Here is a 67,445-nt window from a genome sequence, read left to right as displayed (position 1 = left end):
ACGGTGGAAGGTGTCCCTGCCCATGGATGGGGTGGGAATGGGATGATCCTTAAAGTCCCTTCCCACCCAAACCATTCCAGGATTCTGGAGCCCCTCAGCTCTGGGAGAGCTGGGAATGTTCCCCTGGAGAAGGGCAAAATGCAGGGAATGCTGAGAGTCCCTGCAGGGGCTCCAGGAGAGCTGGAGAGGGACTGGGGCCAAGGGCTGCAGGGACAGGAGCCAGGGAATGGCTTCCCAAGGGAAAGGGGAGATTGGGCTGGGATCTTGGCAAGGAATTCCTGCCTGGGATTCTGCAATTCCCAGATTTGCTGTGGATCCCTGGATCCCTGGCAATGCCCAAGGCCGGGTTGGATCCACCTGGGACAGCGGGAGCTGTCCCTGCCCATGGCAGGACTTTAAGATCCCTTCCATTCCAAACCATTCCATGATTCCATGGCAAGGTTGTCCCGGACTGGAATGCCTGGATCACTGAATGGTGGGATAACCTGCTTCCTTCACAGTTTTCCATGTGGGGAAGGGCCAGCTGGGATTTTAGGGGGCTGAGATCCCCCTTCCCTGGGGCTGTTCCTTCCCAGGCTGTCCCAAGTGCTCCCAGCAGGAAGGAGCCGGCTCAATCCCGGCCATCCCATGGGATGGAGCGTTGGGATGTGCACAGCAGCCCCCCAGATCCTTGGGACGTTCCTGCCCCACCAAATGGAATTTCCTCACGTCCCAGCCCGAGCTCTCCCTCCCAGGGAGAGCAGCAGCAGCTCCAGCGCTGAAATCGGTTAAAGCTGCTGTGAAATTCCAGAAAAAAGGAACATTTGAAGGCACTGAGATCCCCCTACACCCTCACACTTTGGGAGGTCAGAAGAAAAACGGCTTTGAAGTGTTTAAAAACAAATCTGGGCCCTCGTTCATCTTCATTAATGAGATATTTAACCAGGCCCTTTTAATAACTTTTTGATGCCTGTGCCAAGTGAAAAAATTAAAAAAAAAACCTTTTTCTGCTTAAAAGAGCTCGAGTTTGGGCTCTTTGCTGATTAAAAACCATTCTGCTCCATGCCTTTTCCCACCTTAATCCCTAAATCCTGGCTTTTTTTTCCAGGTGCCATCATCACGTTCCCTCGGAGCAGCTTCTCCACGGGCACTGCCAGGATTTGTGCCGGTGAGGTCAGGGAAAGGAGGTGACTTTTGTCATCTCTCCCGAGTTTTCCACAGGGCTTCCATGCCGGGAATGCCGCTCCATGCCGTTTAATTCCCTGGAGAAATCGATCCCGCTGCATCCCTCTCCCTACCTGTTTGGGTGCGGATTATTCCCAAGCTGGAGTGGATTTTCTCCAGGAAGAACGGGAAATCAAAACCATCCGGGAGCGTCAATCCGCAGCTCGTTCCCAAAGGATGGCTCCAAAGGTGTGGCCCTCCGGCACCTTCCCAGCGGAGCTGGAATATTTAGAGCCAGTCAGGAACATCTGAGCGAGCCCCAGCGTGGCTCTTCTGAACTCCGGGGTGGGAACCACCGATTTTGGGGGTCCTTGACTCCCAAAATGAAGGATTTGGGGAGGGAGAAGTCCTTTCATAAATCAAGCGTGGAGAACAAAGGGAGGGAGCATGGAAAGCAGAGGGGGCACTTCCCTCTTTCTCCAGGAGCAGAAGAAGAGGGATGGGGATGGGGAAGGCAGCGTCGTTAAAGTGAAATCCCGACTGGAACGACAAAAGGAAAAGAAATTAAAGCCAGATTTGTTCCCCTGGGCCGGAGGAAGGAGGATCCCGTTGGATTTGTTCCTCCTTTCTTGTTTCCTTCAAAGCCAGGAGATCAATTGCGGGCCTTAATGAGAACCGTCTCGTGCCAGAGGTGGACAATGGAGCGGGACAGGGACATCCCGGGGATTTTACGGCAGCTCAGAGCATTGGGATCCATCCCTGCGAGTGCCAGCCCATCCCTGGAAGTGCCAGCCCATCGTCTCTGGGCTTTGTGAGTATCCCAGCACTGAGTCCGAGCACTGGTAGCAATTCCCATCCTGATCCCACGGGATGAGCGTCCGTGGGTCCATCCTTGGTCTCACACTCGTGCTGGGATCTGGAAATTCGGGATCAGGATCTGGTGTGAAATCCCCCATCACGGGGCTGTTGTGCTTGGTGAGTATCCCGGCACTGAGCCCGAGCAGGGAGCACCGGCGGCAATTCCCAACCCCGATCCCGGACCTGGGAAAGCATCCCGGCCTTCCTGGAGAGCCTCAGGGAGGTGGGAATGGCCTGAGGGAGACGGGAATGGCCTGAGGGAGACAGGAATGGCCTCAGGGAGATGGGAATGGCCTGAGGGAGATGGGAATGGCCTCAGGGAGATGGGAATGGCCTGAGGGAGACGGGAATGGCCTCAGGGAGATGGGAATGGCCTGAGGGAGAGGGGAATGGGTTCATGGAGATGGGAATGGCCTCAAGGAGATGGGAATGGCCTCGGGAATTCATGCCAACATCGAGGCCCCATCTCCCACGCCAAGTCAGGAAGGACATTACCGAGGGGATAAAATTCCTGATGATCCTGGGAATAATCCCCATGTCCCACTCCATGAGCAGCAGGAGGAGCTGGGAGAACCTGGACACATCCTGGTGGAGAGGAGCCTCCCAAATCCACGCGGAGCCGCCTCTGCCGAGGCCTCTGCACCGGGCCCTGGGGATGAATCTCCTTTCAGAGCGAATTCTTTGCTCTGTCACCCGATCCAGGATCCCTGAAGCTCCAGCGGGAGAGAGGGACCGGGCAGGGGGGCCAGGCTCTGCTAATCACCCTGGGCTCTTAATGAATGCAAATGAGCTCCGACCGGGGGTTTTGTGTGAGGAGGAGCAGGTACCTCCTCATTCCCAAATGTTAACAACTTCCTGCCCAGATCCCGGATCCCTGGGAATTGCCAGGCAAAGGATTCGCTCCGAGGTCTCCTCACCTGGAAGGTTTGAGGCTCATCTGGGGATTTGTTCGGGTTGAGGATGCCCAAAGGGGGAAACACATCCTGGTTATCCCACACCGGCACCCCACTTATTCCTTAAAATCCTGGTTTCCCTTCCCGTCCTCAATCTGGGATATTCCACACAGGAAAATGGGGTTTTTCTCCTAAAACTCTCACTATTTCCCTTTCTGTCTTCAATCCAGGATATTCCATACAGGAAAATGGGATTTTTCTCCTAAAAATATCTCAATTTTCCTTCCCATCCTCAATCCAGGATATTCCATATGGGAAAATGGGGTGTTTCTCCTAAAAATCTCCTGGTTTCTCTTCCCATCCTCAATCCAGGATATTCAATGTAGGAAAATGAGTTCTGCCTTGTAGAAATCCTGAAAACGGCTCAAACTAAACGTGAATTTATTTCCCCGATTTTTAACTGGGAACGTGGATCGATTTTGATTTTAAGGCAGTTTTCCTAAAAAAAGGAAGGGAAGTTTCTCCCAGTTTTCCTTAAAGGAAAACGAAACTCTTTGAGAGGAATGGGAAAACCTCCCTGGAACTCGGTGATCCTGAGGATGACCTGGCGAAACATTTCCCGTGTGTTTCGGGACATGAAACTCGGAGCCAGCGTCAGCCAGGAGCAACATCCCTATTTATTCCTCGGATTTCCATGGGGCTGTTTGGTTTCCTTGGAATTACGAGGCCCCATCAGCAGTTGGGAAGACCCAGAATGGTTCTGTTGAAAAAGGGATGAAGGATTTTTGGGAAGAAACGGAGCCATGGTGCTTTTGGCTTCATTCCACATCCTTAAGGGAAGTGGAAAACTCCCCCAAACTTCCTAAAACTTCCCCAAACCAGGAAAAATTTGATCTGGGAAACCCCTCTTTCCTTCCTCTTTCCCAATCCCTTCCTCACTCATCAACTTCCCTCTCTTTTTTTCTGGGAATGGAGAAGAAAATCCCTCCTTGCTTTGATAAAAAATCCCACTGATTCCCCATGGAACAGGCTCCCATCCCTTCCCAATCCCACTTTTCTGGGCCATCTCTTGTCCTCGGGGTGACATCCCTGCTCCAGGGCCTCATTCCAGAGGTTTTTTCCCGTTTTTAAGGCACTTTGACCAGTGGAATGGAGGTGCTGGAGGCTGGGGGGGTGTGGGGTGGGCAGGAGGGTCCTGGAATTTGGGCTGTTTGAGCCAAAAAAAAGGAATTTCAAAAAGATCTCAGAGAGAAAAGGAGAATTTTGGGAATCCTTGTGGAAAGAGGAGCCCCGGGCTGGTGTCCTGGAGGACCCTTGGATTTGGCAGCAAATCCCACCTGGAATTTCCTCTGGATGAGGTTGGCATTTGGGGCTTGGTTTGGTTTCTTTCCTTTCTTTCCTCCCCCCTTTTCCCTGTTTTCCCAGTGGGCTCAGAAAGGAAAAGTGTCGGGATTCAGGGATGAGAGCAGAGCCATGGGCGGGTGAAACCGGCCTCGACTCCATCCTCAAATCCCTGCTCCACAAACACCCTTGGGATTTAAAACCTCTTTTCCCAAGGATTTTGGGGTGAGTTGGGAAGAGGGGTGGGAGCAGTGAGGTGGACGGGAGCAGGTGGGAATCTCCAGCACAGGGAAAAAGATGGAAATTCGGGATAACGGGGATAAATCCCAGCTCTCTTCACAGGGAGGAAATCCTGGATTTGGAGAGAGAAAACATTGGGATATTCCCGTTCCTTGGAGTTTCTGCCTTATCCAGGTTTAATATTCAAATATTTGGGATATAAATAATGTTTTAACGGCAGCTCCAAAATCCCATTTTTTAAAGATATCCATGAATCCCTCCAGGTCCTGCATTCCCTGGAATTTTGCGTTGGGATGAAGGGAGAAACTTCCCTGGAGTTTCTTCTCCTTTTGGAGTGGTTCTCGTTATGCCTTTGGGATTTTCTCCATGGCCCGGAGAAGAGTGGAGGCTGGAATCTTGCAAGGATGCACAGACCCCTCTCATCCCGCCTTTTTTTTTTGGGAATTTTCAGGAGATCCAGGCCAGGGAAAAGCCGGATGGGTTGGAAAAAGGGCTGAGATTTGGGAGGATGGCTTTGCTGGTGGCAGATTTTAAAAAAAAAATAAAATAAGGGAGACTGGAAAACCGGGATAAATCCCAGGCAGTGCTGGCGGGTTGGGATTGAAAGATTTTTTTTGGGAATGTTTGGCTGAGAAAGGGAGATAAAATAAATGATCTGAAGTAAATAAATAATTTAAAAATAATAATAAAAAAGGGGATACTCTGGAAAAGGATCTCTTCTTGCTGAGAATTCCAAACTAGGAGACTTTAAGGATAAATTCTGGATACCTGGGATTATTCACAGAAAATATTCCCAGTTCCATCAGCGCTCATCCGACCCCAAAGTGAGGGGAAAATCCCGCAAAATTCTCCTAATTGGGGAAAAAAAAATGGGACAGAAACTCAAAACTTCCCCTGTTCAGCCCCCATGGGGATTTCTTCCGGGAGTTTGGGATTTGGGATGCTCCAAGGGGCTTTTGGCCATGGGATTGGGTTTGGAGGAGGAATTGAAGGATTTTTGGGAGGAAAAAGGCTCCCAAATGGCTGAGAGTGGCCACAAAACGCAGGAAAAGGGGTTGGGAATGGGGACCAGTTGGGTTGGGTTACATTAATTTTGGAGCCACACACTGGAATGAAACCCCTGGAGTAAAATTCCACGGAAACCCAGCAGGACAATCCTGTTTTTTGAGGGATTTCTGCGGATTCGGGTTGGGCTCTCCCTGGAGCATCTTCCCAAGGGCCCAGACGGAGCTCAGACTCGGAGCAACCCCAGCCCGGCCACTTTTGGAGTTTTAAGAGATCCAAAATGGGATTTTTAAGTGATCCAAAGTTGGATGTTTAAGCAATCCAAAGCGGGATTTTTAGGCGATCCAAAGTTGGATTTTTAAATGATACAAAGTGGAATTTTTAAGCCATCCAAAGTGGGATTTTGGGATTTTTAAGTCATACAAAGTGGAATTTTTTAGCGATACAAAGTGGGATTTTTTAGCGATACAAAGTGGGATTTTTAGGTGATCCAAAGTGGGATTTTTAGGTGATCCAAACTGGGATTTTTAAGTGATACAAATTGGGGTTTTTAAGTGATACAAAGTGGGATTTTTAAGTGATACAAAGTGGGAATTTTAAGCCATCCAAAGTGGGATTTTGGGATTTTTAAGTCATACAAAGTGGGATTTTTAAGTGATCCAAAATGGGATTTTTAAGCGATCCTGAGTTGGATTTTTAAGCGATACAAAGTGGGATTTTTTAGCGATACAAAGTGGGATTTTTAGGTGATCCAAAGTGGGATTTTTAGGTGATCCAAAGTGGGATTTTTAGGTGATCCAAACTGGGATTTTTAAGCGATACAAATTGGGGTTTTTAAGCGATACAAAGTGGGATTTTTAAGTGATACAAAGTGGGAATTTTAAGCCATCCAAAGTGGGAATTTTAAGCCATCCAAAGTGGGAATTTTAAGTGATCCAGAGTTGGATTTTTAAGCGATACAAAGTGGGATTTTTAGGTGATACAAAGTGGGATTTTTAAGCGATCCAAAGTGGGATTTTTAAGCCATCCAAAGTGGGATTTTTAAGCCATCCAAAGTGGGATTTTTAGACGATTCAAACTGGGATTTTTAGATGATTCAAACTGGGATTTTTAGGCAATACAAACTGGGATTTTTAAGCGATCCAAAGTGGGATTTTTAAGCGATCCAAACTGGGATTTTTAAGCGATCCGAAGTTGAGTTTTGGGGTTTTGTTGGGGTTTTATTGGGGGTCAGGGGGTGGTTTTAGCAGGGTTTTCCCGTGGCTCTGCCGGCGTCCCCCCTCTGGCGGCGCCTGGAGCGGGCCCAGGGCGCGTCCGCGCTCCTCGGGAAAAGGCGGATGCACAAAAAGGGGGAATATCAAAATGATCTCGTTTCTGTCTCTCCTCGGTCTCCCGTGGAACAAAGGACAGATGGGAACAAGAAAGGAAGGAAAAAAGCATCACCTGTTCCCATCCAGTCCTGGAGCGATCCGGTCATTATCTCGGAGCTTCACATTTCCAAAGGGGCTTCATTTTCCTTTGAAACACTGGCATTTTGTTAAAAAAAACAAAAAACAAAAAAAAACAAAAAAGAAAATGGGGAAAAAATTGAATTTAAGCATCCCAACCCCCCCAATCCGAAGGGATTTTCCGTGCTTTTTCCCACAGCCCCCGAGTTTAACACCTGGGAAAAGAAAGTGGGACGGAAATCCAAGGAAAACAGAAAGAAAGGGCCCCCCCAAGGGCGGCTTTTCCCGATCTGCGTCCGACAAAAGCCTTTGGTTTTCTGTCATTCTTTTCATTTCCTTGCTGGCTCCCCCAATTGTCAAAGCCCTCAAGAAAATGCACTTTAGCTCTTTGTCCCCAAATGTAATTTGATAAACTCCGGGCAGAAACGTTTGGGTTTGGGAGGCTTTTCAGAAAAAAAAAAAAGAAAAAAAAAGGGAAAAAAAGAGGGGAAAAATAAAGGGAGAAAAATGGAAAGAAATGGGGAAAAAAAGTGGGGGAAGAAAGGGAGGAAAGGGAAAAAATAAGGGGGGAAAAGGGGAAGATAAAAGGGGAGAAATGGGAAAATAAGAGAGGGAAAATGGGAAAATAAGAGCAGGAAAATGGGAAAATAAGAGGGAGAAAATGGGGAAAATAAGAGGGGGAAAAATGGGGAAAATAAGAGGGGGGAAAATGGGTAAAATATGAGGAGGAAAATGGGAAAATATGAGGGGAAAAATAGAGGGGAAGATGGGGAAAATAAGAGGGGGAAAATGGGAAAATAGAGGGGGGGAAATGAGAGAAAAGAGGGGGGGAAAGAATAAAAATGTGGAGGAAAAAGAAGGGGAAAGGATCAAATAATGAAAGAAAAAGAAGATAAAGGATAAAAAGAAGAAGGAAAAGAAGGGAGAAATGAGGAGAAAATAAGAAAAAAGGTGATGGAGGAAAAAAAGGATAAAAAGAAGGGAGAAAATGTAGGGGGAAAGAAGGGGAAATAAGGAAGAAAGAAAAATAGGTAAAGGAGAAAAAGAGGAAGGAAAAGAAGGGGCAAAATGAGGGTGGAAAAGGTGAAAATAATAATGAAAAAAAAAAAAGAAAAATAAGAGGGGGGAAAAAAGAAGAAAAAGAAGAAGGGAAAAATGGGGAAAAAAAATCGGAAAAGTTGGGAAAACCCCCAGGGATGGGCAAAAGTGGGGGGAGCCCCTCTTGAAGAATCCCTTGGAATTGAAAAAGCGGGATTTTAGGAGCGGGGTGATGGAGCCAAGGCCGGAGGCTCCCGGGGAGGGGGGGAAGCTTGACATTGTCATCATCCCTAAATCCTTGGGAATCCTCGTTTTCCAGCGGTACTTTCCCCCCTGTGGGCGGGGACCACCCCGGCTCCCACGCTATAAAACGCTCCGGGTTTTCCCGGGAGTGGGAAGCGGCCGCCGGGGCCAACTTGGACTTGGAGGTTGGGTGAGTGGCGAAAAGAATCCGGATTTTTCTTCCCCAGGGGTTTTCCCAGATGGGGTTTGGGGTTGGGGATGCTGCTGCCCCAAATGGCTCCCGAAGGGGTGGAATATTCCCGTGGGATTCCGGCTGCCCAAGGGGTGCTGGTTCCTTCATCCAGAGGGTGGGAAAAGCGGTGATGGCCATTCCCAAATTTCAGTGCGGGGATGGAAACGCACCCGGTTCGAAAAATATTTTGGGAAGTGAGGGCCTATTCCCGGCTGGAATTCTGCTTCCAGCGGGAGAAGCGGCTCCCAAAACCCCGGAAGAGTTTGGGTCGGGGTTGCGGGGGTAAAAGAACGAAATTGAGGAAGGAGCAAAAATTAATTGGGGAGTTTGAGGTGGGGGAAGGGGAAAGAAACTGGAATTTGGCTGGGAAAAATTCCAGTCGGGGGCTTGGGTGCAAAGAAATTCCAGCTGGAAGTTTGGCCGCAAAAAAAAAAAAAATTCAGGTTGGAAGTCTGGATGCAAAAATTCCACTTGAGGGTTTGGATGGAAAAAAAATCCAGCTGGAGATTTGGGAGCAAAAATTGGGTAAAATCAGAGGATGAGGGAAAAAATGAAATGTTTTTGTATATGAATCCCTGGGATTGTAGAAGTTGACCCTGCCCATGGCACGGAACGGGATAATTTAAGGTCACTTCCAATCTGGAATTCCCTGATTTTTCAAATCGGGATTAGGGTGGGTTTTCCCTGCTCCTCATTTATCTGGATGGGGCAGTGGTTCAGTTCCAAAGGGGCTGGAGCTGGGATTCCTCTGGAATGTAAAATTCCATGGATTCTGCCCTCCTGAGCTCCACCTGTGCGGGTGGATGAGAGCGGGAAAGGAGCTTGCGCTGCATCCCAGTTATTAAATCAGCTCTGGAACTGTTAATTAATATTAATTAATGGAAATAAACCCCACAACCCAAATGAAAAAAATGGGATTGACATTCCTAATGGATCATTGTCAGGAAATCCTGCCTGGAAAATTAAAGATATTTGGAAGAATTGGTTTGTTTTTTTTAATTAAATTTTTTAAATTACGAATGGGATGAGGTAAAAAAAAAAAAAAAATACAAAATCCATGGAGTGAGCCAATGAAAATTGAAAATTCCACCTCTGCCTTCCAAGTTCTTCCCGGTTTTCCCTTTGGGAATGTTTTGCCTGGATAAGGAAAGGGAGAGTTGAGATGTGTGGGGAAAAAAAATAAGGGAAGGGATGTGAGGAAGCCCCGGAGAAGGGGAGAAAGAAATGGTGATTTTAGAAGGGATTTTGGGAAAGAAAAAAAGGAATTACAAAGGAATATTACCTGGAAGCGCCTCTGGAATTTTCTCAGGGAATCCAATCCGTCCGTGCGGCCGAGGGAGCGCGGCTGCCTGTGCCAGGGAGCGGAAAACAGGGAAGGAGAATTCCCACGGGGAGGTTTTGTGTGCAGGGAGAGACTCCAGAAGCTCTTTTGGGGTGACCTGGGAAGGCAGAGCCTCCCCAAGTTCCCTGGGAATGAGGATATCCCGGGAATGCTGCTCCGGGTGCAACCTCCAGGACTCTCTGCTGCTCTCTCCAGCTGGAATTGAACAGCACTGGAATTTTCAGGAGCTGCAGGGAGAGCGTTGCCCACTCCTGGCACGGGAAATCCCAGGGAAATCGGGGGGGAAAAAAGGGAATTTTGGTGCTTTATGGCCCAGGCATAGGGAGAGCCTGGAGGGAGCTTTTCCTTCGGGAAGGTTTTTCCCTCCTGTCACCGCAATTCCCAGTTTTTCCCAAGGTAGGAATTCAGGATTTTGTTTGTGTTGCAAAACTGGGACTCCGGGGTCCGACCCCGTGGGAAAAGCGGGATTGAACCCTGGGATTTGGGAGGGGCTGAGCCCCAAAGCCGCTGCAGCATCCAGGGGGGATGAGATCCCGGAATTCCCATTCCCGACGGGAAATCCGGCGGTGCCATCGCCCCTCTCCCCTCTGGAATTGTGGCTGCCCCGGTGCTTTCTCCACCCCATTTGCGATTTCACGGCCCCTTGGCTTTGTCTGGGGGCGATGATAAAATTCCCCAGGCTCCACGGAAAGTTGGGAATGCCGTGGCTGCATCCCACGGATCCGGCTGGTGCTCTGGCTCCGGCCTTGGAAAAGCCTGGATTTACCTCCAGAGGGTGGGAATCTGCTCCAAGGGAAACCCTTTAAACCCCACAAATGTTTGGGGTTTTTTTAAAAGCTTTTCCACTTTCTCCTTGAATTTCCAGCAGCGGGAAAAGAAATATTAAACATTTCCATAAAATTCTTATGGAATTCCATGCCGGTGGCCCATTCCTGCCCCTTTCCCTGCTCCTCAGAGGGGCTTTCCCAAACACTTGGGATGAAGTGGGAGATTTCAGGACAGGAATTCTGCTGCTTTGGGGAGTCCAGGAGCATCCCAGGGCTGGCTTTTTCCATGGAAAAGGAAGGAGGAGGGAATTCCTTGCTGGGAATTCCAGGGGGTGTTTCCCACGGCAGGCACCGGGGTCAGGGATCGTTTTGGGAAGGTGTTCGGGGAAGGAGTCGTGGGAAGGTGCTTCAGGAAGGAGTGAGGCGCTTGGAGCGGGATTTTTGGGAAGATGCTTTGGGAAGGGGCTTCAGGAAGGTGTTTTGGGAAGGTGTTTTGGGGAAGGCGTTTTGGGAAGGTGTGAGGAGCCTGCAGCAGGAGCATTCCTTGGGAAAATTTTTGGGAAGATGCTTTGGGAACAGTTTTTGGGAAGATGCTTTGGGAACAGTTTTTGGGAACAGACTTTGGGAACAGTTTTTGGGAACAGACTTTGGGATGGTGTTTTGGGGAGATGTTTTGGGAGGGTGCGAGGAGCTTTGGGAAGATCCCTTTGGGAGTCGCTTTGGGCAAGAATTTCAGGAAGATATTTTGGGAAGGGGCTTTGGGAATCTCCCTCGGGAAGGGGAGTTGGGACAGCGCGAGGTGCTCTGGGAGCCCCTCTGGGCAAATATTTTGGGAAGGGACTCTGAAAAAGTATTTTGGGAAGGATTTTTTGGGAAGGGGAGATTTGGGTGAGAGATTCAGGAAGATGCTTTGAGAAGGTGTTTCAGGAAGATGCTTTGGAGAAACGACTGGGGACCGAGTCCAGGGGGGAGGAGGGGGCGGGATTGGGAGGGGACAGGGAGGGGACAGGAAAGGGACAGGGAAAGGGACAGGAAGGGACAGGGAGGGGATGGGGAAAGGGACAAGGAAGGGACAGGGAGAGGGAAGGACAGAGGGGACAGAGAAGGGACGGGGAGGGGATGGGGAAAGGGACAGGGAAAGGGACAGGGACAGGAAAGGGCAGGGAGAGGGACAGGGAGAGGGACAGGGAGAGGGACGGGACAGAGAAGGGACAGAGAAGGGACGGGGAGGGGATGAGGAAAGGGACAAGGAAAGGGGCAGGGACAGGGAAGAACAAGGAGGGGACAGGGAGAGGGACAGAGAGGGGACGGGGAGGGGATGGGGAAAGGGACAGGGAAAGGGACAGGGACAGGAAGGGACAGGGAAGAACAAGGAGGGGACAGAGAAGGGACGGGGAGGGGATGGGGAAAGGGACAGGAAGGGACAGGGAGAGAGACAGGGAGAGGGACAGGGCGAGTAAGGGACAGGGAAGGACAGGGAGGGGACAGAGAGGGGATGGGGACAGGGAAGGGACAGGGAAAGGAACAGGGAAAGGGACAGGGAGTGGACAGGAAGGGACAGGAGTGGGACAGGGACGGGACGGGGAGGGGACAGAAAAGGAACAGGGAAGGGACGGGACAAGGAAGAGACAGAAAAGGAACAGGAAGGGCCAGGGAGGGGACAGGGAGGGGACAGGGAGGGGACAGGGCCACCTCCACCTGCCGCCTCCTGCAGTTCCCGCGGCCGCCACCAGGTGGGGCGGTCGGGCCGGGAGTGAGCGCGGGGCCCGCCCGGGCTCGGGGGGCTCCGGGCCGGGATGCGCCGGCCCGGGAAGGGACCCTGGCTCCGGAGGGGGATCCCACCCCAGGGGAGAGCCCCCAGCAGGAGTCCCCGCGCCGGGATGCGCCGTGGTGGTGACGGGAATTCCCATGGGATGTGATAGGGGGGGGGTCTCCGGACCGGGATACACCGGGAATGGGGAGCGCGGTGGCGGGGCTGGCTGTCCCAGGATGCGGGAATTGGGATCGCCGCTGCCGCACCGGGATGCTCCCGGGGGGATCCCGGCCCCCGAGGGATGTGGGGAAGGAGCTGCAGCCTGGCTCTCCCCGGGGTTATCCCAAAAAAAAAGGGGTGAGGGGACCCCCGCCCCCTCTTCCCTGCGCTCCCACCGGGAGCAGCCCGGACCCAGCCGGGGAGGGGCGAGGAGGGGGCGAAGGAGAAGGGGCGAACTCAAAGAACTTTTGTTTTTCCTGTAATCTGAAGCAAATGCTTGGCCGAAGTGGCTGCGAGCGAGCGGCCCCGGTACCTGCTGCCATCCCGGGTGGGGGGCGAAAAAAAAGGGAATTTGGGGGGGGTTGGAGCCTCCTGGACAATGAGAACACCCCTGGAAAAAGCGGCGTGGCCCAGGCTGGCCTGGGAAGCAGCGGGGAGGGGGAGCAGGAAAATCCCCCCCACCCCAAATAAAATAAAATAGAGAAAAACCTTCAAAATGTGGTGGGGGCGCTGAGGAAATCATTGCGAGGTTAATTAGCGCTGGTAATTAGGGGAGGATTCTTAGGATTAAGGCAGAGGGGAAATAATTTGGGGGCGGGGGGAGTGCAAAGGGTCAGATCCTGGCCGGGGCAATTCTGTAATGGGGGAAATCAGGGAAATAATGGCTGGGAAAAGGAGGAGGGGGGGTCCAGGATAGTCAGGGGGGGAGGGAAATTATTCCCGGGAGGAAATTATGGAAGGGGAGCATCAATAGACAGGGAGAAATTATTGGGGAGGGGGAAAAAAAAAAATCAACGCTTGGGGTGAATGAATGTCAGGTTTGGGGGTAAATCCGTGCCTGGGTGGGGGCAGAGAGGGAAATCACTGCCGGGGGAAAATAATTAGAGGATAAATTGAGGATGGGGAGGGATGGTCATTAAAAAGGGGGAGATTAATTGGGGGATTTCTTGTGGGGGAGAAATTTTTGCCGGGGGAAGTGTTAAGGGTTAAATGTTGGGGGGGGGGGAAGAATTATGGGGGGAAATTTCGGGGATTAAAGATCGGGGGAAATGATTGAGGGTTAAATTTTGGCGGGGGGAGCATCAGGAGGGGGAGTTAGGGTTAAATACTGGGGGGTTTTGTGGTGAGGGGGGAGCGATCGAGGGGTTAAACGGGGCGGGAGTGGGATTTTTGTCAGGGCAAAATGATCGAGGGTTAAATATTGGGGAGGGGGACAAATCAAGGGTTGGATAGTGGGGGGAAATCAAGGATTGAATAACGGGGGGGGAAAAATCAAGGATTAAAATCGTGGGGGGGGAATCAAGGTTTAAAAAACGGGGGGAAAATCGGGGATTAAATAACGGGGGGGGGGGCGGGTTGTGACAAGGGGGGGGAAACGATCAAGGATTAAATATTGGGGAAGGGGGGACAACCCCAAGGGTCTCAAACCCCGCGGGTTGGGGGGGGGGTCGCGGCAAAGGGGAAATCACTCGCGGGTTCCGCGTCGGGGAGAGGAGCGCGGAGCCGATTTCGGGGGGGGGATGGCGGAGGCTGGGAAACGCCGAGGGGAGAGGGGGTGGGAGGAAGGCTCCGGGTGCCTCAGGGTTAAGGCGGGCGGGGGTCCGGCGAGGGCTGAGCCGCGCTCGTCTCTCCGCAGGCCGGCGGCAGCGAAGGAGCAGCGGCAGCGGCAGCAGCAGGAGGAGGAGGAGGAGAGGAGGAGGAGAAAGAGGAGGAGGAGGAGGAGGATGAGGCCGAGCAGAGCGGCGTGACCGAGCCGCGGGCTCCGCGCCAGGGCTCGCACGCTCCAGCGCCGCGTCCCCCGGGCCGGCCCGGCCCCCCCGAGCCTCTGAAGTGCGGGTGGGGGCGCGGGGGGAGCAGCGGCGCTGGCGGCCGGCCCAGCCCCGGCTTCCCCGCCTCTATATAAACACACATTTGACTTTCTTTTGCCTCAAAGCGAACAGTGCAGAGGGGCTTTGCCCAGCAGCCCTGCCTCCCTTTTTTTTTTTTTTTTTTTTCTCCCTTTTTTTTTTTTTTTTTTCTTCCCCCTCTTCTTTCCTCCTCCTTTCTCCTCTTCCTTACAGAAGTCTGGTGAAAAGTCTGGGGCTCCCAAATAAGCGGCGTCGCGAGAGATCTGTATTTATAGGGAGATATTTATATATATGTAGAGATAGAGCTATAAACCGAAGCGGCTCGCTGCGTGTGTGTAGATACATATATACAGCTATTTAATTCTTCCATCTCTCCAGCTCGTGGCTGAATTATTTTCAGATTTTTTGAACTTTTTTTTTAAAAATCTCGCTCCTTTTTATTACCTTTTTTTTTTTTCCTCCTCTTCTTTTTACCTTTCCCCCCCTCACCCTTTTCTTTTTTATTCTTTTCTCCTTTTTTATTATTTTTCCCCTCCTTTTCCTTCTGGTGTGTGTGGCTTTGCCTCGCAAGCGAGCGAGAGCCAGAGCATCTGCAGTTGGACTTTTTGGGGTCTTTTTTTTTTTTTTAATCCGCCACTCCAGAGGTTTTTTTTCTTTTTTTCTTTCATTTTTCTTCTTTTTTAAATTATTATTATTTTTTATTCATTTTTCGCTCATTTTCACCCTCGCCTTTTTCCCCTCCTCACTCACCCCCACCCCAATTTTTTTGGGGGGGAGAGGGGGGGGCGCTGCTTTCCCTCTTTATTTTTAAATCCCCCTCTCTTTCCGTGCGCGCCCGGTGCTTTTTCTCCGTGTCACTCCGGCAGGTTTACCCCAAACAAACCCAAACTTCGCAGCGAGGGGCTCAGCGAGAGCGGCTCTTTTCCCCTCACCACCTAACATTTTTAATTTTTAAATTTTTTATTTTTTTATTTTTTTTTTTAAATTTTCCTCCTTTTTCCCTTCGCTCTTTCCCCAACCTGCCGGCGCAGAGGGGGGCGAGCCGGGGCCCCCCTCGCCCCAGGACCCCCCAAGCAGCTCCGAGCGGGCGCTCCGCACTCGCCGTCTCTCCGCGCGTGTGTGTGGGTGCGAGTGTGGTGCCTGTCAAGGGGCTGTGTTCTCTCCCCACCCTCCTCCTCCTCCCTTCTTTCCAAATATGCTTTTTGCAAGTTTTGATCTCGTCTCGGCACTGGCTACCCTCGCCGCGTGCTTGGTGTCACTGACTTTGCTGCTGGCCGTGTCCCAACAGCTGTGGCAGCTCCGCTGGGCTGCCACCCGCGACAAAACCTGCAAGCTACCAATCCCCAAAGGCTCCATGGGATTCCCTTTAATCGGAGAGACCTTCCACTGGCTCCTGCAGGTAAGGAGGATTCCCTGCTCCTCGCTGGAAGCTGGGTTGGGACCGCGGTTTTTTGCTGTTTTTTTTTTTTTTTTAAATTTTTTTTTTTTAAGGGTGTTTTTAAGGCTTTTTCTGGCTTTATTTTTTATTGTTTTTTTGGTTTTTTTTTTCACTCCCCGCTCTTCTTTTCCTTCCGATTGCATCATGCGGCTTCTCGGCGAGCTTGGGGAGGGAGAGCCGGAGCCGGGGGAGCACCGAGGGAGCGCGGCCGGGCTGGGCTCTCCCGGCGGGGGCTGCCCGGGCTCGGCATCGCCCCTGGGCTGCCAACCCCCTTCTCCTCCTCCTCCTCCTCCTTCTCCTCCTCTCCTCGGCCTCGCTTCTTGCCAAAAGCCGAAACCCGCAGCGCCGGGGCCGCGGGCGGAGGCGGCCCGGGGTGGATGCGGGGGCTCCGCCGCTCGCGTCCCCCCCGAGCCGCGGCTCCGTCCCGGCCCTTCCTTCCCCGCTCCTGGGGCCGCTCCCGGCGCGGCTCCCGCGGCGGGGGAAACCCGCCGAGGTAATGGGGAGATTAACCCGGGATTAACCTCGCTAAACGCCCGACAGCGGCGGGCGGAGCGGGATCCCCCCGCACCGCGGGGCGAGGGGCGGCTGCCAAAAAATGCGGGCGAAAGGGGAAAAATACGAGAGGAGGAGAGGCGGGGGTGGGGGGAGGGAGCTCGGGGCACCCCGGGGCTCGCAGCATCCCCGGGAGGGAAGCCCCGAGGCGAAGCCGCGCCAGGGTTTCCCCTTCTCTCCTCCCAGCAGCAAAAAAAAAAAAAAAAAAATTAAAAAATTAAAAAAAAAAAATTAATTACAGTAATCAACCGAGGATGCTGCCGCCCTTCGCTGCAGCAGCCGGCGGCGGGGCAGGACAGCCAGGTCCCGGCGGGGACAGCGGCGGCGTCCCCCGGTGTCCTCCCCCCGCCGCCGCCACCGCCGGGGAAGCCCCGCCACGGCGGCCCCGCTCGGCCGCCCGGCGCCGAAGGGGTTAACGGCACGCTCTCAATAGGGCTTTATTTTTTAAAGAAATTTATCAGATTTTTACAGGGGGACCAGAAAAGGGTTCTCGCTTTTCCACAGGCTCCGTCCAAACAGAGTCCAGGGCTAAAAATACAAAAATTTTGTATAAATTGGACTCCATTCGCAACTTGTGCCGCATAAAGGTGCTCTTTGTGCTGCCCTGGAAATGGTGTACAAATAACTCTTTATTAATGCCACAAAAAGGACTTTAATTATATTTACGCAGATCAAGAAACAGGGTCACCTGAACATCTGAACCTCACAACCGCGCTTTTGTTTCAAAATAAACACCCGCGCTCCCAGCCCGGCGGCGCGGCCGCGGCGCTCGCAGCGCCTCTCCCCGCTCGCCAGGGGTTTTTTTTTTGGGGGGACCCCCCCCGCTATTGCTCTCCGCCGACAAAAGCCCCTGGAGCATGTGGGAAAGTTATTAAAGTCCCTGAAATCTGGAGATTTACTTAAAGCAAAGCGCTGCCTCCTTCGAGCAAAATCAGCCGGGAGCGAGGAGGGAGGGAGGGGGGAAAGGGGGGGAAAAAAAGAGACAAAAAAGCGAGGGGGGAAAAGGGGGGAGGGTGTGAAGGAGCGAGGAAAAAAAGGGGGGGAGAAATAAGAAAAAGTAGGAAAATGTTTAAAAGTGGCACGGGAGGTAAAGGGAGAAGTAAAAAGGAGGAGGAGGAGGAGGAGGAGGAGGAAGGGGGGGAAGGAAGGAAGCCACCCCCGGCGCTCTGCGGGACACGCGGCCAGCCCAAAACTCTGCCCCCCCCCCCCAAAAAAAAATCCCACCCCGCTCCCCAATTCCGAGCTGCCTTGGGGGGGTAAAACCCCGAATCAAACCCGAGGCCATCCCACCCCCGCAGGGCTCCTGCTTCCAATCCTCGCGGCGGGAGAAGTACGGGAACGTGTTCAAGACGCACTTGCTGGGGCGGCCGCTGGTGCGGGTGACGGGAGCGGAGAACGTGCGCAAGATCTTGATGGGGGAGCACCACCTGGTGAGCACCGAGTGGCCGCGGAGCACGCGGATGCTGCTGGGCCCCAACACCGTGGCCAACTCCATCGGCGACATCCACCGCCACAAGAGGAAGGTCGGTGTCCCCGCTTGGCCCCCCCGCTTTCCTTTTATTCCGCTTTTTTCCCCTTTTTTCCCCCCCTTTATTTCCTTTTTCCCCGCGCATCTCTCCTTTTATTCCGTTTTTTTCCCCTTTTTCCCTTTATTTCCTTTTCCCCCGCTCCTCTTTCCTTTTATTCTGCTTTTTCCCCCCTTTATTCCCCTTTTCGCCCCTCTCTTTCCTTTTATTCCGCTCTTTTTTAAAATCTCCTTTATTTCCTTTCCCCTCCCCACCTCTTTCCTTTTATTCCGCTTTTTTTTTTCCCCCCCCCGTTTATCTCCTTTATTTCCTTTTTTTAAAATCTCCTTCCCCCGGACCGTGGGGGATTTCACTTCCCTTGAGGAATTTCAGGGTGGGGTCGGAGGAAAATGCCCCCCGGGATGGGGACACGCGTGACAGGGGTGGCCCCACGGATTGTCACCTTCCCCCCGCTGCAGGGACAGCCCGAGGGGTTCCTCTTGGAGGGGGTGGTGCTGAGAACTTCCTGGGATTTCAGGGAATTTGGGATGCGGGGTCTGGGGTGAAGCGGTGGTTGGGAGGGGGGTGCTGAGCCCCTTTTGTGCCCCCCTGAAGTGACACCCCCAGATCAGCCTGGTTTGGGGGCTCAGAGCCCCCCAGATCAGCCTGGTTTGGAGGCTCAGAGCCCCCCAGATCAGCCTGATTCGTGGGCGCTGAGCCCCCCAGATCAGCCTGGTTTGGGGGTACTGAGCCCCTTTTGTGACCCCCTAAGGTGACACCCCCAGATCAGCCTGGTTTGGGGGTGCTGAGCCCCTTTTGTGACCCCCTAAGGTGACACCCCCAGATCAGCCTGGTTTGGGGGTGCTGAGCCACTTTTGTGCCCCCCTGAAGTGACACCCCCAGATCAGCTTGGTTTGGGGGCTCAGAACCCCCAGATCAGCCTGGTTTGTGGGTGCTGAGCCCCCCAGATCAGCCTGGTTTGGAGGCTCAGAGCCCCCCAGATCAGCCTGGTTTGGGGGTACTGAGCCCCTTTTGTGACCCCCTGTGGTGACAGTCACCCCCACCCAGAGCCCCAGGCTGGTTTGGGGACTCTGAACCCCCCCAGATCAGCCTGATTTTGGGGTACTGAGCCCCTTTTGTGACCCCCTAAGGTGACACTCCCAGATCAGCCTGGTTTGGGGGCCCAGAACCCCCAGATCAGCCTGGTTTGTGGGTGCTGAGCCCCCCAGATCAGCCTGGTTTGGGGGTGCTGAGCCCCCCAGATCAGCCTGGTTTTAGGGTGCTGAGCCGCTTTTGTGCCCCCCTGAGGTGACAGTCACCCCCACCCAGAGCCCCAGGCTGGTTTGGGGACTCTGAACCCCCCCAGATCAGCCTGGTTTGGGGGTGCTGAGCCCCTTTTGTGCCCCCCTGAGGTGACAGTCACCCCCACCCAGAGCCCCAGTCTTGTTTGTGGGTGCTGAGCCCCCCAGATCAGCCTGGTTTGTGGGTGCTGAGCCCCCCAGATCAGCCTGGTTTGGGGGTGCTGAGCCCCTTTTGTGCCCCCCTGAGGTGACAGTCACCCCCACCCAGAGCCCCAGGCTGGTTTGGGGGTGCTGAGCCCCCCAGATCAGCCTGGTTTGGGGGTGCTGAGCCCCTTTTCTGCCTCCCTGAGGTGACAGCCCCACCCAGAGCCCCAGGCTGGTTTGGGGGTGCCGGGCAGAGGTGGGGACTGTCCCCGTGTCCCCCCTGCTGCAGGGCTGGTGGCAGTGGTGGCTGTCACCCCTCATCCTCCGTGACTCGGGCTCTTTCCCAGCTGGATCTGGGCTGGGAATGATTTAGGATCAAGGGTGGGGTGTCCTCCCCCCACCTCTGCGGTGCGAGGACAGCGCTGGTGACACTGCCGGGGACACGAGGCCGTCCCCATCCCTGCCCCGAGGCCAGCTCCCTGCTCCAGCAGCGTTTCCTATTTTGGAGGCTGTAAAATCCCTTCCAAACCTCCAAAAATTCCTTCCCTCTTTTCTCCTGGGGGAGAGGAGGCGAAAACAAACAGCACATGACACCCATTAGTCACGATTTTTAGGAGTGACACCACAAAAAAAAAAAATTGTGTCTGTCCCTGTCCCGAACCAGCACCAGCTCAGGTCTCCAGTTTGGGTTTTTTTCCTTAAAAATGGAGATATTTTTCCAACCAAGGGGAACGGTGATGGAGCTGCCTCCGTCCAGGAGGAGAATTGATGGCAGGAGAGGTGCAGGGGTTCGGGAATGATGCGTTTTCCTCGGCGGCAGCAGCTTTGGCTCCCGTTTATTCCCTGTCCAGGGATGGTTTATTCCCAATCCAAGGATGTTTTATTCCCAATCCAGGGATGGTTTATTCCCTGTCCAGGGATGGTTTATTCCCTGTCCAGGGATGGTTTATTCCCAATCCAGGGATGGTTTATTCCCAATCCAGGGATGGTTTATTCCCAATCCAGGGACGGTTTATTCCCAATCCAGGGACGGTTTATTCCCAATCCAGGGACGGTTTATTCCCAATCCAGGGATGTTTTATTCCCAATCCAAGGATGGTTTATTCCCAATCCAAGGATGGTTTATTCCCTGTCCAGGGAGGGCTTATTCCTGATCCAGGGATGGTTTATTCCCTGTCCAGGGAGGGTTTATTCCCAATCCAGGGATGTTTTATTCCCTGCCCAGGGAGGGTTTATTCCTGATCCAGAGATGGTTTATTCCCTGTCCAGGGAGAGTTTATTCCCAATCCAATCCAAGGAGGGTTTATTCCCCGTCCCCATTCCAGGGAGGGTTAAGTGGGATCAGGCAGAGATCTGAAGGTGCCCATTCCCTGCTCCTTTCACCTTCCTGCACCTCTGGATTATTTTTTCCTCATCTAAAGCGGCCCTCACTTGCCATGGCCTAGATAAAACCACGGAATTCTGGCCTCAGGAGCGGGCGCAGCAGAGCGTGGGTTATGGGGTCATGGAAAAGGGAGGCCGTGACCTCTGTGGGATCCTGGTGGGTTTGGGGTTGGCAGCATGGCCAGGCTGGGCACTCCCAGCTCTGCCAGGAGCGATGTCAGCGGCACAAACCCGGCACAGGTTTCCTCTCTCCTCCGCGGCTCTTCCCGGTGTTCTCACTCCCGGTTTTTTCCTGCTGGGAAAAACCACGTAGCCAACCCTAAACACTGAAACCCAAAGCTTTTGGCATATTCTGAGTCCTAAAGATCTCCACTGTGCTCCTCAAAATCCTTTTTGCATCCTCATTAGGTGTGGGGTGTTAGGAAGGATTTGTTCCCTGGGAGGCTGGAATTCCCAGATTTGCTGTGGCTGCCCCTGGATTTCTGGGAATGTCCAGGGCCAGGCTGGGATGGGATTTGGAGCACCCTGGGACAGTGGGAGCTGTCCCTGGCTGTGACAGGAAGTGGGTGATCTTCAAGGTCCCTTCCAACTCAAGCCATTCCATAATTCCATGACTTTTGGCATCCCTCGTGAGTCCAAGGTGGCGAGGATCCTCATTCCTAATTCATTCCTAAATCCCAATTAACTCCTAAATCCTAATTCTTGCATCAGGGGTGGCCAAAAGCCTCCCGAGCTCAGGTATTCCAACAAAACCCTGTCCCAGGATGACCCCGGCTCCTTCTCCCACTCCTCGGTGCTCTTTGAGCTCCCACAAACTCTTTTCCCGGAATCCGGGATATTTGAGGAGTTAATTCTTTTTTTAAGTTTTCCCTTTCATCAGCTCGAGATTGAGTCCAGAGGGCTCAGCTCTGGAATTCCGGCGTTTTATCCCGATTTCTTCACTCCATCTCCTGCTAATCGCTGCTTTCGGGAGCTGAGCACCTCCCACCTCAGCCACCCGGGGCTGCTCCCGATTTAGGGAATCCTCTTCTCCTTAAAAACCCATCCCCCGACTGTGCACGGAGACAGCTGAGCCTGGCTCTAACGGGGTGAAAATCGACCATTCCGCTCTTATCAAGATGTTGAAGAACAGATTAAGGCTCATTCCCGCAGGTGCGGCCTCTTCGGAGCTCGTTAATCCCGAATTTTTGTTGCTCCTCGGCTCTGACTCCCAACTCTCCCCACCCTGAAACTCGGGGAGCTCTCAGGAGAAAGGATTTGGGCCTAGGCCGAGATTAAATCTTAAACCAAGCCCGAGTTCTCCTCTTGACCCACCAGGGAACCAAGGACAGATCTTGGAAAAGGCAGGATTTTCCAAAGAATCCCCCAATTTCCACAGCGAGGGCGCTGCTCTTGAGAGGTTTGTTGGAAGATTTGGAGCAGTTGGAAGCTCCGTGGGGAGAGGATTTCCTGGGAAATCTTTTTGGTGGATGATGATCCAGTTTAAATCATTGCGGGGTTTCCTGGTATTCAGTGACCTCTCAGATTCTGAGTTTTGCTTCATCTCGGAGCTCAAGCCTCCACTTGTTCCTTTTCAATTCCCTGATCTGGCCAGAAATTGAGGCGGAATTCCTCACCTGGCGCAGGATTTTGGGCCAAAATGAGGAAAAACCGAGCGTGGAACCCACCTCTGCTGCCCTTCCAGCCATTCGGGATCATCTCCAGCTCTTGTCCATGGCCATAAATCCCCCTCATCTTCCCAAAACCCCACGGAGCTGAGTTTATTTCCAGCAGCACCGGCAGCTCCTCTTCCAGCATTCCCTGGCAGGCGATCCGTGGTCTCCAGATTGTCACCGGGATGTGAGGATGAGCTCCAAACCCAACATGTTCTTGCAGGAGGGTTCTGGGATCTTGCCAGGGATCAGCTGCTCGGTGGAGCTTTCCAAGGAATTTTCGCTCCTCGGAACTCCGGGATCAGCGGCTCTCGCTGCTGGATCAGCTGGAGGACTCTTGGATGGGATCAGGGATGGGTGGGATGATTGAGATGTTTGAGTTCTTCTCTCTTTCCCATTTCCCTTGTTCCAGCTGTTTTTTGGGATCTTTGTGGATTCATTATCCCGTTCCACATAGAATATCTGGAAGTGCTGATCCTGTAGGTGTTGGTAAAGGGTTCTGGGATGCCGGAGGTGCTCAGGAGGATCCCAATCCTAACCCTATGGAAGCTCTCTGCTTTTTCCCATCCCAAATTTATCAGATTTCCCCTCCAGGAGCCTGTCAAAATTCCGATAAATCGGAGGAAACCCCCCTGTTTTGGGAAATGAACGCTCCGGTTACAGAGAGGGAATCCCAGGGTATGGAATCAGCTTGGAGCAGGGATGGGGGCCAGGATGGAAGGCTGGGAACAGGGAATTCCTGTGCCCGGGAATGCCTCCATTGCAGATGTCACCGGCACTGAAAATTCCTATAAACTGAGGAAAACCTCCCTGTTTTGGGAAGTGAACTCTCCAGTTATAGAGAGGGTTTGGAGTCAGCCTGGAGCAGGGATGGAGGGCTGGGAACAGGGAAAATTCCTGCGCCATGGAGTGGCGCTGGCTCCGGCCTTGGCCTCGGAGCTGGGTGATCAGAGCAGTCTACAAGGGATAAACACAAACAGCTCCGAACTCCTCTCCCACTTTTCTGGGATATTTATCCCGCCCAGGCTGGATCACGGAGTTTGTGTTGATGTTGGAGAAGGATCTGGGCCACCTCTGCTGGAGCCAGAGCTCCACAGTGGAATTTTTGCCTGGAACCACCTCCAGGTTCCTCTCAGGTGTGACCCCTGTGGCTGAGCAGGGTCTTTGCTCCAGGTTTTTGGTGGCAGATCCCTGTCCCTCCCCACCCCATGATGGATGAATGTCATCCCTTGGGATTGGAGCTCCTGCTGGAGTTTCCTGGGAAGGGCTGATGGGATCATTCCAGCTCCCGCTCCATGCTCAGGTCTCCCCATCCCGCTCTTGTTTTGGCCACCCAGCGGTGCCACCTCTGCCATTCCCTGTCCCACCCTGGCTCTTCCCTCCATCCTTGTCCCATCCGATCCTTGTCGTCCTCTTCAATTCCCATTTCCACCCCAGCATTGAAAGGAGCTGAAATGAGGGCAAAACAATCCTGGTCTTAGGGATACTGCAGTCTCTGCTTTTCTGGGATTTAATTCCAGCAGGAAGCTGGAATTCAGCTGCCTGCAAGGGATCCTGGTGGGGAAGGAAATGGGAATTGGAAATGACCAGGACACGGCCTTTAGCGTTTAGGTCAAGTCTGAGCAGCACCCAGGGCCAGGAAGGAGATTCCCAGTGCAGGTTCCTCACGGGAAAGGTGGGATCAGACTTTCCTCGGGATCATCCAGCTTGGCAGGAGAGTGCCAGACTCGTGCTCCAGCCGAGCCATCCCAAAATAGACACAGCACAAAAGAAAAAAAGAAGCAAAGATGGAATAAAATCAAAGCAATCCATGGGATTGCCGGGGAGACATCCAGAGATTCCAGGAGGGAGCAGGGAGCCGCCGGCCCTGGTTTGTCTCGGGGTCCAAAGCTCCATCGCTCATTAACACACCACAATTAACGCTCTGCCTCCGAGGCACACAAGTGTTGAGCTCATTAGCACCGAGTGGAAAGGTCCAAGGCTTTCATATCGTTGGAGAGGGCATTAAGAACACAAAAGGGGCCATAAATTTACAGCCAAATATAAACCAGCTGCTGTGGGCTGGGCTGGGGGGGAGGGAAGGATCCGGATTGGGATGGGGGAGAGGGCTGCAGGAGGAAGAAGGGATGGGAGGTGGCAGGAATGGACCTTTTCCTACAAAAAAACCTGGGCAGAGGTTGTTAAGAGGTTGGGGATTTTTTTAGGGTTTTTAGGATATTTCTTTTCATGTCTATCCAACCCTCCCAGCCTATTCCGTGTGCCCGTGGTGGAAAAGAAATCATCCCAATCCATCAGAGCCAGCTCCCAAAATGATATCAGATAGGCTGAGTTTCAGCTGCCATCAGCTCCAGCCTCTTCTCTGAGCCCTGGGAGTCTCAATACATGGGCAAAAGCCTCTGGAGCAGGAAAAACCTTTCATGGATGGAGAACGGCTCCTGCTCCCGTTCTGGGGAAAGAATTCCTGGGCTGGGTTGGCTCCTTGACTTTACACCAAGCAGTGCTGTCATCTCCAGGGGTGTAAATCCAGAGTAATTCCAAGGGATTAAAAAAAAAAAAAAAGCCAAATGGAGGAGCTCCTGGCTAAAGCATAAATTTGGTGGGATTTCACAGTGCCCAAAACTTCCCCGAGCTCTGAGCCTGCTGTGCTGGCGGAGCAGGATTGTGGCTGTGGGATACCCTAAAGTTGGATTTTCCACCTTCCTGGGCCATCCAGGGTGGGAGTTTTTGGGTGTCCTGGGAGGCACAGAGAAGGTGAAGCCCCTCCTTGGTCAGCAATGCTCTGAGCTGGGTGGAGCTGCAATCCAGACTCCACTTCCAGAGGGATGAGGAGCAAATCCCGGGGATGTCAGGGAGTCAGCACCCATCCCGCATCGTGATCCTTTTGTATTTTCCATCCATCCTCCTCCATCCTTCCAAGCAGCTCAAGGAACTTCCTTCACTGTGGTTTGTAACATCCCACTTGTCCCTCTGGTGGTAACGGAGCTCTCCGCCACTTCCCAGGTGGAATTTTTTCCATGGAATATCTCTCAGCTGCCGGTTCTCCAGCTTCCTTCTCCTTACAGGGTGGCCTTCAGTTGGGATCACCCTGTGGGGTCATCTCAGCCCCTGTCACCTCCTGGCTGGAGGAGCTTTAAATCCTCACCTGGTCTGCAGGAGCTCCTCAGGCGTTTGCTCATCCCTTGCGATCCTCAGGATTTCCTTGGAGGAATCCCTTTTCCAAGATTTTTTCCCTTATTCCTGCCACGAGAGCCTGCATGCTCTGGAAGGTGTTTCTACTCCTTTGGGATGAAGTGGCTGCACCATGGATCGGGAATTTCCCGCTCATCCCCTCCTGAATGTGGCCACCTCTTGCTCTGCTCTGTTCCCAGTTTCTGGAATTCTTGGCAGGACTGAGGACTGGTTGTTTTTTTTTAAGTCTGGCTTTGTGTCTAGGAGAGTCCCCGCTCTGGGTAACTTAAATCCATAGGGATCCTTCCCTTTTGTCCTCTCTCTCTGCTCCAGGAAAATACATCGCATCCATAAAAACTGGGATTTTACCCCTAATATTTCACTTCCACTGGGAAAGCTCTTCAACCCTTACCTCCAGGGAAACTCTCATGTCCAGCCCATCCCAAGGGCTGGAATTCGATGGTCTTCAAGGTCTCTTCCAACCCAAACCATTCCATAATTCCCCGAGGAATGAGAGCTTCCACCATGCCTGGTGGGTTTGTGGGATTCTCCTTCCCCACAAAGGCTCCATCCGCAGGGATCCCAGCTGGATCCTGGCCAGCTGATCCCACCTTTCCGATCCCTTTTCTCAGGACACAGCTCCCATTTCTTTGCCGTGACATCCATGGATGTTCTCCCTCCTTGAGGCGCATAATTTGAATTTTATTCCCCTTTTTCTCCATAAATAAACGTGGAGAGGACACTTGGAGCAGCATTCCAGAGCCGATGAATCCCAGTGCCTTTATGGTATCCCCATAAATTTGGCTGAGAAGCTGAAATTTCTTGATGGAATTTTGCTGGGGGTGGGATTTTTGGGAGACTGAGGCAGTTTTGCAGAGGGGTTGCTGAGGCAGGTCCTGCTTGGTCGTGGCTCTCCCCCACAGTCCCTTTAACCTCAGCCTTAAAGGATTTGGGATGGAAAGCAAGGCAAGGCCTTAAAGGGTTTGGGATGGAAAGCAAGGCCTTGGAAAATTTGGGATAAAAAGAAAGGCCTTAAAGGGTTTAGGACTGAAAACGAGGCATTGGAGAATTTGGGATTGAAAACAAGATCTTAAAGGATTCGGGATCAAAATCTACCATGCCATGTTGGGGATTTGTAGGAAAGTTTCTTGAACGTGGAGATTTTTGAGTTGTGGGCAAATGCAGATCTTGGTCTTAATTTTATTCTGAACTTGACTGGAAATGCTGGAGTTTCTCATAATCCTTATTTTTTTTAAACATGGAAAAATCATTGGCAGGGACAACCCTCAGAGGGGCATCATGACATGACCCAAGGATCTGAAATGATCCTTTCACTTTTTCCAGCAGGTTTTTCTGAGAATCTTTCGAATTTCGATGCAAATTGAAATTTTGCCTTTGGCAAAGGCGCATCATTCCTTTTAACCTGGAGGCTCCAGCTCCCGTTCCCAGCCTCCAGTTGGAGGCTGGAGCATTCACGAGAGCCTGGATTCCTCCAGGATGGAGCCTTCCACGCGCTCCATTTCCCAGAGAAAAAAGGGGAGCAAAGGAATCAGTTCTTTGCTGTGTGCAAAGGCCAAACCTTTTATAAACAGATCCCAGAGTGTCTGGGCAGGAGTGGGATTTTTCTGAGTTTTCTTTCCCTTTGTGGTGTCTTTCCAACGTTTTTTGCTGTGTTTTCCCTTTGTTCATACTCCCAGTACCAGGTGGCCTCTTGCCCATGGATCTCCTCCAGAAATATCCCGGTTCACAAGCCTGCTGGAGCTTGGGAATGGGCTCTGGAGAGGGGCAGACAGACATCCAGGACAATGTGGTGATGGGGAAGGGCTGGGACAAACACAGCCTGGTCTTTGGAAATGTGGGAAGAATTAGGACGAATCCAGGCTGAGATGTTGCTTTGGGTGATTCCTGACGTGTCCTGTCGGCCAAACCTCCGGCAGGTGCCAAATTGGTTCCTGAAAACTTTTCCAGGCTCATCCCGCCTCACTCTGGTCAGGCCAGCGGCTCTAGGCTGGATGGGATGCAGGTGGCTGATCCCAAAATTTAAGTTTTCCTCCTGGAAGGGAGGAACGGAAAGCTCCGTTCCCTCTTTTGGGAGGATGTGCCAGGTGGGAGCGAGGGGCCTGCAGATCATGGATGGCAAAAGGCAGGGATTGGTGCTGGTGCTTGGAGTGGGAAGGAGAAAGCCATGGAAAACGTGGTCCCATGCATGGAATCACTGCTGGAGCTCACAGAATTCCCTCAAATTCCCTCTCCTTGGCTGTGGTTTAAGGATGGGACTGGGGGCACTTTGCTGTCACACGGAGCTGAGGCACTGGGAAGACATTTTCTGCCTTTGGAAAACCAGGAATCCCTAAATATCCTTTTTCCATGTGAGGTGGAGTTCCCAGGTTCCAGCCAGGCTCGCTGGGTGGTGGGGTCTCCGTCGCTGTGGGTGTGCAGTGGAAATGGACGCCCTTGGATCGAGCAAATCCCCAGATTTGGCTCTTTTGGGACATATCCCAACATGGAAAAACTGGGGGCTCTTCCCAGCATCCCCAAAAAGTCCCGGCACTGTTGTGAGCCCTTGTGGCTGGGTGACACCAGAGCCGGGCTGTGGCATCTCAGGGTTAACAAAGCTGAGCTTAGAGATGATTTTGCCTCTTGGCAGCCCTGGAACAACTTTTTTTTTTATTTATTTTTTTTTATTTTTTATTTTTTTTTGCCTTGATTCTCCTCAGCTTTGCCTGGATTCACTCCTGGAGCAGCCGAGCCGCTCGGCTCGACTTCACTAGAGGGCGCAGGAATTTTAGGCTAGGAACGCGCCGGGGTTCATCGGGGAAAGTTGGCTGCCTTCTCCTCCTTTTTAATCAACTGGAAAGATGCAGGGTTGAACTGGAGGTGACTGGAAGGGGATCCAGACTTGTGTCTGGCCGGGGAAGGATCTGCTGACATGTGGGATTAGGTGGTGCGAGCGCGGCGGCGGCGGCGGCCGGGACGGAGCAGCGCGGCCGGGGCTCGGGACGTGGTTGGGAGCTCCAGGGAGCAGCCAGCTGGAGGAGCCTCCTGGCACCAGGAGAGCTCCGAAAATTGCAGAGGAAAGGAAAAAAAAAAATTCCCCCTCACCCCCCAGAGCTTAATGCTCCCCCTTGTCCGGCTGGGCAGGTCTGCGTTGATCCCACAGGGGTTCGGTTTTCTCTTCCAAAGGATCCCCAAGCCTGTTCAGGGCAATCCTTAGGACAGGATCTTTCCTTTTGGGAGCCTGGCTTGATCCAGGGGTGTGGATCCGGCCCCCCACACCACAGCAGCTGTTCTGGGGCCAGAGGCACATCTGGGATTGTGTCCTTACTTCAGGGGGACCCCAAGTGCTTCTCCTGTGGGAAGGACTAGGCCAGGAGCCCCCAAAGGCCACCTCAGTTGGGATGGTGGCTCCAAGCAGGGATGTGACCCCGTGCTCCTAAAGCAGAGGTTGTCCCCTCATTGGCCCTCCTTCCAGCGGGGGGAAACTGAGGCATGGGAAGTGTTTCAGGACATTCACTGGGAGCCTTTGTCCTTGTTCGGAGCTCCTCAGCATGGACGAAGGGCAGGTGAGAGCAGGATGGGGAGACAGCAGTGTCCCTTTGGTGGTCCTGTTCCATCCCTGTGGAAGATCTCGTGGATCCTGGCTCTGCATCAAACCCCAGAGTCCTGCTCAGGGACGAAGGAACCATCCCTTCCCCGCTCCCTTCCCACCTTCCCCGCTCCCTTCCCACCTTCCCCACGCAGCTGAGGGTCTCGGCTTTACCCCCTCCAGCTTTTCCTGCCCGAGCAGCCGCTTTTTCCAGCAGAAAATGCCTGAAGGTCGCTGCCTTTCCAGGCTCCAAAGCGGCTGTGGATACAGGCGGGCCCATGGCCTGGCCGCTCCCTGCTGTTCATTCATTCATTCATTGATTCCTCCTCTCATTCATTCATCCTCGGCTCCCTGCAGCCATCCAGGGATGGCTCCCTGTCCCCAGGCTGATCTTCTCTTCCCTATCCACCCTCTCCATCCCGGCATTTCCACGCGGAGCTCCGCCGTGTGCCGAGCTTGACTCGGGGCTCAACCTGGGGCGTCGTGAAGCAGCTCTTGTGGAGCCTCCGGAGCCTCCTGCCCGGAGCTGCGAGGGGACAGGGGTGTTTTTTCACCAAACAAACTCCCAGGGAACGCCGGGCATTAGCAATGAGGGGTCGCAGCCAGGAAAATATTACCTTTCCCTTGGAGTGCTGACTGCGGAGGAAATTCTCACATTTACAGCTCCGGCGAGCCCGGCGCTCATGGAAAAGAGGGGGCGGCTTTGATTTCGCTCCTCTCGGTGGGTTGATAACTTGGCAGCCCCCCACCTCGCCTCCATTCCCGCCGGGAAGCGGCCACCGGTGGAGGCTCCGGCGCGCGGCTCCCTCCTTGGAATCCTGCTTTAATTGGATTTTCCTGGAGGCCTGCGGTGCGTGTGCGTCCTGCCCCGTGCGTGTGTGTAGGTTAATAAAAAATAAACAAACAGCACTTTCCCCCCTTTCTCGGGGAGGGATACGGCGGGAATGCCGAATGAAAGCGCTGCTGTGCCGGGAAGGGACATTCCTGGCATTGCTGAGCTCCACGAGCGGGCCCGGGCCCAAATTGGAGGAAAAAAATTGGAGTAAGGAGCCGTTAGCGTGGGGGACCTGGGGAGGCCCAGTCCTGCTCACTGTTTACTCGCAGAGCTTAAATTAACGCTGGCTGCTGACATCAGGAATTTTTTTTTTTTTCCCTGGTTTCCCAAGGAAATGAGCCGAGGGCGATCGTGGCCTCTGCGTACGTGCAGCGGCTCTTCCCCGCTTGAACCCCTGTCGGAGTTCAGCCAGATTCCACAGAGATCCTAAAGGCTCCAAAATAATTATTTTGCTTCATTTTACATCCATTAAAAAAAAAAAAAAAAGGCGAAAAAAAAAAAAAGGTGCGAGGAATTGTCGGTGCTTCCCATTGGGAGAGTTGTGTTTTCCCATGGTGTTTGTCTGTCTTGGACACTGGAGAATCCCTGTGGAAAAGGTGAATTAGTTCCATCCAAACCATGGGATGAACCTGAGATCCAGTGGACGTGGAAAGCCGGCTCTGTCCCTCCTGCCACACGTGGGATGAAGGAATTCCTCCCATCCCAGGTTTTCTCCGTTACTCTTTGTGACGGTCGTGGTGGGAATCTCGGGAGGAGCCGGTGTTTCTGGCAGCTTTTTTAGGAATTGGTGATTCTGGATGAAGAGTTGGGAATGGTGACAACTCCCCGTAGGACACATGGTGACCTTGGAGAAGGCCAAGTGTGTCGGGGCCGTGGAAAAAAAACCCCTCCTTGTTGTTCCTTGTAGGTTTTCTCCAAGATTTTCAGCCATGAGGCTCTGGAGAGTTATCTCCCCAAGATCCAGCTGGTGATCAAGGACACCCTGCGGGCCTGGAGCAGCAACCCCGAGTCCATCAACGTGTACCACGAGGCGCAGAAGCTCACCTTCCGCATGGCCATCCGCGTCCTGCTGGGCTTCCGCATCCCGGACGAGGAGCTCGGCCGCCTCTTCGAGGTCTACCAGCAGTTCGTGGAGAACGTCTTCTCCTTGCCCGTGGATCTGCCCTTCAGCGGCTACAGGAGGGTGAGATTTGGGTTGGGTTCTCTGCCCTGATAGCACCAATTAATTAATGGGCGGTGGTTAATCAGCACCTTTCCCGGTTCTCGCTGGGATTTCTCATCCTCTGACCTCGATTAGGCCATTTTGGGCCACCATTCCTGATTTAGTGGAGAAGACGGAGGAAAATCCTTTCCTTGGTGATTGGAGTGGTTTGATAACAGAAAATAGTCAGGATTTGCCCAGATTCAATTCATATTTTCCCTCGTTTGGCAATTTTCCTGTGCTTTTTTATTTTGTGGGACCCTTCTCCTTTTAATTCCCTCCTGTCCTCAGAGTGAAACAGGTCCTTGTAATTCCAAGAACAGATCCTTGTAATTACAGATCCTTGTAATTCCCAAAATTAAAGCAGTCCCTCCTAATTCCTGGAGTATTCCAGGTTTTTTTGATGAACGATGCAAAATGAACACATAACAAAAAATAGACATAAAATCGTCTTCTTTTCCATGGGGAATTTTGATAACAGAAATACGAGGGGTCAAAATGTATTTCTGTGATATCCCTGCAAATCTTTTTTATTGCTACCTGCCCATGGGAATGATTCCAACCCCTCGGAGTCCGGAATCATTCCCAGCAGCAGGTTTGTCCGGAGCAGCTGCATTCCCGTAGGAATTGCTTTACTGGGACCAGGTGATCAAATTGCTCGGGAAGAGGATTCTTTGGGATGAATGGGCTTTCCTTTGTGAGACAATTTTTCCCAGGGATTTCCATACATCCCAGGAGGAGCCGGGGGCTGTGAACCGGTGCCGGACAGGGGCTCCCAGCCCAGACCCGTCATTTACACCTAGGTGTTGATTACTCCGCCTGTGATCTCCCCCACTCCGGCTTTACTCCTCCTGCCCAGGGGACACCTCCAACATCTTCACGCCCCTCTTTGAGCCTCTGCTTTTATGGTTTGGACCTGTCCCGAGCACGTCTGCAGCTCCTGGGATGGGCAGAGCTCTGCTGGTGGTGGGGTCTGACGGCTTCCTGCTCCACAGGGAATCCGGGCCCGGGAGACGCTGCAGAAGGGGCTGGAAAAAGCCATCCAGGAGAAGCTGCAGAACACGCAGGGCAAGGACTACGCCGACGCCCTGGACATCCTGATCGAGAGCGGGAAGGAGCACGGCAAGGAGCTGACCATGCAGGAGCTGAAGGTAAAGCTCTGCCCTGGGACCACCTTGCCATTGTTCTGCTCAGGGTGGGGCCTTCCCGAACGGAAAAGTTTGGGATGCTCCAAGGAGGAATTTTTGGGGCAGACCTGAGATGAGCAGTGAGAGATGGGGGACCACGATGTGTTGGTGGGTCCTGAATCCAAACCAGTTGCTTCATTTATTTGCTGGTCATGCCCAGCCTTTTCTACAGAGCATTCCATGGAATCATTAAGCTTGGAAAAGGCCTCCAAGATCATCAAGTCCAACCTCCATCCCCACCAAACCATACCAGAAAAATCCCACATCCGCTCGGTTTTCAAACGCTTTCAGGGATGGCAACTCCATCACTGTCCCAAACAGCCTCTTCCAACCCTTGGCCCCTATTCCAGGAAATAAAATTTTCCTGATATCCAATCTGAACCTCCCTGTTCATGAGGGAAGTCTGGATCAGCTACATCCCTTGACCCTTCCACCTTTCCTGGCGCCTCCTTTGCTCCTCCAGGGGCCTTTCAGCGGGTTCTTATCCACAGCTGGGTCACAGCACGCCAGGAGACATCTCCTGGGTGTTTTCCTCGGAGGTTCTGTGTGAAGCTCCTTGTGGTGGCTGTCCAAGGAGTGATCTTCCAGTTAAACGTGACCAAGCTGTGGCTGGCCCATCCCGGGAAGTGTCCAAGGCCGTTAACAATGGACACAAACTCTGCCCGGATTTCCCTCATCCCTCCTGGTGGGTGGGAAATCACCCAGGAGAATCCAACCCCCTCCAACATCTCCCTTTGTAGGCCAAATTCCATTTTCCCCTCTCCCAGCTTTGGAATGTGATCCTTCCTCAGGTCACTTGGCCCCTTTGGATCTTAAATTTTTGGAGCAGCTCTTCTGGGGAGAAGCTGTGGCTGCTCCACACCTGGGAGTGTCCATGGCGAGGTTGGACAGAGCTTGGAGAAACCTGGGATAGCGGGAGGTGTCCCTAGGCTTGGAACAAGGAGATCTTTAACTTCCATCCAACCCAAAGCATTCCATGATTCCGAGGCCAGGCTGGAAAGCTTTTTGGGAGAAGAACACCCCCCGGCACCTTGACGTGCTGGGGCTGGTGGCCCCTCCATCCCAGCCCTGCCTCTCACCCTGGCTCTTCTCCTGTCCCCCAGGACGGCACCCTGGAGCTCATCTTCGCCGCCTACGCCACCACGGCCAGCGCCAGCACCTCCCTGATCATGCAGCTCCTCAAACACCCGCGGGTGCTGGAGAAGCTGCGGGAGGAGCTGCGGAGCAAAGGGATCCTCCACAACGGCTGCATCTGCGAGGGCTCTCTGCGCCTGGACAACATCAACGGCCTCCAGTACCTCGACTGCGTCATCAAGGAGGTGCTCCGGCTCTTCACCCCCATCTCCGGAGGGTACCGCACCGTGCTGCAGACCTTCGAGCTGGACGTGAGTAGTGCTGCACCCCGAGCTCCCCAAAACGGCCCAGCTTGCTTGAGTCTGGCTTAGAGGAGACCTCCACAGGGATAAACCGAGTCCGGACTAATTGAGTCAGGCGGTGGCAGGACAAAGGGATGCAGCCTTAAGCTGAACCAGGAAGTTTAGGTTGGATATTCAGGGAAAAATTCTTCCCAGAAAGAGCGGCTGGGAGTTGGAATGGGGTGCCCAGTGGGGTGGTGGAGTCACCATCCCCAGAGGGCTTTAGGCCTGGATGTGGCACTCGGTGCCACCGTTCAGTGGACGAGGTGGTGTGAAGCCACAGCTTGGACTTGACGACCTCAAAGGCTTTTCCAGCCTAATTAATTCTGTGATTCTGGCCATGGGATTTGCTCCAGATCCAGCAGTGATGCGACGTGGAGCAAGGGATGCACTGGAGCTGCCAAAGAGCAGACGGGTGTGCTGCTTCAAAGCCCAGCTCGTGACAGTGACGCCAAATTCTGAGCCGGGGTGTGACAGGGGAAAGGTTTACGGCAAAGGGCATCTCCAGGCTGCCGGATGACAGGCGGATTAGTCACCACCGTGGCTGGAATTTCCTCCCAGCAAAACAAAATCTCAGGAGCTGCCTTGTCACTGTAAATCCTCCTAATGCAGCGGTTTGAGTCAGAGACCTTTTAAAGTGCTCAGGGGATGATAAATCCACCCCATTTCTCATCGCCCGGGCCCCGACGTGGGTGTTGGGTGTGTGGTGCTGACAGGCAGCGGGGTGTGGGATGCTGTGGGATCCTCTGGGATCCTCTGGGATGCTCCGGGAAGGGCTGGCAGATGTGTGGGGCACGGCACGGGAGAAGCTGCTTCCCCTGCTCAGCACCACGGGGTTCCTGGTAGGCAGCTGCTGCCAGTGACCACAAAGCAAACAAATGGATGGAGCATCCCACGAATCCTTGGGATAGAGGGAGGAATAAAGCCAGGATTCGCATCTCTTTGTGCTGTGCTGTCTGGTTTTCCTCTAAAATCTGCATCACGCTTGAGGGATAAACCCAAGAGAAATAGGAATAAGCAAGGAAAACTGTGAGGGTGGCCTGGCACGGATTGCCCAGAAATTGTGGATGCCACATCCCTGGAAGTGTCCAAGGTTGGATGGGGCTTGGAGCACCCTGGGGCAGTGGAAGATGTCCCTGCCACGGGGACAGGATGAGTTTAGGGTCCCTCCCCACCCCAACCATTCCACTATTCCGTGGAAACAGAATTCCTTTATCTTGTCCCCCTGCTCCCTCTCCCTCTCCAGCAGGATTGACCCACTCTGCCCTTCTCTCCACCCCTTCCCACCTCTCCGCAGGGTTTCCAAATCCCCAAGGGCTGGAGCGTGATGTACAGCATCCGGGACACCCACGACACCGCTCCCGTCTTCAAGGACGTGGACGTCTTCGATCCCGACCGCTTCGGGCAGGGCCGGAGCGAAGACAAGGACGGCAGGTTCCACTACCTCCCCTTCGGAGGAGGCGTACGGACCTGTCTGGGGAAGCACCTGGCCAAGCTTTTCCTCAAGGCTCTGGCCATCGAGCTGGCCAGCACCAGCCGCTTCGAGCTCGCCACCAGGACTTTCCCCAAAATCACCCTGGTGCCCGTGGTCCACCCGGTTGACGGACTCAAGGTCAAATTCTTCGGACTGGATTCCAACCAGAACGAGATCCTGACGGGCACAGACGCCATGCTGGGGGCCACCGTGTAGAGCCCGCGCCGGTGGCACCAGGGACGGGCGGCCGGGGGATGCAGGGGTGGGGTGGGGGCGAGGGGATGGACAGGAGGGGAGGAGAGAGGGATGAGGAGCTTCTCCACGGCGCTCACCTCCGCATCGGGACTGCTTTTCCAGCAGGGAAGCTGCCGGAAGCGTTTTGCTCTTCCCGCGGGACACGGAGAAGGTCGGGGCGGCCTCGTCCTGTTTTGTTGGGAAGGAGGAAGATCCACAAAAGCCGAGTCGAGCTGGGATGGCTGACCATACACAGTATCTAAATATTATAAATATATATATATAAATATCTATAAAACACTTCTGCTGCCAGGAGGAGAAGGCCCGACTGCGGGAAAGGCTTGGGAATCAGCCGAGGATCTGAGGTCTGGTGTCCCGGGGCAGCTCTGGGGTGACCTCTGACCTTTTTTTTTTTAACAGTGTTAAATTAGCTGGTGATAACAGTGTTTTTATGTTTTTTGAGGTGGTTTTTTTTTTTTGGTTTTGTTTTTTGTTTTTTTTTTTCATTTGTTTGGTTGTGTTGTTTGTCCTGGAGCGTTGGAGCCTTTCCTTGGCTGGGGGGAGACAAGGCTGCCCATTCCCAGCCCCTCTCCCGCTGGTGCCGGGGCAGGCTGGAGAGGAGGAGGGGTCGTTTTGCTTCCCAAAAAAAACCCCTCCTGTGGTGTCTTGTGATCCCCGAGGCCTCAGGAGAGGCAGATTTGCATTTTCCAAGATGTTTTGGGGCTCTGGGGAGAGGGGGATGCCCCTTTTTTTTTTCTCTCGTTGAGTTTCCTGCTGCTGCTACACGGCCTGTGAGCACCCCCCTCCACCCAGCCCTGGGCAAAGGCACCCCAAAGGATTTGGGGACATTTCGGTGCCTTTGCTGTCCCCTCAAGGTGCTGGCACCAGCCCCCGAGCCCCAGTACGGCTCCGAGGGCACCGGGGCAGCTCCTGCCAGAGGCATTCGCATTAAAGGTGATCTCTCGAATTAACGCGCGCGTTTGTTTGTCTCGTGTTTGGGGTTTTTTGGCAACGGGAGAGCTCAGCAGGAAGGAGAGGGCTCCATGTCAGCTTCCAGCCCGCATCCCAGAAGAATTCCAGAGCCTCTCCAGCACGAGCCAGCAGCCACCGAGAGGTATCTTGCCTTCTGTTTGCTGGGGGGAGTGGGGTATTTTATTTTGGTTTTTTGCATGCAAGAGGCTTCTGGGTTGAGTTGGAGATTTTGGGGTTGTGCTGGGAGGGCGTGGAGCAAAAGCCTCCCGAGCAGCCGGGCAGGTGTTGGGTTCAAACCAGAGCTGAACACCAGCTGGGGAGATCCCTCCGTGGCTCGGGACAGCTCTTCCAGCCCATCCAACCCCGCTCCTGTCCCATCCCAACCCTCCGAGGTGGAACGGACAACGCCGAGAGCGGCGACGGGAACCGATCTGGCGCCCGGGGGCGCAGCTTGGCTTTCAGCTCCGAAGGGTCCAGAGAAGTCCGAGGGCTTGGAATAGGGAAGGAGAAGGGGCAGGTGTGGCTCACCAGGTGGCTTTGCAGGTTGTGCTTTTGCCTCTTTGGCAAGAGGCGCCTCTTGGGAAGGTCGCAGGAAGTGTGAAGCGAGCGGAGGCGAGGCCGCCTTGGCCGGCGCGGCGCTGGCGGGGGCAAGGAGGAGGGAGGCAGGTTTGGAGCCAAGGGAAGCACTTGAGGTTGGAATGCCGTCAGCCAAGCTGCCAAAAATCCCCCCCCCGGAGCATCCCAGGGGATGGCGGTCCCTCCCACTGGGGTGCACAGCTTGATCCAAGCTGGAATAAAACTCCCGCTCTTCTGGGATTCCCAATTCCCATTCCCATCCCAGCCTTGTTTCCGGGTGGTGACCAACGTGCCAAACCCCAGAGGAAGGTCTCGGGAGCTCTGGAGCAGAGGCTCAGAGTTTCCCAGCCTGGAATTTTTACATGGAACGCCGCTAGCTGTGGCCCTGTTGGGATTGCAGGTGTTTCCTCGTCCCTGATGGAGAGAAACAGCTCCCAGTGATAAAAGGAGCTTGGTGGGAATGCAGATCCCAAAGGGCGAACACGAGCCTGGATGTGGCTGGAAGGGGGAGTCTCCCAGGGAGGAACATTCGGGGTTTTTGTAGGATTTGGGAATGGGGGTGGAAGGTGGATGAGCTGTGGGGTGAGAACTCTCCAGGAGCCCCCGTTTCCATCTGGGATCTGTGCTTGGGGATGAGCGGGCTGGGAAAGGGAAGAGCTGGAGACGGGGATGGACAGCCAGGATAGGAGATCTGGTTAAAGCTAAATCCCTTGGATAGAGGAGCAAAATCTTGGATACTCCCTGGAAGGGTTCAGTCCCTCTTTTCACAGGGAATCAGGGAAGGGTTTTTCCCTGACATTTCCATTTTAACTTCCAACGTTGTTCCAAAGTGAGAACCAAACCTGCTCTGGAGTGAGTTTTGATGGGAATGGGAGCTGAAGCCGTCCCTGAAATTCCATTTACATCCCGTGGATATACAGTGTTTGTGTGGGGGAGTATTTAATCCAGGCTGAAGTAAGCCAGGCTTTGTTGTTCCAGTCCTAACTAATATAACTTGACTAAAAAAATAAAGTTGCTGCAGTGGGTTTGCAGAATAAAGCACTTTGAATCTCAGATTTATTTTGGTTTTTTTTTTGTTTTTTTTAATTAGCACAGTCCAATTTGCTATAATATTATTTTATACACAAATTTTTTTTTTTTTGGTCTGTCTTTATAAACTATTATAAGTGCTATTTTTGTTATAATTCAAAAATAGATATTTAGGATAAAGTTGTGCTGTTAAATATTTGTTATTTAGTAAAAATATGATTTTTTTTTTTCCTCTTTATTGTAAACGTCGTCTGGGAAAAAAAAATATTAATGTTTTATCCTATTTGTTTTTAATATTAAAAAAAAAAAAAAAGAAAAAAGCACTTGTGGGGTTTTTCCGTTGGGGAATTGGTGCCGTGTGAGGTTGTGTTGCAGTCATGTGGGTTTTAATATGTACAGAATATTCTGTGTCCCATATTAAAATGAATGTTGTGTATTTTGTGATCCCAAAATAAAAACAAACAAACAAAATAAAAAAACCAACAACCCATCCCTGTGGTTTCTTTCTAGAATTCGGGAATAAAAAGGGTTGGAAGTCCCAAGTTTGGGTTTCGTATTCCAGCTCCCTTTGAAGGTCTTGTGGGCTCCGGGCTTGGGGTTTTGGGGAGAACCATCCCGGGAATTGGGGCATCCAGTGGGATTTTGACACCCAGCTCCATGGCCAAATGGTTGATGTGGACCCAAATTTTCTTCTATTATAGAAGAAATAATAAAAAATATTTTTAGTTTTATTAAAAGTAAAATAAATGATGGGGACAATGGTCAAGTTGATGAATCAAGATATCCAGAGAGTGGGAATCTCTGTCCCTGGAGACTGGACGTGGTGCTCAGCCACCTGTCCAAAGGGAATCCCGGCTGGAAGCGACCCCAGTACAGGAAATTCCACTTCAAAATGCAACAAAGAACATAATATTAAATATTTCTGTGAGGAGGATGGTCAAGTGTTGGATCAAGATGTCCCAAGATTTGGAGTCTCCATCTCTGGAGACTGGACGTGGTCCTGAGGACCCAGACCAAGGTGAACCCTGGCTGATACGAATCCAAACGCAGGGAATTCATAAAAAATAAAAAAATAAAATAAAATAAAATAAAAAATAAAATAAAATAAAATAAAATAAAATAAAATAAAATAAAATAAAATAAAATAAAATAAAATAAAATTAGATTTTTATGGCCAAGTGTTGAATTAAGTGGGGTCGGTTTGGAGACTCCATCCCTGAAGACTGTACACGGACCTGAGCAGGGTGCCACAGCTCTGAGGTCCCAATCCCGAGGTTTTTCCAGGATATCCCGTTTCTGCCCAGAGCTTTTTTTCTCTTCCCAGGAAGAGAAAGGAGGAAAGGGAAGGCAAATATTCCAGTTGTGTGTGTGTGAGTGTGTGTGTGTCCTGGTCCTTGCTGCCGTTTTCTCCAGGAATTGCTCCCTATGGAATTGCCACAGGAGACCACCGCGGGTGGAAGAACCAACACCCAGCTGCGGGGTGCCTGGGAGGGTGGGCAGGACACGATTCCCGGGGCAGGAGATACTTCCAGAGGCACAATTCCCGAGGTGGGAATGACCCGGTGGTGAGCAGCAGGCAGGGTGGGAGCAGCCAGGGGTGTCCTCACCATCCCACCACCTCTCGTTTGGGTTCCAGAGGGACCGACTCCACCTCCTCAGCAAATCCTGGAGTTTTCTGGGAGCTGGGACCACTCCGAGCTCTTTAAACCATCAACGTCTCGGGAAGTTCTGGCCCTGGCTGCTGGGAGAAGAGCTTTGGATGAGATGTGCCAGGACAAGCTGCTGGTGGGAGCCGCAGCTGCAGCTGCTCCGGAGTGGAGACGGGGCGGGCTGGGAGCGCTTAGGGTAATTAGGCAATTAGTGAAGTAATTGGCTTCTGTCTCCTTCCTCTCTTCCCCATAAATAGAGCCCTGATGGAGCCCTGGCCGTGGTGGGAGTGCTGCAGAACAGGATGTTGCTTCCAGCGATGACATCCAAAGGCGAGTGAGGGCTGCGGGAATGAGCAGAGCTTTGGCTGGAAAATGTGACCGTGAAACCCAAGCCCGGGTCCCTTCGGAGCAGCCAGAGGCTCCGAGGCTCCTCTCCCTCCCTTCAGAGCTTTGTGGCTGCTCTTTCCCTACTTTGGGATGTGTCCTGCCAACCAGGATTTTGCCGCCTCTTGTCCTGGCTGTGGTCAAAATCCACCCTTGGCTTGTGCTCGTGGCTGCTCCTGTCCCCTTCCAGCCCGAGGTGGCACCTCCCGTCCTTTCTGTCCCATCCAGCTCCCACAAACCCCGTCTGTCACCTCTGTCACAGCAGGGAAGGTCATTTCCTTTCGGGATTTGGCTTGGATTTATTTCCAATTTACCGGTCGGTGATGGCTTTCAGCGAGGAGCTGCACCACCCCTGGAGTGGGATGAGGTGTCTCCGCTCCAACAGAAGCAGGGAGAGGTTTTTTTTTTTGGGAATGGCCTCACGGGAGCCGCTGGATCCCGGCGCAGGTCCCTCGGACTCCGTGTTCTTTCCACTCGGCGCCGGCTCCGAGGCTCACGTTACTCCCTTGGTTTTAACTCGAGCTGAACTCTTGGAAAGTTTCTTTTTAAAGGTTGCGTGTGAGAGCGCAGAAAAGGTGTGTGAATGCATCCAGGGATTTTTTTTTTTTTTTTCCCCTTTCCCCCCCGCTCTTTTCGTCTCCTTTTCCTTCCCCTTCCGAACACAGACGGGAATTTTGGCTCCTGCAAAATGAAATGGGATTCTGGAGTGCCCCTGTGTCACTTTAAAATGTGAATTTAACCTGAAAGTCTTCAGGCTCAGGCCATTCCAAGGTAGAGCTGAGCTAAAATCTTGCAGTGTCCTCAAATAACATTTACAGGAATTATTGAGAGGAGAGAAATGGGAGAAAGGGATGGATTTCCAGGTGGTTTCTTGGCGTCGCTTTTCTCCAGAATATTTTAGCAGCCCTGGTGGGCCCTGTGCTCTGGTCTTGGCTGGAATTAAAATGTGGAAGTTGCCTTGGAATAGAATAAAATTGAATAAAACAGAATATTCTGAAAGGGAAGGGTCCAGGGAATGCTGAGAGTCCCTGCAGGGGCTCCAGGAGAGCTGGAGAGGGACTGGGGCCAAGGGCTGCAGGAACAGGAGCCAGGGAATGGCTTCCCAAGGGAAAGGGGAGATTGGGCTGGGATCTTGGCAAGGAATTCCTGCCTGGGATTCTGCAATTCCCAGATTTGCTGGGGCTGCCCCTGGATCCCTGGGACAGTGGGAGCTGTCCCTGCCCATGGACAGGATGGGGAGGGGATGATCCATAAGATCCTTTCCCACCCAAACCATTCCATGGAGGATTCATTCCCCTGCTTTAGACTCCTGGGATGAAAGGAGATTGGAATTCTCTGGGCATCCAATTCCCTGCTGACATCCTGAGAAAAACTGGCTGCAACCCTCAAATAAATCCTAATAAATCTTCCAAAGTGTTGGGACAATAATTCAGAGTACCTGGATGGCCTCGGTGTTTGATCTGGACTTTAAAAAATGATAAACTGCGACAGCAAACAGGATGTAAAATGCGGGAATAGCAAATGTGTTCCTGGCAAATATTCCCTTTTCAAGGTCTCCCTCTGCACTTGGAATGAAGGATTTTGATTTTATCCCAGGCTACAAATGAAAATTTCCCTTTCCAAGTGATGATTGCACCCAAATTCTGACTCGGAGCATCTCCCTGGTTACTTATTTAATGGCTGATGTGGGATTTTTGATGTGATAAAATACAAATGATAAAGGTTTGTGTGGAAAAATGTGGGAAAGGGGGAGTCAGGGAATCTTGGAGGCTGTGGCTGAAGTCTTGGTGGATTTGTGTGGGTTTTTTTTGGGAATAATCCGCAGTGGAGAGACCCAAAATTAGGGAATGAAGGGTGGGTTAGGCTACAACATCCCTGTGAGGCTTCCTGTTTTTTCCTGGGGGTGGTTTCACAGGAAGTGGCTGAGGTTTTCATGGAATCATCCTCAGAAAAGTGAGTTGGAAGGGACCTTAAAAATTCCCTAACCCCAAGTGGAATCGGAGAATTCCATGGGCAGGAATGCCATTGATTATCCACGTGAAAAGCAGGAATTGGTCCTTCTGTGTTGGCTTGAGCTTCCCAGAGACCGGGGAGATCCGAGAGGCTGCAAGGCAAGATCCTGACGATGGAGACCTTGGGAAAGGTCTTGGTCAGGTTGGAATTCCCAAAGGCATCACGGAGAGGTGGTGTGGAATTCTGTTAAGGTCCAGAATCCCAGGATATCCTGAGTGGGAAGGGATCCACAAGGATCATGGATCCAACTCCTTCCCTATTCAGGAGGATCCCAACAATCCCACCCTGTCCCTGGGAATGTTGTCCAAACACTCCTGGAGCTCCGGCAGCCTTGGGAATGTGGCCATTCCCTGGGGAGCTGTTCCGGTGCTCCAGCACCCTCTGGATGAGGAATCTTTCCCTGATATCCAGCCTAAACCTCCCTGGAACAACTCTGGCCATTCCCTGGATCCTGTCCCAGGGAATGGAGATCGGAGCTGCAGATCCCAAAGGATCTCCCTCAGGCTCCTCTCCTCCAGAACATTCCACGTGCTCTCACCCATTCCTGGCCCCTCCAGACCCTTCCCCATCCTCGTGCCCCTCCTTTGGAAGTTCTCCAAGTGTTTGGGAACTTTCTTGTACCACCGTGTCCAAAGTTGCCCCAGAGCAGGACAATCCCCTCCTTCGGCCGCATCCTTGAATCCCCCACTAATCCCAAGGACTTCAAACATTAACATTCCCTGAGAATTCCAGGCGGCAGCTTAAACAGTCCATTCACTCACCGAGAAAATTCCCTTTGAATCGTCGAAAATTCCCTTTCAATCATCAAAAATTCCCTTTCAATCATCAAAAATTCCCTTTCAATAATCAAAAATTCCTTTTCAATAATCAAAAATGCCCTTTCAATCATCAAATCCCAGCATCCAAACAACCTCCCCGGCGTCCTCCAGTTCCCGGTACAATTCCATGTGCTGGACAAAGTCAATGGATGTCTTTCTTCCCGGTGCTGGAAGCTGGATCAGGCTTTTCCATGCCTTTTTTTCCCCATTATAAATATAGATGGGATATGTATTTATGTATATTTGTCCTGAGGTATCGAGTTGGAGCGTTTGTTATGGAATGAGAGCTCCTTTTCCGGGGCAAGGAGCGGTTTTCTCTGGCATGGGAGCTGTGTTTAGTCTACATCCCCAGATCCCTTTTCCTTGAGCAATATTTGCCCAATTGTGGTGTCACGGATTCGCTTGGCTCGGGAGGGAAAGGTGGTTTTTTGGGAAGTGCTTGCGGGGGATTGCAGGGAATGACCCCAAAAAACTGGGATTCGATCCTTGGGTATCCGTGAAATGCAGGAGCGCCTCTGGTGTCCTGCTGTACTGAATTCCTGCCCCCGAGCACGGCTGGGAATGTGCATGGAGGGAAAGGGAATATCCTGGGATCTGTGAGCGTCAGCACAGGTGGGCACTTGGATCAGGAATGGTGTCCAGAGGGATGAGGGAAGGGATTGTCCCTCTGTGCCGGGCACTGCTGAGCCACAGCTTGAGGGTGATTGTGTCCAGTTCTGGGCCACTTAGTGCAGGAAGGGCTGGAGCGTGGTCAGGGAAGGGAATGCAGCTGGGAAGGGGCTGGAGAATTCCTGAGGGAGCTGGGAAGGGGCTGGAGAATTGCTGAGGGAGCTGGGAAGGGGCTGGAGAATTCCTGAGGGAGCTGGGAAGGGGCTGGAGAATTGCTGAGGGAGCTGGGAAGGGGCTGGAGAATTCCTGAGGGAGCTGGGAAGGGGCTGGAGAATTGCTGAGGGAGCTGGGAAGGGGCTCAGGCTGGAGCAAAGGAGGCTCAGGGGGAATTTCTGGCTCTGCACAAGTCCCTGGCAGGAGGGGACAGCCGGGGGGGATTTGGGATCTGCTCTCAGGGAACAGGGACAGGAGGAGAGGGAACGGCCTCAGGGGAGGCTCAGGGTGGACAGCAGCAGGAATTCCTCATGGAAAGGGTGGTCAGGCCTTGGAAGTGCTCAGGGAGGTTTGGATGCTCATCCCTTGAGGTGTCCCAGGAATTCCTGGATGTGGCTCTCAGTGCCAAGGTGGGATTGGGCACAGCTTGGACTCGATGATCCTGGAGGGCTTTTCCAGCCTCGGTGATCCCAGGATCCAGTGCATTTGACAGCTGGACCAGATTATCCCCTTCCAACCCAAATTATTCCATGAAAGGCTGGAAAAACGTAGGTTTCCATCTCTGCCTCCTCTTTCCTGGCTAAACCTTAGGCCGGGTCTAGGAGCTGTTTGGGAGGTTCTGGCCTGGTGGAGCACCAGGATTGTTCCGTAGCCCCCAGGTAAATCCAGGTGGGATGCGTGTCCCACACAACTCCTGTGTGGAAAAAGCACATTTCCACATAAATGCACATTTGTTTTGGGTTAGAACAGATCCACCCCTGATCCCAGGAAAACAGTGGAGTTTATCCACACAAAGTTAGGGATGGCTCATTTATTTGGGAATTTGAGTTCCCAAATAAACTCAGTTTTGTAGGAACTCATTGGATAACTGGGAGAGGAAGGGACCTGCAGTGATCACCTCCTCTGCCCAGGAGGGGACAATCCATCTGAAGTGGGATCTTCTCTGGCGGTGCTGGAAGCACTTGGGGAGGAGGGAAAAGCTTGGAGAAGTGCAGGATTGGGAAGCACGGCTGGCAGCACCGCGGGTTAAGCCTGGCTCACCCCAAGGGCTGGGCTTTGACCACAAAGCCTCATCCCAGTCCCAGGAGAGGATGTCGTGGGTGTCCCGGGCTCCCAGCACGTCATGCGATTCCCGTTCCAAAGCTCCGCCTCTGGCTGAGCCAGAGCTTCTCCTGCCGGAGTTTATTTAAACCCAGGAGCACCGGAATGGCTTTTGCAGGAGCCTCATTAAGCCATTATTGCATCTATTAATAAAGCAGAACATTTCCTCTGCTGGACGTTCATCCCTGGGTGGATGCACTCCATGGGGCGGGGAAGGGGCCTCTGGACAAATCTGGAGCAAGGAAATCGATGGATCAGGTTACGCCTGGAAAATTAACCAGTGTTTGTCCATGGAAAAGACAGGAAAATGGATCCAGGGAGCCCCCAGAGCCATCCTGCTGTTCCAGATGGGGGAGGGGGATTTATAGGGAAGCTCCTTGGGATTAATTAATTAAGGATTTCAGGATTTGGAATGTTGGGATTGTCAGAGCCACCCCTGGAGTCTCTGTCAGGTACTGCTGGTAAGGCCCTGGAGACCCCCAGGGGGAATTAATTCATGTCTTTGTCCCACTCATTCCCAAATTCCCCATCTCCTATGGATCATGGTCCCATCTCCAAAATTCCCCATCTCCTATGGATCATGGTCCCATCCCCAAAATTCCCCATTTCCTATGGATCATGGTCCCATCCCCAAAATTCCCCATCTCCTATGGATCATGGTCCCATCCCCAAAATTCCCCATCTCCTATGGATCATGGTCCCATCCCCAAAATTCCCCATTTCCTATGGATCATGGTCCCATCCCCAAAATTCCCCATTTCCTATGGATCATGGTCCCATCCCCAAAATTCCCCATTTCCTATGGATCATGGTCCCATCCCCAAAATTCCCCATCTCCTATGGATCATCCACAGGAGTTTTCCAGGGAAATTTCCCATCTTGAAGAAATCAGGAGAATCCATTGCTTCCCTGCTTCATCCCTCTTGCTGTTTGTTCCGTTTGGAATTTGTCCCACTCCCAGACATTCTTTCCTGCTCTGCCTTCCACCACCGGGATAAGGATTCCTGCAGGACCCGGATTTCATTCCTTGGGAAGGATTTTTAGGGATCCCAGTTTTTGATAAAACTGAACAAAATCTATTGAGCTGCCTCAGGAATAATTTCTCCATGTTTTCCTAAAAATCATTCCTTAACTCATCCTCCTTTTAAAAATCTGGGATGCAAACTCTGCCCAGATTTCCCTCATCCATCCTGGTGGAAATCACCGAGGAGAATCCATCTCCCTCCAACATCCGCCTTTGGTGATCCCATTCCATTTTTCCGACCCATCCTCAGGAAACTTTGGATCCGGAATCTTTGGAGAAGCTGTTTTTTGGGAGATGCTCTGGCTGCCCCATCCCTGTGAGTGTCCAAGGTCAGGCTGGACGGGGTTTGGCCCAGCCTGGGATAGTGGGAGGTGTCCCACAGCAGTGGGGTGGGATAAGCTGGGCTTTAAGGTCCCGTCCAACCCAAAACATTCCATGTTCCGTGTGTCCAGCACAGGAGAGCCGTGAGGGTTCAGCCCGCTCCGAATTTCTCCGAGTTCCTGATTTTATTTTAAAGGAAAACCCCTCCAAGCCATCCTAAAACCAGGTTTTAGCAAGCTGGGAACCCCCGAGCTGGGCCACGCTTGCGTGGCTTTGATTGCTCCGGGAATGCCGTTCCTGCCGGGAATGCCACGGGCACAGGTGTGGGATCAAAGGCACGACGTCCACTTTGTGGGCAGCTCTTCCCTCGGCCGTTTTGTCCTCACTGACCACGAGCAGCAGCAGGTCAGGGGTCACAGGGCGCTGCTCGGACCCAGCTTTGTCCACCTGAGGCTCCATGAGTGACCTTGACCCTGGAGGTTGGGAAATCTGGGACAAACTTCTCAGCATCAGGAGCTGGGAGGAGTTTGCAGAGGAAAAATGTGAATGATTGGAAAAGATTAGAGGGGTGGAACATCTTTCCCAATGGAAAAGCCTGGGAGAGCTGGGAATGTTCCCCTGGAGAAGGGCAAAATGCAGGGAATGCTGAGAGTCCCTGCAGGGGCTCCAGGAGAGCTGGAGAGGGACTGGGGCCAAGGGCTGCAGGGACAGGAGCCAGGGAATGGCTTCCCAAGGGAAAGGGGAGATTGGGCTGGGATCTTGGCAAGCAATTCCTGCCTGGGATTCTGCAATTCCCAGATTTGCTGGGGCTGCCCCTGGATCCCTGGCAGTGCCCAAGGCCAGGTTGGACATTGGGATTGGATCCACCTGGAATAGTGGGAGCTGTCCTTGCCATGGATGGGGTGGGATGGGATCTTTAAGGTCCTTTATAACCCAAACCATTCCATGATTCCATGAAATTATCCCCAAGCCTGAGGTGTTTGCAGGATCTGGTCCATCTGTGGGTGGCCTAATCCCCCTTCCCCTAGGCAAGGATGAGCTCGGGGAATTAGGGAACATCCCAGCCCACTTCCAGACAGGATTTCCAGACCCTTGGAGTACCCTCGGAAGTTCTGTGCAGAGAATCCCAGGGATATTCCCTCATCCTGCAGGGAGCTGCACTGGGAATGCCAGCAGCGGGCAGGGAGCACGGCTCCCAAAAATGTTCTTTGGGATGTTCCTGCTCCAGGTGTGAGGACGCAGCCAGAGGACAAAAATGGCAAAATTCCTGCAGGTCCCTCTGGAGCAGTTGTCGTACGCTGGCTACTCCATAGGAATTGTGGAATCGTGGAATGGTTTGGATTGGAAGGGACCTTAAAGCTGCTCCTGTTCCCCCCAGGGTGCCCCAAGCACCAATGTCCAGCCTGGCCTTGGACACTTCCAGGGATCCAGGGGCAGCCACAGCTTCTCTGGGAATTCCATTCCAAGGTCTCCCCACCCTCCTGCACTGATAAATCCCGGGATAGTGACCGAAAGGGAATTTCCATCTGTTCCATCTCTGCTTTGGGAATGTTTGTGCCAGGGCTGAGTGTCCTGCTGTCAGGGCAGGGGCAGGAGCCCAACCCTGGATCAGGATTCCCTTTTTTGGGGTTTTTTTTGGGATGGACCTTCCCAAGGTGTCCATGTGATGGTGGGGATGGGGAGAGGAACTTTCAGGATGTTTTCCTGGGGGATGAATTTTGTTGCTGCTGCAAATCCAAGTGCAAGGGAGCAGGGACTGCCCAGCCCCATCCCACCTGTGTCGTTGGGAACACGAGGCAGGGAAGGGAACACCTGAGGCTGGACATGGCTTTTCGGGATGCTGCTCAATCCCGATCCTGATTGCCCCCATCCAAGAGCTCTTGGAGCCGGATTCTGGCTCTGGGCATCTGGATCCAGCACATTCCATGGCTGTGCTGCCTTTCTGCCCTCTGCAGGTCCATGGTCTGGGCTCAGCCCATCCCGTATCCAAGGGAAACTCCTCTGGCCTGGCTCAGGCCGCTCCCCCCATCCCAGCATCCCAAAATAACCGCGCTCTGCTGCAGCTCCCCCCATCCCAACATCCCAAAATAACTGCAGCCAGACTCCGGGGGCAGCCGGGCACTGGAGCAGCGGCCGGAGCCAGCTGTGCCAAAGGGCACCCGCAGCATTCCCGGGCAGTTTTTCCATGGTTTTCCGCAGCTGGAGGAGCGCGTGGGATGGATGTGAGTCAGCCCAGGAGCGGCTCTGGATGCGGAGGTGCCTGGGAGATGCTTCCTGAAGGGATCCGTGCTGGGTGGGAGAACGTGGAGGGATTCAGGGATGCAGGAGCTCGTCCAGCTGCAAAAACTCCCTCCAGCTCCTTGGAAAAACCCAATTCTCCCTGTAATTATCACTGTAGGCAATTCCCAGTGTTGTTTGGGAAGTTTTTCCATGCACAGACTGGACCTGGAGCTTTCCTTTCCCCTCTTTCCTCTCTCCACTGGGTAAATCCAGGTCCCTGCTCCCACTCCACTCTCCCTTTTCCTTCCCGGAAAAACCTCCCCTGGCCCAGGAGCCAGGGCTGGAATTTGGGCTGATTCGGAACATCCGCCCTTCCATCGGGTCCTGACCCAGGCTCTGACCGGGAACAGCAGGAATCTGGGCTTGGAGCTCCGGGATATTTCTTAGCACCACTTCCAGAGGCTGTGATTGGATGGGATCCAGAGGAGCCCAAACAAAATTCCAGGGGCAGTTTGGGTTCTGCAGGCGCTGAGGAAATCCAAACATTAAAAAGGAGGAAAAATTTGAAACCCACCCCCCCCCCCCCCGGGTTTTCCAACACTTCATTTTCCTGGGCAGGGCTTGGATTTGGCATCCAATGAATCTCCAAACACCCCAAAATCCAGGAGCTCTGTAATTCCACGGGGCCTTTTCCCTGGGAATTTGGAAACACCTTGTTAGTGAAAGGGGCTTTGCAATTATCCCGAGTGTCCAGATGGAAAAGTTGAGCTCAGCTGGGGCTTTGCCAAGGTTATCCCGACAGTGGCAGGGTGGGAATGAGGTGGCAAAGGCACTTCCCAGAAAATCCGAGTTTAAGTGAGGAGCAGGATCACTCTGAGCTTTCCAGGAACAATCCCAGCTCCATCCCCACTTCCCAGAGACGCCTTTTACAAAACTCCACAGCAGCCGGGTAGCTCCACGGTGGGAAAATTTGGGATGAAACCTGACTGTGACCACCACAGCTCTGGAAAATGGGAACATCCCCCTGCCCAGCACCTGGGAGCTGGAAGTTGTTTTGGGCTCCACTGGGATGGGAAAATCCCACTTGGAGGATTGGGGGATTCCACCTTCCAGGACCTGGAGTCCTGCCTTGGCTCCTGGGGTTGCACAGATCACGTTTTCCTACCCATGGGAATTTTTGGCGGCTGAGTATCAAAGCTCTGCTCGGCAGGCCGTGGATTTCCTCTGGAGGAATTCCCACCGGGAATGTGGGAGGTGGCACCCGAGGCTAAACAGGAGGAGCAGATGGGTCAGCAGAAGGAGAAGCAGGAGAGGGAATGGGTTTGTGATTCCTTCACACAGCAAACGGCAGAAAATGTGGGAATTTCTGGTCATGGCTGAAAAAAATGGAGTCAAAGGGGTGGGAGAAGCAGCTGGAATTTGTTGTGGGTTGGGTCAAGGTGGGAAAAAAATGGAAGAAAGGACATTTTTGTGGAAAAATCGACATGATTTTGGTTCCCTGGCTTGTGTCCCTGTGTGTGCTTCCCTGGGCTTGGGAAAAGCATGGATCCCATCCTGGGACACGGGGGTGGATCCTCCAAGGTGGTGGTTGAGGAATTCTGAATCCCCAAATTTCTCCAGGCTGTTTGGAGCTGAAGGATGGGGCTAAAGTCTCCCAAATTCCCTAATTTGTCCTGTTTGAGGCTTTGCTGGTTCCTCTGCAGGGAGAGTGGTGGATCCTGCTTGGATCCAGGGAGATCCTGTTAATCTGAGGGAGATGGGGAGCCAAAAAGCACCAAAAAATATTAATTAAACTAATCATTCATTAATTTTAATTAATGTCTCCACCTCCAAGAGAGGACACAGCCGCAGAAAGGAGGGACAAGAGCCTGAGACGCCAGGTCTGGAGCGATGGATTTGGGATGAAGGATGAGCTTGGCGCGAGAACAGCTGGGGAGGGAATCCTGAAGGGAATCCTGAAGGGAATCCTGAAGGGAATTCTGAGGGGAATCCTGAAGGGAATCCTGAGGGGAATCCTGAAGGGAATCCTGAAGGGAATTCTGAAGGGAATCCTGAAGGAAATTCTGAAGGGAATCCTGAAGGGGATCCTGAAGGGAATCCTGAAGGGAATCCTGAAGGAAATTCTGAAGGGAATCCTGAAGGGGATCCTGAAGGGAATCCTGAAGGGAATCCTGAAGGGAATTCTGAAGGGAATTCTGAAGGGAATCCTGAAGGGAATTCTGAAGGGAATTCTGAAGGGAATTCTGAAGGGGATCCTGAAGGGAATCCTGAAGGGAATCCTGAAGGGAATTCTGAAGGGAATCCTGAAGGGAATTCTGAAGGGAATTCTGAAGGGAATTCTGGCTTCCTGGTACCTTTGCCCAGGTAAGAGGTGGCTGGAGCTCCGGCAGCAGGCACAGGGATCGGATTGGAACCAGATGTCAGGAAGTGCGAGCTCCAAACGTGTGGAAGGGCCTCCCGGCCATGGCGGCCCGAACAAGGGGTCATTCACCGAGCAATTATTGGCATCCCGCGGCGCTGGGCCTCCGAAAAACGGGAATCGACCTCCGGGAGCTGAGCGCGGCTGCCAGGAGCTTTCCCGGGAATTCCAGGGAGATCTGGCTGGGAGGTGATGGGATGAATGGATCTCCCGTTAACGTGGAAATGCTCCCGAGAGGGTTTTGCCTCAAGCCACAGCTTGGGAAAAAAATAAAAATAATTGGGAAGAGGCCCCAGGATCTCTCCCTGTCCCTCTGCTTCCACTGGAGCTTCCATGGGGGCTGTTTTCCCTCGGGAGCTGTTGAATCATCCGGGCACCAAACCCGAGGTCGTTCGGCCCAGGGGTGCTCCAGGTGTTTAAAACAGGTTGGGAGACTCTGGGAAGCAGATTCCATAAATTACCTGGGAATTGTGGCTGGAGCAGGGATATCTGGCTGGGATTTCCTTGCCTGGCTCTTGTAGGAGGTTGAAATCTTTGGATATCAGGAGATTTTGGTGCTCTTATAATCGTTGGATTGATCATGGAAATTGACTTTGTCCTTCCTCTTTGTTATCCCACATTCCTCAAATTTATATCAGCTTGGTCCAAAAAAAAACCATGAGGGTGGGTTTGGGAAGGATTCTCCCATTTATTTCCATGGATAAACCCGCAAGAAATAAGGGAAAAAAAGAGTTTTGAGAGTGGAATTGTGGCTTATGGTGTCTTTTTCATTTTTTTTTCCAGTTTTCCTTTCTTCTCCACTCCTTTTGCTCCAAAGAAAGTCTCCCAAAAACTCACCGGTCTTTCCTGGAAGCCCATCCCTGCCAGGTTGGATGGGTTTGGACCAACCTGGGATAGTTGGAGGTGTCCCTGGCCGTGGCAGGGGTGGCACTGGACAGCCTTTAAGGTCCCTTTACATTCAAACCATTCCAGGATTCGGGAGCCCCTCAGCTCTGGGAGAGCTGGGAATGTTCCCCCGGAGAAGGGCAAAATGCAGGGAATGCTGAGAGTCCCTGCAGGGGCTCCAGGAGAGCTGGAGAGGGACTGGGGCCAAGGGCTGCAGGGACAGGAGCCAGGGAATGGCTTCCCAAGGGAAAGGGGAGATTGGGCTGGGATCTTGGCAAGGAATTCCTGCCTGGGATTCTGCAATTCCCAGATTTGCTGGGGCTGCTCCTGGATCCCTGGGAATGCCCAAGGCCAGGCTGGGCATTGGGATTGGATCCACCTGGGATAACGGGAGCTGTCCCTGCCCTTGGGATGGGAACCGGATGATCTTTAAGGTCCTTCCCACCCAAAGCATTCCATGATTCCATCATCTTACACCAGACCAGTTTTCCAAGCTCAGGATGATCCCAATATTTGGCTTCTTTTCTGATTGCATCCCCTGGCTTTTCCACACCCTGGATTTCCTGCAGGAGGAGGAAGGCTGGGACACAAACTCATCCCATGGAGAAGAGCTTATCCCAGTGAACTCCTGCGATCCACCAGCCCCAGCTGCTGTGCACTCCCCTGCAGATAAATCCAGCTGTGGGGTAGGAGGAGATGTCCCTGCCCCTGATGCCCCATGAGGTCTCCATGAGGCTGTTCCAGCTCCCAAGGCCGATGGAAGCTGCTCCATAAGAAACGGGACACACCCGGAGGGAGCCGGTTTAGAAAGGAGCCGCCATTTATGGGTGTGGATATGGAAACTGCTCCCTCGGGATCCATGGAAAGAGGGTTTGTTGGGCCTCACGGGAATTTGGATCGGCCTCTTCGAAGCATCCAAGGAGAGCCCCTTTTTGAGGGAAAATATTCCTGATGGAAAATATTTCCTGATGGGGAAAGTGGGTGTTTAAACCTGGGTCAGATCCTCACTCCCTGCCTGATCTCCACGGCCCTGGAATGTGTCACACCTGGGAAGGTGAAGGGTTGAATTCCCACTTTGCTCCCAGCTGGATTTAGGGAGATGAGGGAATGTCCAGCTGAGGGGATCCCTTATTCGTTCCTTAATTAAACTCCGAAAAGGAGCAATTTCCCTCAGATTTCCCAAAATTCTGCAGGCTCTGAGGATCCTGGGGCAGGATTTAGAATGGTGGGATTGGAGGGAATATCCGGAGCAGGGGGACACCCATAACTTCCCTCTGCTTCTTCCAAGTGTCACCGAGTGGAAAAGTCCAAAGGGTTTTGGCTGTCCAAGCACTCGCTTAATGGGATTGGAATGACTTTCGGAACTGTTCCTCTCCGACCAAAAATAACCCCAAATGTTCCTCGTTGTCCCCACCCCTCCCAGGCCTCATGACTTTAAAAGGATTTGTGCCTTGAGAAAACAAAGCCGGATGAATTCCCATCCGTGGAGACCGTTCCAAAGGTCTGCGTCTCCTCCTCCCTGTTCCACGGAAAACCACGGCCTTGGCCAGGGCTGGAAGAGGAGCCATTCCTAAGTTTGGTTTCCCAAATGGAATCCTGAGGAATGGTCTCAGTCATTCCTAAATGAGCTCCGTGGGGTTTCTGCTCCTGGCATTTTCCCGGTTATCCCTGGAGAGCCGGACAATCTCCTCGGCAGGTTTTTGGGGTGGCCGTGTAACTGGGGGATGTCTGGGAAGAGGATGGCCTCAGCAGTGGGGTAATCCACCTCTGGAAATTCCCATTTTTTCCAGATTTTCCCACTCAGTGATTGGGAGAGCGATTTTAAAGCAGGAGATGCTGTCTCACCTTTTTTCTCCCCGAAGTGGGGTTTGAAAGGATGGCCTGGGGGGACGGGAATGGCTTTGGAACTACTGGAGGGAGGAAAGGATGGCTTTTGGAATCCATTGTGGTTGGAAAGGATGGATTTTGGAATTCCTTGAGGGTGGAAAGGGTGGATTTTGGAATTCCTTGAGGGTGGAAAGGGTGGATTTTGGAATTCCTTGAGGGTGGAAAGGATGGCTTTTGGAATTCCTTGAGGGTGGAAAGGATGGCTATTGGAATTCCTTGAGGGTGGAAAGGATGGCTTTTGGAATTCCTTGAGGGTGGAAAGGATGGCTATTGGAATTCCTTGAGGGTGGAAAGGATGGTTATTGGAATTCCTTGAGGGTGGAATGAGTGGATTTTGGAATTCCTTGAGGGTGGAAAGGGTGGCTTTTGGAATTCCTTGAGGGTGGAAAGGATGGCTTTTGGAATTCCTTGAGGGTTCGAAAGGATGGCTTTTGGAATTGCTTTGTGTTTGAGGGGACGGCTTTGGTATTTAATTGGGGCTGCAGAGGGTGGATTTTGGAATTCCTTGAGGATGGAAGGGGTGGCTTTTGGAATTCCTTGAGGGCTGAAAAAGTTGGATTCCATGGATTAAAAGGGTCGTTTTCTGCCTGAGGGCAGAAATCCTCCCCTTGTTTGGTTTTCCTGAAACTGTTGGCAGAGAAGTGCCTAAAACTCTTCTCTTTGGTGGGTTTTGTTTTGGAGAATCCCAGAGTTGTTTGGATGGGGAAGGACCTTAAAGATCCTTTAGATCCAAATCCATGGGGTGCTCCTTGTTCCATGGTTTGTAATTGCTAAAATGGTGCTGATTTTATTCCATTCTTCTTCCGCACTCCGGGGTTTTCTTGGGATTTTGGTGATAAAATGAGAGCAGAAATTTATTTTTTTTGAGAAATCACATCTTTTGGGGAAAGGCAGGGGGGAAAACTGCTTTCAACTCCAAAATGACCTCAAATTCCAAGTTTTATTGATAAAATTCTAAGGTTACCTCGTACAGATGAGCACAACCGTTGTGGATTCCCAACACCTTGTTCTACAACAGGCTGGGAAAATTTTCCTGCTTTTTTTTTTTTGGCTGGGAAAATTTTCCTGCTTTTTTTTTGGCTGGAGCTGCCTCACCTTCCTCTGCCTGAGTGATCCTGTAATTTATGACTTAATGCAGGAGCAGGACTTTTCCTGGAGTTTCCTGTGTCCACAGAGCGAGGAAAGGATTTGCCTGAGGAATCCTTGTGCTCCTCCAGAGCAGCAAACCCGGAAGGGCAGGGAGAGGGAAACGCCACGGAATTCCCTGGGAAATCCTCTGGAGAGGGATAGGGAGGGCTGACACATCAAAAGAAACGTGGAAACGCAAATCCTGTGGTATCCAGCACGTGGAGGGATGAACCACCTTCAGTTTAACGAGGGAATCAGGACACTGTAACAGCTTTTCCCAGGCTACTCCGATCTGGTTTTAATCCCAGGATGGGAAGCAGGAGGCCTGTCCATAATGTGTCTGTATAGGAACGTTTCTGATCTTGGAATGGAATCTTGGAGTTCTGTTTCCCGTAACTGCGCACCAGGACACGTTTGACGCTGTAATTCCCGATGTTCCTTGGCAGCCAGAGGATTTTTCCCACCGATCTATTGCTCCCACATGGTTGGGAGAGCACCTCCGGCTCTTCTTCCCCTCCCTGCTCCAGACTGGGTTGTTCCAGCTTGGCAAAAACAAGGAGAGAAGCCAAGTTATGCTCCGAGTTCCAGAACTTCTCTTAAAACACGGATCCCCTTCCAGAGCTTTTCCTAAAGCACGGATTGCCTTCCAAAACTTCTCCTAAAACATGGATCCCCTTCCAGAGCTTCTCCTAAAATATGGATCCCTTCTAGAGTTTCTCCTAAAATGTGGATCCCCTTCCAGAGCTTCTCCTAAAACATGGATCCCCTTCCAGAGCTTCTCCTAAAACCTGGATCCCTTCTAGAGTTTCTCCTAAAATGTGGATCCCCTTCCAGAGCTTCTCCTAAAACATGGATCCTCTTCCAGAACTTCTCCTAAAACATGGATCCTCTTCCAGAGCTTCTCCTAAAACATGGATCCCCTTCTGAAGCTTCTCCTAAAACATTCATCCCCTTCCAGAGCTTCTCCTAAAACATGGATCCCCTTCCAGAGTTTCTCCTAAAACATGGATCCCTTCCAGAGCTTCTCCTAAAACATGGATCCCTTCTAGAGTTTCTCCTAAAATGTGGATCCCCCTTCCAGAGCTTCTCCTAAAACATGGATCCCCTTCCAGAGTTTCTCCTAAAACATGGATCCCTTCTGGAATTTCTCCTGAAACACGGGTCCTTTTCTCCAGGTATGTGTGCAAATGTCCCTCCTCTGAATTCCCATGGCACAGCATTCCCAACAATATTTATTGTTCTCTCGAGGGTCAACCACGAGACTCCAAAATCCAGTGGTTTGGATTTGGATTTGGACCATGAGGTCTCCATTATTGGAGATCACAGCCTTTAAAATCCCAGCCTTGCTAAACCGCACCAGAACCTCTCATTACTCGAGAGTTTGGGCTAAAACTGGATGAATTTGGAGTCTTCTGGAGAAAAGTTTTCCTGGTCAGTGTAGATAAAGTGGGATAATGTACTAATTAGAGCTAAAGATGCAGAGAAAAACACAGAATTCCTGCCTAAATGTATAGGAATATCTCTTCTTCTTTTTCTCCAAACAGACAAATCCTTTATCTTGAAGTTTTAGTGACTGAAACTTCCAGGATCTCCTGTGGGATGTCCTGATGCTCCTCTGGCTGGAGAAGAGAGACTTGCACTGGGATAATTATTCCAAAGGACTTGGAATTGCAAAAAAAAAAACCAAAAAAAACCCCAAAAAACAAAGCCCTAAAACTGCTCTTTTCTCTCCTAAATCCTGTAAAACCAAGAAATGTGGAGCCGATCCCCTCAGGGATTCCATCTCAGAAAGTGAAAACTGGGATTTGGGAATGGAGTTCCCCCTCCACTTGTTCTTCAGGAAGCCAAATATCCCAGCCTGGGTTTCCTTCCAGACTCCTAAAGGGAGGTGAGATAAATCCCACTTTTAATATCTTTATCCTTTTCCATGAGGCTGAGCTTCCAAGGTCTTCCACCACAGTATTTTCTCCTGGGTTTTCCTTGGATCTCTCCGCCTTTTAAACAACTTCTCTACAATCTGTACCCAGCTTTTCGGTCTCTGCCTTGTCAGGGGTTTCTGTGTTGCAATAATTCTTCTTTTATCCTATTTTCCATCACTTTTTAAGGAAATTAGGCTGATCTTCTCCGTTTAAATATTCAAGTCCTCAAAAAAAATTCCAAAAACCCCCTTAAAAGTGGTCCACATTTAAATATTCGAGCCCCCAACCATCACTGTCCTGCTCTCTGGGGATGGTGGATTTGCCCTGCTTTCCCCATGTTCTGCTGGATTTTATTCCCTAAAAATTCCATTGGAGGCAGAGCGCTCAGCAGCTGGATAATCCTGCCCTCCTTCTCACTTTGCCGTCCCCCGGTGACCTCGGGAGCTGCCATCAGCTGGTGACAACCTCTGGGCAAGGCAGCAGATCCCACCAAATCTCCTTTCCCACTGGAATAACGGCTCCCAGCTCCCTCCCGGTCCCAATCCAAATCCCAGCCCATGGGATGTGGGGTTTATTCCCACAGCAGAAGCTGCTCCAGCTCGGGGTGGTGCCACGTGAACTCTGGCACCACGTGGAAATTTTGGCTCTGCCTGGACGAGCCTCTTTGATGAGCAGAATTCCTCATTTTGCGAGGATGTCAGGCCCACTTCCCACGGAAAACCTGGGCTGATGCTCGCCGCCAGCGCGATTATTTGTGAGGCGGAGCTCTGTCACCTGGGATGATTTTATCCAAATTCCAGCTGGGTGCCTGATCCCAGGTTCCTTCTCCAGGCCCTCCAGCGGCTGAATCACCTAATCTGGCTCAGACATCTGGTTCCCAGTGGGATGATTGCTTGGAATTGCCAGCCTGTCTCCAGTGGCTGGGGAAAAGGAGGAGGGATTCGTTCGGAGGCAGAGCTATCCCAGAGAAATCACCTCTCCCATTAAAACGTTGGCACGGCCTTCCCAGGGCTCGCTCCAAAGGCTGGGAAATGCGTTGTTCCCCTTCAGGAGGCTCATGAGTCACAGTCTGCGGAGTTTCGGGATGAATCCTCAAGACAAAATTCCAAGATCCCCTGCCAGCCCTTTCCCTTTATCCAGAAAGGTGCTTAGGCTCGGCCTAAGTTCACAGGACAGCGTTTGCTGGACTGCTCCCGGTTTTCCAGCTGTCCACAGGCTTTGATCCATGAGCCCTGTGCGACATCCCGGCTGGAAGTGGTGCTCCCTCAGCAAATCCCTCGGGAGCAGGAGGAATGGCAGGGAAGTGAGGATGGAAATGGCAATGGGATTCCTGATCCTGCCGTGGAAGCTGGGCTGGACAGGCAGAGCCGGTGGGAAAACTCCTGGGAATTGCCCCAGCACAGGATCCAGAGCTGGGTCGGGAAATGCTGGATCCCTGCTGCAGGGATCTGCGGGATCCAAGGTCTCATTCCAGGTGTGCGGGAATGAGAGGTTATTCCATGCTTGGATAATGGGTGGCTCATTAATAACCCCTGTCTGTGTTGTAGCTCTCTGCAAATTCCAGCTGGGATAAGGAAAGGATGGATTTCTCCCATGAATCCATGGAAAAGGAACTGGGATATGTGAGCTGAACATGGATAAAAGGGAAAGGAAGGAGGTGGAGGGGGTGATTTCCCCCCTCCACCAGGGAATTATCCATTATTCCACCAGGAATTATCCATGCAGTGTCACGTGGAGATGACTCCAGCCAGGTCTTAATGTCATCTTTGGGATCATCCCATCAGGAAGGGGTTCTGGAAGCCTTGGAGTTATCCTAAAATTACTTTTTTTGAATTAAAATTAATTTTAATTTAATTTAAAATTGCTTAATTTTTTTATTCCTGCTTGTCCCTGCATTTCCTCCATTTTCACAGAGTAAGAGCAAGGGAATAAAAAGCGTGGAATAAAAAAAAAAAGGAATAAAAAGCAGGGAATAAAAAACAGGGAATGAAAGCAAGGAGACTGGAATAGCACTAAAATTAGAGGGATATACAGCCGGAATTAAGAACTGCCAGAACAGCCAAGGATTTAACAGCTCTTAATTACAAATAAACCAAATAATTGCATTTTGGGACCTGCTAATTTGTAATGGGGAGAGAAAAGGACGAACAAATGGAATTGGGGTTTGCAGCCAATTAATTATTTGCTTTAATAAGAAATAGGATTAAGCAGGGATGCTCTGCCAGGGTAGAAAATGCGTCTGCCTGGAATTCTTCCGTGAAGCATTTGGAATGAGCGGAGCTGAAAGGATTTTACAGGAATCTCCAGGTTCATCCTTGGAACTCTTTGTTCCCTCTTGCATTTCATCGAGTCCTGAAGGGGCTCTAATGTGGTTAATCATTAATTAGTGGTTAATCATTAATTAGTGTCAATTTGGTTCCGTTAATAAATGGGGTTATTTTGGGAATCGGTTTTTCCTTTGAGGAAGGACAAATCTTGTTATGGATGAAGGGAAGCGGGAACATCTTTGGGGTTGGATTGATTGGATTTTGGACTTCTTTTCCGAGTTCGCAGATGGAGCTGCAGCTGCAGGGCCTGGCAGCAAAACGGAGGAGTGTTGGGATGTTTGGGAACACCATAAAATCATGGAATGGTTTGGGATGGATGGGACCATCCAGTCCCAGCCCTGCCAGGGGCAGGGACATCTCCCTCTGTCCCATGTGTCCAACCCGGCCTTGGGCGCTTCCAGGGATCCAGGAACAGCCACAGCAAATGTGGGAAACCCATTCCAGCCCTCCCCACCCTCACTGGGAAGAATTTCTTCCCAGATCCCACCTAAATCTCTCCTCTTTAGGTTTAAACTCATTTCCCTTTGTCTTATCCCTATCCCTTATCCCAGGTAAAAAGAGGGATATTTGGGTACAACAGAATTCCCTTCATCCCACCTCAAATCCTGCACAGGGAGCTGGGAAGTCCCCAGGTGTGCTGTGCTTTGAGGACCTTTGGGAAGAGTTTCTATCCCATCTTTTTTTTTCGTGTGTCCAGGGCTGGCTCTCAAATCTTGGAGTATTTGGGATATTTGCATTCCCCACAGTCCCTGGAGGGAACAGCAGAGCCATCCCAAGCACGGAGGAGACACGGATTCGGAACGAGGTCCAGCCTTTAGGAACTTTAATCTCCCTCTCTGATGGGTTGAGCTGAGATCTCGGAGTTGAGGAGTCCCAAAAGGCTTCAGCTGGAGCCCAAAAGTCCGGGACAAGGCATTCCGAGCGAGCCCGAGGCCAGCTGGAAGGAGTCCAGGGGAGAGCGGCAGGAATGATCAGAGGTCCGGCAAACATGACCTCCACGGAAGGACGGAAAGAGTTGGGATTGTTTAGTCTGGAGGGGAGATGAGTGCAGAGGGATTTGCTGGGAGTGTGCAAAAGAGGACTGGGGGAAAGAGGAGGAGAACCTGCTCCTGGAGCCCACTGCAGACAAAATGTTGGGATCCAAATCCAGGAGTGGGACTTGGGTGTGGGACAGGAGGAGAGGGTTGGTCCTGGTGAGGGGTGGAACTGGTCCCAGGAGGGAGAAAAATTGACTAAAACACCTGAAAAAAAACCTTCTTTCAACTATTTTATAATTTTTTTTCCTAGATTTGGTTGGAGTTTGATCCTGCTGTGGTGCCCTCCTGGGTGGGAGCATGGGATGGAAGTTGGGAAAACCTCAAAAGAGATGAGCAGGAGGAGGAATCCTAAGGCAGGAATATTTTGTCCTTTGCAGTGCAAAACCAAACATCTCCAGGTCATTTGGGACTCCAAAGCGGTGGGAAGGTTCCCCCATGGTCACACGGCTGTAGGTAAAGGAGAAGAAAGGATGGAGTGGGAAAATCCATCCCCTGGTGAGCTCCAAGGCCTTCTCTCCATGGTTATTCCCATCCTTCTCTCCATGATTCTCCTCTGTCTTGGGTGGAAACCTCGCAGGAACTGGACTTTGAAGATGTTCCTGGGGCTAATCCTAAAACCTCTTTTACCCAGCGTTTTTTGGACTTCCTCTTGGGAATGTGTCCAGTTTGGGGCTCTCCCAGTACAGCCAAGAATTCCTGAACTGGGGAGGGTGAGGAGGACACAAGCAGACCCTTGGAGACCTCCAGGATCAGCCTGGAGAAGCCCTGAGCGGCCGGCTCTGATCTGACACTGCTCGGAGCACAAGGATGAACTGGAGACCTCTGGAGATCCCTTCCAGCCTGGATTATTCCAGGATTCTGGAATTCCAAGCTGCCTGTATCTGGGACAACCCTTGAGGCCAAGGATTGCAGTCACCAGGAGCGATTAGAGTGAGATCCTCAAGGAAAAATGGATGAAAACAGGCTCTGCTCACATCAGTGGGGTTCTCTTCTTTTAATTTTTTTTAAATTTTATTCCTATTGTATTTTATTCAATTTTTCTTATTCTTTCCTTGTTTTTTATTTTTTCCCCCTATTTTATTTCCCCCCTATTTTCCCCTTTTTTCCTATTATTTAATCTTTTTTATTATTTCAATTTTTTATTATTTCTTCTTTTTTTATTTTTGCCTTTTTATTTTTGCCTTTTTTGCCTATTTTTTATTTTTCCTATTTTATTTTTCCTCCTTTTTGTTTTCCTCTTTTATTTTTTCATATTTTTAGTTTTTATAATTTTATTTTATTCCTAATTTTATTTTTTCCTATTTTCTATTTTATTCTGGGTTTTATTTTATTTTTATTCTTATTTTACTTTATATTTACTTTCCTTTATTTTCTTTTATTTTCCTTTTTTCCTTTTTTTAATTTTTCCTTTATTTTCCTTTATTTTCCTTTATTTTCCTTTTTTTTCCTTTATTTTCCTTTTTTTTCCTTTTTTTTCCCTTTTTTTTCCTTTATTCCTATTTTATTTTATTCAAATTTTATTCCTATTTCACTTTGGTTTATTTTTTTTTCCCAGTTTTTGCCATTGATTTTTTAATTCACTGTTGTTTCTTTGTTTGGACCCATTTCCCCAATCTCTGGGATGCTCCAGGCCCTTGGCAGGGATTTTGAGGCCAAAAATGACTTTTCATGGCCCATTTGGACCTCAGGCCAGGCCTCCAGGTGGGATAATCCACATCTGAATATCCCTGATAAAGAACTCCCACATTTTTTTCAGGAATCGGGATGACTCCGGTGTCCAAACTCTGGGCACAGAAAAATCCTGGTGGTGAAAATTCCTATCACCATTCCCCGAAATTCCCGGCTTTATATCCAAATATTCCCTCGTTTCCAGGTGCCTCGGAGAGAAGGAGAGCAGCTCCTTTTCCACACTCCCATGGAGCAGCTGCCAGCCTGGAGAGCAATCCTCACATCCCAAGGAATTGCGGCTGCTCCGTCCCTGGAAGAGTCCAAGGCCAGGTTGGATAAATCTTGGAGCAACCTGGGATAGTGGGAGGTGTCCCTCATGGAATGAGATGATCCTTAAATTCCCTCCCGACCCAAACCCTTCTGCGATTCCACGAGTCCACGCCTGGATTTTCCCGGATTTGGGAAGCCTGTGCTCCCTGAACCCCTTCCCATGGTCGAGGCGTGCTCGGCATCGCCTTGTGCTTCCTGCAGGGAACCCCCTGCCCAGATCCCACCCATCCCAACTCCACAGATGATTCCCAAGAGCGCTCCAGATCATTTTTTGGACATCTCCAGGAGCAGGATTCCCACCCCAGCCCCAGGGGGAGGGCGGATGTTCCCCCATGTTCCCCAATCCAAGAGGTCGGAATGTTTCCCCTGATGGCCAGCCCTCATTTTCCATTCCTTAATCCCATTTTGTGATTCCTGGTTATTCCCCAGCCGGTCTGACCCAAACGATTCCTCCCTCTCCCGGATATTTCTGTCCATCCGCAGACAGTTGTCCTCCTTCCCTGTTCTCCAGCCAAACTATCCATATTTAGCTCCTCCAGCTTTTCTCCTCATAAGTCCATCCTTCCAGCCACTTCATTTTGTCCCACTTGGACTTCTCTCCGAGAATTCCAGCGCTGCCGAGGTGACCAGGAGCACGTCAAATCCCCCCCGAGGAGGAGCTTGACAGAAAAACTTCATTTATGGGAAAATCCCTCTTTTTTTTTTTTTTTTTTTTTTTTTTCCAGGGGGTGGAAACGGGGATTTGGTGTTCCCCGTGAGACCTGGCTCGTGTCATCCAAATATTCCACGGAATGCAGGCGCTGGGAACAGCCAGGGAGTGATGTCCTGCTGGGTTATTTTTGTTGATACCATGGACGGATACTGGGAGATGGAGGAAGGGTTGGCCCCAGGAAAAGCAGGGATAAAGGAACCCAAAAATTCCCCTATCGAACGGCGCAGCCTGGCCGTGTCCCGACGGAGAAAAATCCCAGACTCCCTTTTCCATTTCCTTCAGGATCCTTTTGCTGCCTGAAAACAAAGGAAGTTTCTTCCTGTGCCCTCCGTCCCGAGCCGAGGCTGGTGCTCGCCTTGTTTTCTTTGGCTGTTTTGAGGTGTTTGCTGATCCAGGGCAGAGAAAACCTTCTCCAAGATTTCCATAAAAAGTCGGAAGGACAAAGTTAGGAAGTTGTGGATTCCCATCACCAGATGTGTCCCAGGCCAGGTTGGACATCGGAGCTTGGATCCACCTGGGACAGCGGGAGGTGTCCCTGCCCATGGATGGGGTGGAATGGGGTGGGATTTAAGGTCCCTCCAACCCCAAACCATCCCACCCCATAATTCCATGGAAAACAAGTTCTCAGCACATCCAAACGATCCTGTGCTGCTCCAAATCCTTGGTTTCCACATGGATAAATGAAACACCAGGGAGCTGAGGGTGGCTGTGGCTCTGGAGAGCTGGAATTGCTCCTTTCCCTTTGTGCTCCCCAGGGAATGGGCACGACCCAGAGGCTGCCGGAGCTCCGGGAGCGTTTGGACAACGCTCCCAGGGATGCCCAGGGTGGGATTGGGATCCCTGTGCAGGGAAGGAGTTGGATCCATGATCCCTGTGATTCCTGATCCTTCCCCTCAGGATATTCCACGATCTCCCCACACTGCCGGGAGTGGACAGAGGTTTGAAACCTTGAGCAGATGAAGAAATTCCCTATTTCTGGAGCAATCCTGAGCTTCCTCCCCATGAATTCCCAGTGTGGAATGGCTTTAAATCATGGCAAAGCTCACGTAGCCGAAACAGCTTCGTCCCAAAACTGCAGCTTTTTCGTAGCTCAACCCTTCCAAAAATTCCTCTTCGGATTTAGAACAAAACCTCTCATTTTGCTCCACCAGCCTGGTTTAAAAATAGGGAAACAACAGCCTCTCCTAAATATAGGGAGAGAAACATTTTCCTAAAAAAAACCCCACAATTAAAAAAATCTGCTTTTTTTATTCCTATTTTTGCTGCCCGGGCCCTGACTCAGCAAGGAATTTCGCCTTTGTGAGCATCTCATTTTTATTCCCATCTCCTCTTGCCTCCAAGGAATTGTTTCCTGGGTCCAGACAGTGGGAATTTGGGAAATTCTGAGGGAGCAGGATGAAGGAAAGGAAAGCTGGGATGAAAAGGAGCTCCGTGCAGCTGGGAAACACCTTTGGAATGGTTTAACTCCACTGGGAATTAATCCACAGTGGGATGGGGATGGGAATCAGGAGGGAAAAGGTGGGAAAAAAACCTCATGGGTTGATAGGAACAGGGAAAGGAAAATCCACATGAAAGAAAGAAAACAAGGAATTCATTCCCAGCTTCTCATCCCAGGCAGGTGTTTGCCCATCCCGGGCTCCAACTCCAGGAATGACGACCTGGGAAAAAAGAAGGATATCATTTGGAATGTCCCCAAATTCCTTCTCTTTCCCCCAGGTTTATCTGCTGGGGTGGTGTCCCGTGTTCTGGAATATCCCAGTGGCCGTGGCTGCTGCCCTTCCCAGCTCCTGCTGCATTCCCGGCCTCTTCACTGGCAGGAGGAGCAGGAAAATCTGTGGATTTTTTGGATCTGTGGAAGCGCTTCCCAAAAATAATGGAACCATCCCTGTGTTTCCAACACCAAATCCAGCCCAAATCCCAAACACAGCCGCATTCCAGCTCCTGGGAGGAATATTTACTCCAGCCCAAGCAAGCTGGCGCATCCCGAATTCCGCTTTCCTCCGAGGGTGCAGCTGGGAGGCGGGAGGAGCTGGGATAACATCGGCTCCCTGTGGGAGCTGCGGCTGCCAAGAGCAAAAATCCCGGGAGCTCTCCCAGATGGAGACCCCATATCCAGGGGCTGGATCCAGGCCTGTGTTGTTCCTCTCCCACCCACTGGAGTGGAGCAGATGGATCTCAGCTCCCATGGGACTCCTGGATAAGCTGGCAGGAGCCAGGAGTGAAAAAGTGGGATTTTTCTTTAGCTCTTCCAAGGAAACTTCGCTTCTTCCTGGCACGGACACATCCGTGGGCATGAAGTGATAGGACAAGTGGGAATGGCTCCAAGCTGGAAGAGGATGGATTTAGATGGGATCTCGGGAAGGAATTGTTCCCTAGGAGGGCGCGGAGGGGCTGGGATGGAATTCCCAGATTTGCTGTGGCTGCCCCTGGATCCCTGGGAGTGCCCCAGGCCAGGCTGGACACTGGGATTGGATCCAGCTGGGATGGTGGGAGCTGTCCCTGCCCATGAATGGGGTTGGAAAGGATTGGATTTTCCAGTCCTTTCCCACCCAAACCATTCCACGATTCCATGAATGTCGGGATAAGGTGTTTATCTGAGCCTGGCCCTGTTTTGGGATCAAGGAGGACAATTCCCACATCACAGAGATGAGGATAAAGAATGGATCAAGCGCCGATCTTCTCATCCAGCTGATGACCAAAATTGGAAGTTTTCTTCCCCTTTTTCCCTGGAAACAAAGGGAAAACTGCATCCCAGATAACTCCTCTTCCTCCCACCTTTCCCTGACATTTATTTGGCCTTCCCAGGATTTTTTCTGGAATCTTTGATTTGGGATAAAGTGGCCGTAAGTGAATTTCTGAGGAAGAGGAGTTGTGGGATTTCAGGAAATTCCTTCCGGCATGAGCAGTGTGGGTCAGGAATTATAAAACGGATCCAGGTCGAGTCTGGGGAGGTGGTTTGGGAAAACCCCATGATTTTCCAGTTTTCAGGTTTTTCTTCAGCATCTGCTGCTGGCTGGGCCTGCACACAGGGTGAGGATTTAATTGGAATTTTGGATCAACTCTGATCATGGATTTAGAGATGGATTCTGACCCTATCCCGGTTTCCCAGAGGAAGATCTGAGCCATGGATTTGCCTTTGGGCTCTCCATGAGAATGTGGTGTGCTTCAAGTGTCTCCTGAAGCCCAAATCCTCCACAGGGAGGTTTTTTTTGGGAGAATTTGCAGCGTTCCCATTAATATCTCCGTTCCTTTGAGCATTTATGGCAAATCCAGGGATTTTCTGGGCGCTCCAGGAAATTTCCAGGACTCCAAATTCCTCCAATAACAGCTGGACATGGTATTTACTGCTGGGGTTTAATTGATTAGGATGGTGTTGGATCAAAGGTTGGATTTTGATCATCTTGGAGGCCTTTTCCAGCTTTGCCGATTCCATTCCATGATTCCACAGAGGTCCAGCTCAGGTGAGCAGTGTCCAGGATATTCCCTGCAGAATTCCAGGAGGATTTTTTCCAATTTTTAATCCCTCCACTACGATTTCCACCTTGCTGAGGTAAAACACACCAGAAAAACCCCTCAGCATCCCAGAATTCCTTCTGATCTGTCTTTTTTCCCTGGTTTTTTTGTCCTGGTGTTCCAGCTACTGTGGATCCCCCAAGGAATAAATAGGATTCAAATAATAAATAATAATAACAGCTCCTGAAACTTGTGACATTTCCATTTATTTCCTGCTTTTATCCCTCTCCCCACCCCCTTTCTCCCGTGCTCTGTAAAAATAGAATTCCGAGCTCCAAGCCTGGGAAAATCCAAACCCCTCCCTGCATTCCCACTTCAACACCAGCAGTTCCCACAAATTGGAGATTTCCCTCCCTCCTCTACAACTTTTCTCCATTTTTTTTTTTTAGGTTTTTTTTTTGGTTGTTGTTTTTTTGGGGTTTTTTGGGGGGGGGTTTTGGTATTTTTTTTTGCACAGGAATTGGGCGAATCGGGGTTGGAAAGGAAGGGAGCGAGGAAGCAAATGGGAAAAAAATAAAAATAAAAATCCACCACATGGAATTCTTCCCTGCTGCTTTGAACTGGGTACACCCCCTCTTGCTTCAATAAGCAACAAATTTCCAGGGCTCGATGGGAAAATTTAGACTTTTTAGATTTTTCTTACAGCTCACTGTCAGCTCACGCTCCAGAACTTCTCGTTTTATTGTCCCCGCCCCCTTTTTCCCCGTTTTTTTATTCTTCTTTTCCCTTTTTTCCCATTTTTTAGGTGCCTGAATATGGTCCCTGGGGGTGGTGGCATCCAGAGGTCAGCGATGTCCTGCTGATGTCACTTGTGGCTCCTGGGTGAGCAGGAATTGTCCCTCGCTGGGCTGTGGCACAGCTTGGCCACGTCTCCAGCACGGAGCGGGAAATCGGGAGTTTGGAATTGGGAATGAGCTGCTGGAACTGGGAAACAGGGGGTTTGGAACCGGGAATGAGATGTGGAACTGGAAAATGAGGAGTTTGGAACTGGGAATGAGCCATTGGAACTGGAAAATGAGGAGTTTAGGACTGGGTTTGAACTGTTGGAACTGAAAAATGGGGAGTTTGGAACAGGGTTTGAACTGTTGGAATAGGAAAAATGAGTTTGGAACTGGGAATGAGATGTGGAACTGGAAAATGAGGAGTTTGGAACTGGGAATGAGCTGCTGGAACTGGGAAATGAGTTTGGAACTGGGAATGAGATGTGGAACTGGAAAATGAGGAGTTTGGAACTGGGAATGAGCTGC

The 67,445-nt window shown here is 51.6% G+C and overlaps 1 protein-coding gene across 1 annotated transcript; it reads left to right on the top strand.

Moving 5' to 3' along the window:
* Positions 1-14,588: 14,588 nt before the first annotated feature.
* Positions 14,589-35,456, top strand: LOC131579277 (cytochrome P450 26B1). Its single transcript, XM_058838958.1, has 6 exons — positions 14,589-15,768; positions 17,658-17,882; positions 30,841-31,116; positions 32,130-32,285; positions 33,425-33,706; positions 35,034-35,456. The coding sequence occupies exons 1-6, from the start codon at positions 15,565-15,567 to the stop codon at positions 35,424-35,426; spliced, it is 1,536 nt and encodes a 511-aa protein (XP_058694941.1). The 5' UTR covers positions 14,589-15,564; the 3' UTR covers positions 35,427-35,456.
* The last annotated feature ends 31,989 nt before the right edge of the window (positions 35,457-67,445 follow it).

The sequence above is a fragment of the Poecile atricapillus genome, chromosome 4, assembly GCF_030490865.1.
Source record: "Poecile atricapillus isolate bPoeAtr1 chromosome 4, bPoeAtr1.hap1, whole genome shotgun sequence".
NCBI lineage: Eukaryota > Metazoa > Chordata > Aves > Passeriformes > Paridae > Poecile > Poecile atricapillus.
This window is presented reverse-complemented; position numbering and strand designations above follow the sequence as displayed.

Coding starts and splice junctions, on each gene's coding strand:
- LOC131579277 (XM_058838958.1), top strand. CDS start 15,565: ATGCTTTTTGCAAGTTTTGATCTCGTCTCGGCACTGGCTACCCTCGCC. Junction 15,769..17,657: donor CCTTCCACTGGCTCCTGCAG/GTAAGGAGGATT, acceptor CCACCCCCGCAG/GGCTCCTGCTTCCAATCCTC. Junction 33,707..35,033: donor TGCAGACCTTCGAGCTGGAC/GTGAGTAGTGCT, acceptor ACCTCTCCGCAG/GGTTTCCAAATCCCCAAGGG.